This window comes from Prunus avium, chromosome 4 (genome assembly GCF_965620075.1).
Source record: "Prunus avium chromosome 4, drPruAviu1.hap1.1, whole genome shotgun sequence".
NCBI lineage: Eukaryota > Viridiplantae > Streptophyta > Magnoliopsida > Rosales > Rosaceae > Prunus > Prunus avium.
This window is the reverse complement of record NC_142287.1, coordinates 17,908,771-17,980,258: the sequence shown is the minus strand read 5'-3', so window position 1 is coordinate 17,980,258 and position 71,488 is coordinate 17,908,771. Positions and strand designations below refer to the sequence as shown.

At 40.2% G+C, this 71,488-nt stretch overlaps 4 protein-coding genes and 2 pseudogenes across 5 annotated transcripts; 4 read left to right on the top strand and 2 right to left on the bottom strand.

The window, feature by feature from the left end:
- Nucleotides 1–1,077: 1,077 nt before the first annotated feature.
- On the top strand, nt 1,078–5,658 carry LOC110755212 (nuclear transcription factor Y subunit A-1). Of its 2 annotated transcripts, none has more exons than XM_021956391.2 (6): nt 1,078–1,221; nt 1,659–1,944; nt 2,036–2,151; nt 2,323–2,394; nt 3,767–3,931; nt 4,840–5,658. In XM_021956391.2, the coding sequence occupies exons 2-6, from the start codon at nt 1,671–1,673 to the stop codon at nt 5,266–5,268; spliced, it is 1,056 nt and encodes a 351-aa protein (XP_021812083.2). In that variant the 5' UTR covers nt 1,078–1,221; nt 1,659–1,670; the 3' UTR covers nt 5,269–5,658. The 2 variants fall into 2 exon arrangements, with proteins under 2 accessions (XP_021812083.2, XP_021812081.2); XM_021956389.2 differs by having other exon boundaries at nt 1,634–1,944.
- A 3,414-nt stretch (nt 5,659–9,072) lies between these two features.
- On the bottom strand, nt 9,073–14,561 carry LOC110755207 (translocation protein-like protein). Its single transcript, XM_021956382.2, has 5 exons — nt 14,363–14,561; nt 12,533–12,847; nt 11,630–11,831; nt 9,826–10,054; nt 9,073–9,499 (listed from the first exon to the last, which is right to left on the bottom strand). The coding sequence occupies exons 1-5, from the start codon at nt 14,459–14,461 to the stop codon at nt 9,220–9,222; spliced, it is 1,125 nt and encodes a 374-aa protein (XP_021812074.1). The 5' UTR covers nt 14,462–14,561; the 3' UTR covers nt 9,073–9,219.
- Nucleotides 14,562–19,419: 4,858 nt separating this feature from the next.
- LOC110755230 (uncharacterized) lies at nt 19,420–25,213 on the top strand. Its single transcript, XM_021956410.2, has 3 exons — nt 19,420–19,661; nt 24,117–24,233; nt 24,870–25,213. Exons 1-3 carry the CDS (start codon nt 19,457–19,459, stop codon nt 25,070–25,072), a joined length of 525 nt encoding a protein of 174 aa, XP_021812102.1. The 5' UTR covers nt 19,420–19,456; the 3' UTR covers nt 25,073–25,213.
- A 13,813-nt stretch (nt 25,214–39,026) lies between these two features.
- LOC110755219 (calcium-dependent protein kinase 8-like) lies at nt 39,027–43,792 on the top strand. The gene is made up of 9 exons (XM_021956398.2): nt 39,027–39,372; nt 39,684–40,283; nt 40,974–41,097; nt 41,226–41,369; nt 41,585–41,737; nt 41,821–41,936; nt 42,070–42,237; nt 42,479–42,709; nt 43,403–43,792. The coding sequence occupies exons 2-9, from the start codon at nt 39,774–39,776 to the stop codon at nt 43,556–43,558; spliced, it is 1,602 nt and encodes a 533-aa protein (XP_021812090.1). The 5' UTR covers nt 39,027–39,372; nt 39,684–39,773; the 3' UTR covers nt 43,559–43,792.
- Nucleotides 43,793–53,244: 9,452 nt separating this feature from the next.
- Nucleotides 53,245–56,903, bottom strand: LOC110755232 (4-hydroxybenzoate polyprenyltransferase, mitochondrial-like; annotated as a pseudogene).
- A 1,587-nt stretch (nt 56,904–58,490) lies between these two features.
- On the top strand, nt 58,491–58,964 carry LOC148294944 (asparagine--tRNA ligase, cytoplasmic 3 pseudogene; annotated as a pseudogene).
- The last annotated feature ends 12,524 nt before the right edge of the window (nt 58,965–71,488 follow it).

The following is a 71,488-nucleotide window of genomic DNA, read 5'->3' as shown; positions in this document are numbered from 1 at the left end:
CTTTAATGAGAAAAAGGGAGATTTAAACTTGGAGTATATCTAACAAAGTAAAGAGAGAAATACCACTAAATCAATAACCAGTTAGTTAATTGTTTAACTTAGAGTATTAAGTTAAATGACGTACTATTTAAATTCGTTGCTTTTGAATAGTCGAGACCCCGGAACCCCATGCTATTTTTTGTTTGTAAAAAAAAATTTGGGGTTCCTAATTTCCCTTTTCTTTTTTTTTTCTTTTGTTAATTTAATAACCATCCAATATTCATCTTCATAATGTAATGCATGCAAAATCTAGTGTCATTACATTATTTGCAATTTTGAATGCATTTTGAACCCTAAGAAAACGAGGATCATATTTATAGGCTTTAGCCTGCAATTTAGCCCAAGCCTGATCTGGGACGTATTCTCCCTGAACAAACTCATTGCCAATGCCCGACCCAATAATCCATTGGGCCCAGATGGGCCTAACCTGAATTTTGAATTTTGATTAATTACGGTCTGGGCCGCAGATGGGCCTAACCTGGCCCATTTGAAATTCCATTTACCTTTTTTTCTCGTTGAAGTGATGGCTCATGCCTAAGCTTAATTGTTCATTGGCTGTAGAACTCACAATTCTCACCCACAGGTAAGCCAAAACAGCTCCCTAGTTGCCTTCATACTCCTCCCAGAAAACGACAAATTTGAAAAGGACACGTGGCTAACGCTGCTGGCGTTGCACCAGCGCTGTGGTCCCCACCATTACGCCACGCGTTCCCCCGTCTTTGCCCTTCGGGTACGGGTCACGTGGGCCGTCTAATATTTTTAATTTGTTTATGTTTTTCTGGTAAGATTTTCTGTGATAACCTCACCCGGGTGGGCCCCAACCCATTCCATACCGTCACTTTTACAACCGGGAACCGGTTCTCACACGCTCCAGCTCACCTCTCCTTGAGAAAACTCTAGCGTACCAAAAAACCGGTCTAACAAGTTCCCAGTTCAGTAGTGTCTACGTGTCTCAAAATAAAATTTCTAGAGCAATTAAGTGGGTCCCGAGGTTTATGACCAAAAAAAAAGTGGGTCCCGAGGTGGGTGACGAAATCATAACCTTTGATGTGGAATTTAAATAGGGGAGCTCTTCTAGTACAGTTATATACTGTGAGATTATATGGAATTGCAGAGAAATTGTGAGATTCCGAGGCCCAAAATCTAGGGTTTTTATTTGGGATTGGCTCTTTCTCTCGGCAAGTAAGTCCCTCTAAGATTTTCTTTGATTTAAAAAATTAGAATTTTGACCTTTCGATTATAAAATTGGAATTTATTTGTGTGGTTGATTTCTAGGGTTTCAAGAATTGGGGGTATTTTCTGTGGAATTTATTGAATTTTTAGGGATTATGATTTGGTTCTCTCTGTCTATGTGGTTATGGCATGGAATTGTGTTTTGGGTATCTTTCGGTTACTGTTTCTCGGGTCAGAGAAGTTTGATTGTGCTCTCAAGAGGGGGAAAAAGGAGATTTTGGTATAAATGTTTGCTAACTTTATTTTTATTTTCCATCCATTGGGGTCTTGTCTGCGGCTGCATGTTTCTTATACATTAAGAGGAACTCTCATATTTTAATCACTGACTTGGATTTTTGTTTTTTTACTTACTTGTATATAGAACTAAGAGTTGGTGTCTATCTAAGGATATTTGAGGCATGCAGTCAAAGTCTGAAACTGAAAATCGACTTCATGCTGATCATCATACCATCCCACCAAACAGTGTTTATTCAGAACCGTGGTGGCGTGGTGTTGGCTATAACCCCATCTCCCCAGCCGTTACAGGGAGGAATGCATCCAACTCATCTTCGTTAGAATGCCCAAATGGTGGTTCGGAGTCCAATGACGATCGATCATTATCCAATGATGAGCCAAATGAAGATGATGATGATGATGCCACCAAAGGGTCACAGATTACGTCTCCAAGATCAGGTAACAATTCCTACAATATCTGGTGATCTGGTATAAATGTTTTTTCACCTCTTTGTTGGTTTCACGTTTTAATATTTTATTTCAACTTCAGCTGGCAATGATGGGCAAGAGCGCCAAAATGTGCCGCATGTTGGATCTACTGTACCTACAGTTCGTGATGATTGCCTTGCGCAACCACCACAGCTTGAGCTTGTTGGTCACTCTATTGTAAGTTCATTTTACTTTGTTCCAAGATTTATTCCCTCCTGCATGGTGCAACTCCGTTGATAGTTCGTCAAATATTGAACAAGGTTCTGTAATTTTTAATTTAAAAGTGGGCACTCTACTTGCATGATTTTGGAATGTAAGAGTCCTACCTTTCCCGCATTTGTTTTGCAGGCTTGTGCTTCAAATCCTTATCAGGATCCTTATTATGCGGGAATGATGGCGGCTTATGGACATCAGCCTTTGGTATGTTAAACAGTAATATCCTTGAGTGTAATAGAATTCTACATGCAATGTTGGATTTGTATGATATTATCTTTTGTGCAGTGATGCAATGATAGAGTTTATGCAGATATCATACTTCCCTTATCCACTCTCTAAACAATAATTATATTTCTATTTTATATCTCTAAACAACTTCAAGGGTGGTTGTTGGTAGGACTATTTAAATTCCCTTTATTGTTTCTTATCAAAACAAAAATATCAACGATGTTATATCATATTTGTGATGGTTGTGAACGGGGGATGGGTTTTGGATGGGGAAATGATTTGGTCTGATTGGGTAAATGAGTAAAGGATAATTTTTCCTTTGAAGTTGCTGTATTCTGTTATTAGTAGCTGAAATCTAAGTTTTGGTATGGTCTTCTCATAATGTAATGGTCTTTCGGGGTTTGAATTTGAAGCTTTAAGTTTAAAATATTACTGATAGGATACTAGTGATTTTTCTGTAATTTCTCTTTGTAGCTAGTATTTACTTCTTACTACTTTTCTGGTTTGGTATTCCATCATCCTTATTAACTAAATCCCACATTGTCTATATGCTGCATGTTTTTACATCCTACTTTATAGGAAAATGATAATGATGATAATATGGTGGGAGTGAAGCATTAGGAACAACTTGCTAAGATATCGATCTTCTTTGAAAGCCCAAGGCCTGTTGGCAAAAATCCAATTTTAAAACCTTTTTATCTAAAGAGAAATATCCATCATACAAGAATTGAATTGGTAAAACTATAAAATAACTAGGTTTAAAGGTCAATTGAAGAGTTAGTGTCGACTGTTATTAAGAATCAGTTTAGTTTGGGTCTTAGAAATACTAAATGTCTAAGTTTGCTTACAGTCTCCTACTATTTCTTGAGTTTCTAGTATCTATTACAATTCTGGGTATTTCTTGGAGTCTATGGGAGTTCTGTTTGAAGACTACAATTCTAAAGCAAATCAGATTTTGGATAAATGAAATGAAGTGTTGTTGAAAGCCTTGGTGCCTTGATATCTCCGTCTGCACTTTCCCTTTTATTTCTTTATCTCTCTAATTTGTCTAAGATTACAGCAGGCCTAAATCTTTTATTTTTTCTGAACTTTTTTGACGACTGAAATAAAGCCTACCACAGTCCTGGGCAAAAGATCACCTTGTGTAGTCATACATCAAAAGATCACCTTGTGTTGTCGTACATCATGGTGGTGCTGGTGATGAAAAAAGATTAGTTATAATTTTCAGCCCTTTCAAGTTGTGTTTCTTTGGTATGATATGAACTTATTCTGGGGTGGATTTGGAAGGTAAACAGTAGTAAATATCTTGATATGTACGTAATGCTGAACATCTGTTTCAATTGGTCAGGGCTATCCTCCTTTTCTTGGAATGCCACATGCTAGAATGCCATTGCCTCTTGAGATGGCACAGGAGCCTGTCTATGTGAATGCAAAACAATACCAAGGGATTCTGAGGCGAAGACAGGCACGTGCAAAAGCAGAACTTGAAAGGAAGCTAATTAAAGTCAGGAAGGTAGAAATTTAACTTGCAGACACAAAGCCTTTAACGCTATAATATACATGTTTTTATTTCATATATGTGATATGAATGTGATATATGTATGAGTCATTGCGCTCACACGCCTATATTTCTACTCCTAATCCCACCTCTTCGGACTGTATACCTCACTTTTAATAAGACATTTATTGAGTCTGTTCTCTCTGTCTATTAGGAAGTATTGACTTTGACATAATCACAATTTAATTGAAGACTTCTGATTTTGTGCAATGAGCTTTGAAAATTGGTGGCCTACACATTGCGACGTGCTTAAGAAGTTGGTTCCAATATTGTGATGTGCTCACTTGTGAGTATATCACGGAAGATTACAAAGTTGATGTACACATGAATTTTTGGGCTTTGATATACCCTCCATATCAGGAACAACTTATGTGACTTGCACACTTCCTAGTCTCTATTGCTTCCATGAACTTATTTGACTTTCTACTCTCTCTCTTTCCAATCAAAGATTTGCATGCTCAAATTTTGTCCATTAGTGTTGATTATAATTGATTTTATAATCACGTAACAGGGATAAATATACATTTTAGTGTTGATTACAATTGAGTTTACTATTAAGTAGTTCAACGATTGTGTTACTGATATTTGGAAACATTTTAGTAACCGTGTTTGTCTAATTGGCTTCTTGTGAGATTACTGTTTACAATAACCATAGGATGTTTGTTGTAAGAGGCAGAGGATAAACAGTTGTAGATTTGGTTTTTTGGGGGAGATGAGTAGAATATAATATATATGTGTGGGTGTGATGATACTTAAGTTAACAAATTCCAACTCAAATTGTTAGTGTTGGTATTTATATGAAATATGAATGTATCTGGAAGCCTAGCTGACTTTGGTAACTTATTAATTCTCATTTTCTACAGCCATATCTTCATGAATCACGACATCAACATGCTATGAGAAGGGCGAGAGGTACTGGAGGACGTTTTGCAAAGAAAACTAATGGTGATAAATCAAACAGCACTGGCCAAGAAAAGGGCACAGGCTCTGGTCCAGCCCACTCGTCGCAATCTGGCAGTTCATCAGGTTCAGAACCCTTTCCCTCAGATTCTGCTGAAACGTGGAATTCCTCCAATAGTCAGCAAGAAGGAAGAGGATCCCAAGTGCATGACGCGTACACAGCTCACAATTATGCAAATGGCAGTGGCTGCTACCAGACTCATGGTGGCTTGCAGGCTTCAATGTATCCTTCATACTCGGGCAAGAGAGGGGAAGAAGGAGATTGTACGGGCCAGCAACGGGGAAGCATTTCTTCAAATCAGGCCTCACAGAGGCGTCTTGCCATCCAGTGAACCCCTGGAAGGTGGATGCCAAGATGGAGGATTGGACCCATATAACAGAAAAAGGGTCAGTCCCCTGGTTATATCTTTGGCAATGTGTTTGCCAGGCGGCAATTCATTCTTGGCTTTGTTCTTGTGCTTGTGGCATAGATGAATGGAAGGACAATGATATGAATGGGCCATTTGGATTCTGTGAAGTCCTTTGATGCTTCAGTTCATTACATCCTTCCTATTTTTGCCTAATGTACAGAGTAGTTTTCAGTAATTTGAAGTACATATGGAAAACTGAAATTTAAACGAATAGTACTCTAGTTTAATGTATAAACCATCGTGTGTATTATGTTTGTCACCTTGAATTTGAGCTGTGCGGTTGGCGACAAATTGGAGTTTCTTTTGTTTTCATATGTGGATTATTCTCCTGCAAGCTTGAGGCATGTGCAGACTCAGCGAAGTTCACATGTAATCAGATCCGATTTTAGATTAGTATTAAAATCGAATCATGATTGGCTACCCTGTAATAATGGTAGGTTAAATTGCCTATAATTGGCCTAACGAGAGGTACATCAACCAGCTAGTGTACTCGGAATATATAAATTATTCTCCTAACAAGACCTATTTCTTAGAATCATTTTTATTCTCCTGACAAGAACTGTTTCTTAGAATCATTTTTATAATAGAAAATTAGTGAAATACCCATTCCTAGACATAAAACTATAAATATACCCGATATCATTCAATATATATAAACACACCCAAAAAAAACCCAAAACTAACAGCTATTACATTTTTTTAGTTTAATTAGATAAATGAAATACCTTTATTACCCATTTAGTATTAAATTAGTTTTTTTGAAAAATTTTGGGCGCTCTCTCTCGTCTCTCTCCGTTCGAGGAAACCAGGCCGGCGATCTTGGTGCTCCGGCCATAGCCAGCTGTGAGACCGGTCAGAAAAGGACCGGCCAAGGCTGACGATCAAGTCTGGGCTAAAGCCCAGCCACATCAGCCACTCACGACTCCATTACGAGCTCGGAAAGGTCTGTAGATTTTGAGTTTTCCGACGTCGTTTCCGGCGACTCCGGCGATTGTTTCCGTCGATCAAGGTACGAAACTTCATTTACTTTTCGTGCTCTAGTTGTTTATGTATGTGGTTAGCATACATTTTGGAGTTTTGGAAATTAATCAATACACCCTAGTTTGACCAACGGCTTTGTCAGTGTTTTTGGTTGCTTCGGTCACTTTTGGCCAAGGTCTGAGACAAAAAATTACTCATCTTGTTAGTCTGAACATGTTGGTATAGGTATTATAGGGAGTTTTGGGAATTTTTAGCAATAGGTTACTGTTTGACTTTGACGGTATGCTCGGTATGTTCGTTTCAAACTCTATCCGGGGTTGTAGGAATGCTAGTAGCATCTGTTTTCTATAATAATGTTAATATGAGAACTTCAAGCGAGACAATTTGAGAGGGAGCAAATTTAACTGTAGCTGTTGGCCTGTGCAATTGTAGATCCAATTCGTCTTGATTTTATATGTGTATTTTTGTTGTTGTCGATTTGGAGGTAAACTGTTGGATTTTCTGATTTCGTTCTAATTTGTATTTAGATATTCGTTTGAGTTTTAAATTGTGATTTTAGTTTCTTTTCGTTTATAATTAGGATTGATTTCATATTCGGTTTGGTTTTGGATTTGCTCTATAAATTGGCCCCTTTACTACAACACAAGGGGTAAGACTTTTCAGCTTGACTTTTATGATAAATACATTATCAGTAGCAAAAAAGGCTCTTAGAAAGAAACTTACTTCGGTATCAGAGGGTCTTAGGCTGGTTCCACACCGGTACCATAGACCTCACGAGCCTCGGCTTCTCTTGATTCAGGATCGACTCCCCAGGACGGAAAGAACCTACGTCAAGCACTCAATCGATCCTTGATCGCCCACATCACCTGTAAGTTGCACCTATCTCTATCTGTTCAGTTTTAGTGCCAACAATATTAATTGAGGTATGTTTTTTCAATTGAATTTGACTATATTCGTTTTTTTGTTTTTTTGTTTTTTTTGTTTATGCACTATTGGTTTTTGAGTTGACTATAATTTTCTGTTAGGTAGCAATGTTATTACCTTAAATTGGAACTTTATAGACATGACTTAGAAATACGATTTCATAGGAAACAAGCAGTGTTATTACCCTATACTGGAACTTTACAGTGGTAGACATGCATTAGAAACCAGATTTTATAGGAAACTAGCAGTGTTATTACCCTATACTGAAACTTTACAGGGAGCAGACATTTATTAGAAATAGGATTTCGGAGGAATCTAGCAGTGTTATTACCCTATACTAGAACTTTACAATGGTAGACATGCATTAGAAATAGGATTTCATAGGAAACAAGAAGTGTTATTATCCTGTACCGGAACTTTATAGTGGTTGACATGCATTCAAAATAGGATTTCATAGGAAACAAGCAGTGTTATTACCATATACTGGAACTTTACAGTGGTAGACATGCATTCGAAATAGGATTTCATAGGAAACAAGTAGTGTTATTACCCTATACTGGAACTTTACAATCATTAATCAATATGACAGTAAACTAGCAATGTTAAGAATGGGTATATGACTAAATATCTCTTTCTTTTTTGAGTTGCTGAAAATCGACTATTTTATAGTCCTATGCAATCAATTCAATAATGAAAATCCAATATAGTTTCAAGATTTTGTCCTAGATTCAAATCTAAAATACTGTTATTACCCTATACTGGAACTTTATAGTGGTAGATATGCATTGTAATTAGGATTTCATAGGAAATTAGGAGTGTTATTACCCTAGACTGAAACTTTACAGTAGTCGACATGCATTAGAAATAGGATTCCATAGGAAATAAGCAGTGTTATTACCCTATACTGGAGCTTTATAGCCATTAATCAACATGATAGTAAACTAGCAGTGTTAAGAATCTGTATGACTAAATATCTCTTTCTGTTTCGAGTTGCTGAAAACCGACTATTTTATAGTCCTATGCAGTCAATCCAATAGTGAAAATCCAATATAGTTTCATGATTTTTTCTCGGAGTCGAATCTAAAATACTGTTATTACCCTACACTGGAACTTTACAGCAATTAATCAACATTACAGTAAAGGTTTGGTTTTTAAATGTCTTACTTTTGAAGCCTTTTCTTGTTGAAATTGTTCTCTGAAATTTTGTCTTTATTTTGTAGGTGGAGGTTATTGTGTGGTGTTGGTTTTTGAAAGTAGATCAAGCTTCGTGGTGGTTATGGAGTTTTGGTTTGCATAAATGATGAAGACGATGAAATGAACAGACGTTTTGCAGAGATTGTTTAATGAAGATGCATGCTTGTAGTTACGGTTTTTAAGACACTTGTGTTGTAATAAAATATTTGGGTTTTTTTATAAAATTGGGTTGAGCTTGTTTTGGATTTTTTTGACTTTTTATTTTTCTATTGAGCATTAGTGGCAGTCCTGTAATTATAGGAACTTTAACACTAATTTCTTATATAGTAAATAGATTTTGAGTGTGTTACTAAAGTGCATTCTATGTGAGAATTTTTCATAATTTCAGCCTCTAATTTGGGTATTAGTGAAGCTCCCTTTTTATAATTGAAGACTTTTCAACCAACACATTATTTTGAATTTATTATAAGAAAAAGGTAAGAAAAGTTTTGGAAATAGAAAAATAATACTTTCTTAGTTTTCTATCTCCGTAGTACCAGTGTACATGATGCTTTGCAATCTGCAAACCCAAAACAATCCCCACTTAAGGAGTCAACTACTAAACTTTATAAAATTTTCTCACACAGATTCTTAATGGACCTTCATAAATCCGACAAAAAGAGCACAATTTTGTAACTAACTGCTTTATTGTCTGATACATTGTTTTACACTCGAATTTAAAGGCAAAGGGTAAAGAGAATGCGATGTGTTCTTTAGGTATTGCATAATTTATAATCATATATCATGTTTTTGTTCACCGCTATTGTCTAGGTTTTCCTCACTATTGTCTAGGTTTTCATCACTGTTCTCTAGATTTTCACTAACTTCTGCCTCATGCTGCTCTGTGATAGTTTCTGCACCCATGCCATCAGGTGGTGTCACACCTTCCTCAGTTGCATTGCTTGCCTCTGTCGCATTAACTACTGGTTGCAGATTCTCCATCATCCCAGAGAGCGCCAATCTTGGAGACCACTCAAGAACATCATCAATTATGTTTGATACACGTTTCTGATACCTGCAAGAATATAGAGTTTATTATCAGTACGTTTGGCAAGGCCAAAAAGCAAAGAACTGGTTTGGCAAGTAATCAGGCAGAGCAGTGTGTTGCAATCATAGAGCAAAGGATCTGCATTAAGGATCCCAACAAAAGATCAAAAATAAAGGGAAAAGGTATTCAAATTATTCTAGATCTGAAATTTTCGAAATCTCATCATGCTTAGCCGGCCACAATTAGTCCCTCCATGCAATAACGTGACTTTAACCTCGTAGTATAGCATGCCAGAAGATCAGCCTCAGGCCGTCAAGTGCCATTATGGTATATTTAGTAGAAGTAAAACTCACCTGGCTCTAGCAGCTTCATCAGGAGCATGATGCCTCAGTAGCAATATGACCAGCACTCCAACTGCCGCATAGAAAACTCTTGTTGTCCACTTTGGTCGCTCCTCCTCATCTTTCTTGGGCCAGAAACGGAACAATTCTCTCAAAGTGGCTTCCTCGGCGAGAATGTTCGGGAAAAACCAAACTCGCGTCCCCAAAACAATGTATAGAGCTCCAAATATTGCACCCCTCACTGGAAATTAAGAAAATGAAACAAAAAAATTAAATGTTTATGTTGAATGACAGGGAACGCAGCATTACAAGAATAATTATTTGCACAAATAACTCTGGAATCTTGAGATTAATACAAAATAAAGGAACTACAAGATCACAGAAAAAGCCAACTGAAGCTGGAAGTCAACTCAAAAATCTAAATAAAAATTGTTGAGGTTTCTAGATGCACATATAATGAATACTCGAAAGATGATAATCAATACACACATGCAAGTCTGCAAGACAGAAATTTTGAAGTCTTTTAGGCCAAGATGACGGCAAATCCGGATAATAAAAACAACTGCAACTGTAACTGTAAGCAATAGTTATGGGACTCTTATAATATGTGTGCAACTAAACTTAAACAAAGAATAAGATTTGAACCTAGGATCTATGGCATTCCCACCCTATCCCAATTCCATTTAAATTAGAACTCACCAGAGTCTTAAAGGTATATTGACATTGACTTTAGACACTAACATCAAATAAAAGAAATTGTTAGCTTATAAAGGTTCAAGTCTGAGAGCTTTCAGTACAGTACATTGAAAACTGTAAGCTGCAAGATTCTTGAACAATAAGTGTCATAAGACCGTAGAGAGGCAAAAGGCTGCAAATTATTTACTAATACTTTGCAATGGAAAAATGGAAAAATGGAAAAAACGTTGGTAGCCAAGGAATCCTAAAAACAATACAAGCTAACTAGGCAACTGTGCATCTTGCTGACAACCTGCATAAAAGTTTCTGCTGATCATTGAAAAGTAGCATTGAATAATCTTTCAAAGAGGAGGGTGAAAAAATAATGAAAAAAAGAAGATAGTCCCTCGTACAATAATTTGATCCTCATAAATAGGCAAGGAACACTTCACAAAAGGTGAAAAGGACAAAAAACAGTGTAATCCATAATGCAGAGGTGGTGGTATGTCCTATTTAGTTACAACCCTGATCTTAAGGAACTCTGCTGGACTTGGGCTAGTACCTGGGCCTTAAAAAATAACTAGCTAAATTTCTAGCAATGCTATCAAAGTAAGAATACTTTCCATTTGCCCCATTTAATACTGCAGACTTAGGATAATCTACTAGATTCAGAATTTAATGAAAAGGAAAATTCCAGAAATTCATGCCTACCTTGAATTAAAGGCGACACTCTTTAAATGATGGTGTAGTCATTTTCTCACAAGAATAAGGAACTGAATGCATTGACAAAATAGTACTAAGCAAGAAAGTACTAAACGTAACTACATCTATGTACCTATTAAACCTATAGGAACAGCCGTACAAGCATGTCACTAACTCTAATACAGCCTGACTTTTCTAAATAAGTTAAACGACCTCTAACCAATATAATGCCAATTTGGATGTCCAAAACATGACTAGTGAGCAGAATTTTTGCTATAACAAAGGAGTAAGTGTCATAAAATAGTGCAGCTTTTTAAATAGGTATAAAGCTAATTTTTTTTAAACTCTAGTATCCACATCATCTTTAAATAATAAGATTCTAAATGAAAAAATTTCATGGTTCACAACGAAGACATATGCCCAGAAGTTCAAAACTTACAAACAAGTAGAGAAAGAAACAGTAGCAGGACCCCAAGACATGAGTAGAGTATTAGTAGCTTGCACCGATGGGGATATACAGGAAACAAGCAAATTGCCAATGTCACCACAGGCCAGAAAAATGAGAGAAGCGTCTGCCAGAGAGGCCGCCGTTTAACAAAAGTCCATGCAAAGAAGGCGTCATTCTCAGAAAATACTTGGTCCTGCAAAAGACAGTCAAGGAATTACTAAATTTGGTGTGTGGTGCTTAAAAGAATACATGAAGAGAAGGCATAGCACACAGAAAGAGAGGGTTAAAATATTAATAAACTTACTCAAAGGATAAGTTTCATACACTTTGGATGGCACCATTAAGTTATTTCACCTTCATAGTTTCAGAGTTTTACAAAGATGCACAAAAACAATTCTAGTTCACACATGCATACAAAGTGAAAAAGATAAAATCTCATTTCAAGAAATTATGAATATAGCATAAACAATATAAAACAAAAACATAGATATCTAAGGTGAAAGTAAAAAGGACACAACATTATCACCACATGAATACAAGTATAAAGTACATGTACATAGTCTAAGCATGATCATGAAGGCTATGAGCACATGGACAAAGCAGATATACTGAAAAAGAAAGACCCCATTTATTCTTCTTAACCGGTCCCAAACAAACAAAAAGAAAGCCTTGTCCAATCTAAAGTATACTATACAAACTGTTTTCACCAAATATAAGCCTTGTCCAGTGTCCAATCTAAGCCTTGTCCAGTGTCATGATTGTAGAATATACAGAACACCAAATATAAAAGTAGGAGTCCATCACAAACATGAACAGGAGAAACTAGAAGGCGGAGCCTGCTAATTGCAAGGGCAGCAAGTTACTAGTTCAAAAGCAATTAAGAGGTTAACTTACTGGAAAGATCTCCAAATGTGCAGGCCATGTAGACAACTTTTTCTTTCCAGGACGAAGAGTTTTCACCACACGATCACAACGAACTAGAAGATTCTTTCTCAGTAAAACATCGGCAATATCTTCAGCTTCTAGATTTCTATCCGATTCTAGAATATCTTTGAGTTCAGGATGATTCCTCAAAAATTTTACAAAATCCTTCCCCCTGAAATATTCCACGCGTGTCTCCTGTAGAACAGCCCACCTAGACACCAAATCCTTATGGTCTCTCACCTTCTCTGCAAACAACTGGAACACATCCTTCTGGATAGCTTGTTTCTAAAAGAAAGTCAAATGGCAATCAGAAAAACAAGGAAAATACAAGCAGACTATAAGAACGCAAACCAATTGGCCAAAACATATCTTCCTTGAAAGAACAAAATCCAAAACATTATTGGACAAAAACAAGCATCAAGCCAAAAATATATATTCAAAAGAAAACAAAACATGGCCACCACTAAATAATAATTATCTAAGATTGAGATAATCAAGTGATACAGATGAAGGCATCATAAGCACTCATCCACACTAACAAATTAAAATTCGTTGCCAGTATCACCATGTAGGACACCATCTAAGTCTGCAATGCAAAATATCACCAAATCTCATTATGTGAGCTATGTACGGATTTGTTTTTGAATTAGTCTCAGGCTCTTTCACCCTAGAAACTCAATTTTGCATGATATCTAGAAGACTAGATGTTTTGCTATGACAATCTAAGTCCAACATTTTGCATGTTCGGCCAAAAGAACATAATAGAAACACAAAGTTATCATGTTGAAGGAATTCAATTCTATCGTAGCTTAGAGTAAATTACAGTATCTGAAAGATAAATAAGAAATCCTAATGCCAAAAATTTGAATCCTCCACTTACAATTCCCTCCACTGATATGGCTCAAAGTCCTACATTCAAAAAGTTCCACTTTGGATAGAAAATACAAACATACTAGACTCAGATATTAATTACAAAGGAATGTCCTCTGGGAATTGTTTTAACTTATAGTAAAGATGTAGAGAGTTATCAAAGGAAAGCAATTGGTCAGAGTATATCTTTCAGAGCTTTCCTGGAATTAGAGCCCATCTATGATTTCTTTTCTTTTTTTGGTTCTAATCTATGATTACTCTCCATTGCTCGCACAACACTAGGTAAAATAATTCTAACAATTGTTCATGCAAGAAACAGGAAGTGATCATTGATCATCTTGTGATCCATCTTGCAGTAGCCTCTTCCGCTCTACCACATTCTGTTTTCCTTTGCCCAGTAGACTTTATTTTTTCTCCTTTTTCTAGGCCAAACCATGTTGCTATTTAGAAAAACCCTGCCTGTCCACTACGCTAAAGATGCCAAAAACACAAATCAGGACAGACCATATCGCACACATTTCAAAAGCTCTACCCTACACAACAAAATGATCCAACTTTCCATGACATATTCTTGCACCCTGAAGTACCTTCGATAACATTGAAGCAGACCCAACCCTAGTGACGATTTCCCCAAATGGATAGTCATAATTGTTCCAATAAATGCCCCAATAATTATAATTTACAATTTTGCATTTCTGAAACAATTAAACACATTATGTTCAATACTTTCAACTAGTTTCCTCTCCTACCCTTTTCAGCAACCCAGCAGAGCAACAAAAAAGACCAGTGCTTTTCACTACACATTATTGCAAGTAGTACAAATCAATCAGCAATTTGCATTACCCAGATATATACAAAATTCAATTGGGTTTTTCATATAGATGAAACCCTAGATCAAGGATGAGAGAGAATCAGAGAAAGAGAACAAACCCTAGGAGGGGTATCAGAGTTGGAATCTCTGCCGCCGTTCTGAATAGCGCCTGATGACCTTCGCACCCTTTTCTTCTCTGCCCCTCCTGCTTTCTTCATTTCTTCAATACCTTTCTGTTTTTTTTTGCTTCTCTCTCTGTGTTTTGTTCTGAAATGTATAGAGAGGAAAAAAAAAATAAAGAACAAAGAAAATTACATTTACGTCTTTACATTAGGTTGCGCTGCTTCGTTTAAATTGGTGGAAATAATTAATGTAAAATGTAATTTGCAATTGTATTTTTCTTTTCTTTCATTTTGGCTTTTGGCTTCTTCTTATATTATGTGATTTCCTTTTGTTTCTTTTTCTTTTCTTTATAAGTCTGTAAATAAAATATATAAGTGGATATATATTTATATTATACTTTAAAAGTGGGAAATATAAACTCTGGCATCGACCATGCATCGGTGCATTTGTGTGCATTTACTAAAATCTTATAGTGATATTAATTCATTAAAAGAAAAAGGGATTGAGGGGTCAACCCTCCTCCATCTCCATCCCTAACGTAGCCCCCACCTTCTCCAAAGCACCACCCAATCTTCAATTCCATCACCTCAGTCTCTCCCCACCTTTCTCATCATCTCCTTGATTTCTTGTTGAATTAAATTCTATTCTTTGATTTTGTTTTTTAAGTTATGGTTTGTGCGATTCTTGATGCATTGCATCCATTCCGTACCTAAATCTCACATGCATAATAGATAGGAAAGAGATACATGGGAAAAGACAATTTCACAAACTAATAACAAAATGATATGTCGACAACACTTTATTGGACTAAATTCTCATCAAAGCGCATGTAATGAAAGAGATTCTTTCCAAATCACGCATTGATTAGGAACGAATAACATCACTTCAACTGGCAGAGGAAGTCACCTCTTATATGCACATAGAGAAATTGCGTATTGACATCTCCAGTGGGTGTCGGCACACAGCACATAACCTTCAAAGTCGACAAACCAGTCACCTAGAGAAGGTAACAATATGTAAACATGGAATTTAAAATTTCGAAAAGAAAAAGATGAGGAGAAAAAAATTGATGAATGAAAAGAAAAGGACTTGTGGTGAACATGCTAATTATGATATATTATATTATAAATAATTCTTAAAATCATAGTATTTTTTACATTTAAAAAGAATACGCTTTGCTAGAGTTAATTCTTTTCCTTTTTTTTTTTTTTTTTTTTTTGTGTGTGGCTATAAATGTATAAATAATGTATGTACATTTTATCACATAAGTGAAGAACTCTGGCATTTCGGTTAGGTTAGTTTTTATACTAAATTTTGATTCTTTGAAGATACTTGGGGGTTGTTTTTCTAAGGCTTTGAAGATACATAAGTTAGCATAGCATAACTTCAAAGTTGAGTTGCTAGAATCCATTGTTGGAATTTTAAAAAGGTTTTAAAAATTTAACCGTTTTATTTATTTAATTATTTTGGCTGTTTTATTTTATTTATTGTGGGGGGTTATAAATATCTAATATTCAGGTTTTATTTCTATATTGAATGCCTTAATTTTTTGGTTGATGAAGGTTACATGTTACTAGATGCCTATAAAAGGCCACTCCTCCTTCACATTTGAAACACACACAGTACACCATCAGAATATCACATACCACAATCACCACCACAAACTAATTCTCTCCTTTTCTACTTTTATATATATTATCTACTTTATATTATTATTTTGGCAATGGTTCTGTGACTTGGATACCTATATCCGTCTATAAACGTGCTCATAGCGGATCTTGAGTTTGTGTACAAGGGGTCATATCTTGGAGTCTTGTAGACCGTCAGTACCTGCACGTAGGGAGGTGTGGGGGTCCTTTTCGTTCCAGCAGCTTGACGAATGGGCCTGGGCTGCTGTAAAGAGCAAATGGCTGGAATCGCCCCTTGTGTCTGAGTTCGAGAATCAAACCCCAAGTGTGCTTCGAAAGGGTAGCTGAGCCTTAGGAAACACCTTGGTCTTCTTCACCAATGAGACTAATAGTTGCTTGCATGTAAATATTGTGGCTTGGCATGAGAGGCTTGTGGCATGGGAGCTGAGCATTCGTAAGTTTAGCATGAGAGAGAGAAAGAGCTGTGATTTCCTATGAGAAACAGAGTTTTTAAGGCAAGGGAAGAGAGGATCTGACGAGGGTTTGGCTGAAAAGAGGGAGAAGGAGACAAGGAGAGGGCAATGGGTGGCTTAAGTGATTTTCCGCCAGCTTGACGAAAGCTCTGTCAAGCACTGGAACAGTTCTGCCATGAGGGAAAATGGGGAAGAAGGATGAATAGTGCACGAAATTGCTAGGTTTTGAAGATGAGAGGGAAGCTTGCTCTCTGGATGTGTGTTATGAGAGAGAGAGAGAGAGAGAGAGAGAGAGAGAGAGAGAGAGAGAGAGAGAGAGAGAGAGAGAGAGGAAGAAGATGGAAGAACAAAGCATGAAATTGAAGGATTCCAAAGGGGATGCTTGCCTTCGATCGATTCTCATGGTTGCTGGGAGGCTTGCAGCAACCAAGGTGAGTTGTTTTGCTGGGTAGAAAGTGCCTCCTTTTATAGGCGCTGGAAACCCTTAATTTTGTCAAGCTTCCCTTTTTCTCTTCACTTTCTTCCATTTAATCTTGTTTGGTGAAACTTCCTTAGCATGAAACCATAGGCATGCAGCTTTTTGGGGTTCCAAGGTCCTCAAGCAGCAGGACTTCTCCATGTGAGTGAGGAGCCACCCACTTTTGTTTCTTATTTTCTCACCAAAGCTTGAAGAGGAAAGAATGGGTAAGGGTGCTGGTCAAAAGGTGATTCCATCAGCACATGGTTTTGCTTGGTTTTGGTGGTTTGGCTTCGATCTGGTTTTAAGAAAGATGCTGGATATTTCCACGATGTTGGATATAAGACGTTGGGCTGTTTTGTTTCCAGCAGCTTGTGAGTTTGCTCAAGTAGCTGGAAGTTTTAGCTGATGTGGGATTTCTTCAAGTGTTGTGGCCTTTTCTTAAGGTGATGGGCTATTGGGTTTTCTCTCTCATGCTTACCTATATGTTTGGGCTCAAGGAATGGACTTGAGTTTTGGTGCTCCCAAGTAGCCCAAAACTTCCACTCTTTGGACTATCAATGGGCCTCGTGAATACTCGTAACCATCCATACCACAACCCGCTCAGCAAGCCCCAGGCATTCGCGTGGCTTGGGCCCACTTAAGCTTGTAGCGTGGCATGTTGCTTATTTGCTTGGCGTGGCATGTGTGCAAGCGCATATGACGAACTTTCGTGTGCCCAAATCGGGTTTCTTCTCGATAAGGTATAGCATTGGGCTGAGATTATATTTGGGCCTAGCCTTGGATTTTTTGGGCCTCAACAGGAGGCTACAAAGGCTTTAAGACAGCATCTTTGACGTGTTTCACCGTACCAAACTCACCTTCTTACTTATTATTTATTTCGTTTTTACTTACCTATTATTTTATTTTCTTAAATTTCATTGTACCTTAAAAGCTTTCCAATTTATTTATAAGTTATTTATAATATAAATGTTTTTGTATTTGGCTTTACAGAAAAGGAAAACTATATTTTTTATAACACCCATGGCAAAGTGTCGAATGATGTCAGACCCATAACCTTCCCAGAATCCACATCAAGCTACTAGAACTCATACCAAACTGCCAATACCAAACATATATGTCAAAACCAAGCGTAGAAGCCAATATCAAGCATACAAGTCAAAAACCAAGCGTACACGCCAATATTAAGCGTACATGCCAATATTAAGCAGGACCTTTGCGACCCCTCCGACCTTCCCGAAAAATACATGGCTGTGATTTTTGGAGACCCTCAACTGGGCATACTTGAGTTGCTTATCGTTACATTTAAATATGTATGATCAAATCCCTACTCCCTTTCCAACATTGAAGGACAAGTGTCATCCCAAACTCTTTACAGTATTCAAAAGCAAAGTGAGGTTGAAAGAAGAATAATGCAATAAGCCCCTCAACAATGCAATTATCCGAGCATACCCTACTCATCATGCCAAGCAAGAAAACATCGTAAACTCAAATTCTAATACGCTTAGTCAAGCAAACTCTCACAACATGCCCAACCAATTTAATCCATGTACCAAGCTAATAGATCAGGCAAATCAAAGCAAGGCAAAAGGAAACTTACAAATCAATTACAGCTTGCCAAGCAAATTCTCTAACCCACATGCCAAGCCAATTACAATATGCCAAGAAGATGCACCTACGCAATTCACATGCCAAGCGAATTATAATATGTCGAGAAAGCAATCCAAGCAGTCAAGATTATTCAAATAGGTCCAAGCCATAAGAAATCATTGTAAGCTATTTGGACACATGCCTACACTCATGCCAAACCATACCATGCAATTCTGATCTGCAAGCAACATGCAATATCAAATTCCAATCGTGCCACTGCCAATTATTTTAGGCTGAAATTCATTATTTGGCCCATCTCGCTGCCACATGGCCCCAATAATCAATAGGGCTAATGTTGAGGCCTAAAATGTCACAAGAAGCCCAAAGATATTTAAAGCCCAATATAACATATAACGTTGGTCATGTGTTAATCCAAGCTGTATTTTGGGAATTAATTAAATAAATATAGAAATAGTGTACATGCCATGCCAAGCAAATAATACATTTTCCTATGCTAAACCACCTGACAAGCTTATGTGGGCCCAAGCCACATACATGCCATGGGGCTTGCTGAGCGAGTTGTGGTATGGATGGTTACAAGGGTCCATAAGGCCTGTTGAGGGATCAGACAGTGGAAGTTTTGGGCTACTTGGGAGCATCAAAACTCAAACCCACTTTCCTGAGCCCAATACACGGGTAAGCAGAGAGAGATCACACTTTTTCTTCCCAGCACTAAAAGCTACAGCCATCACCTCCCAGCATTAAAACCAACACCATAACCAACGGTCAAGCTAAAGTATTTAAAACCCAACCACTAGCCTCTTTTACCTGCATCAAAGCCAGACCTACCCATGCGTATTCCTCCATCACATATTATCTAGCCAAATCTTCCAACACTCTACTCCCAACCTCCCAACCGTCTCTATTAAAAGCCTTAGACCAATGACTACTCCTCCAATGCTTATAAAAAGAGGCTTTAACCAGGAAACAAAGGATAACCGGCAAGACATACACCCATTGGAAACACCCAAGCTTAACCCATTCATCTCCTCATTTTTCTCTCGGGAAGGCAGAGGCAAGCTCAACCTTTGTTGGAAATCACCTAGCCTTAGCTATTCCAAGTTCAAACACACCAAACCAAGCCGAGGTATGCTCATCCTCAACTTGCCCAAAAAACCTAGAAATTTCTATATTTAATTAATGAATTAATTCCCAAAATACAGCTTTGATTAACGCATAACCAACATTATATGTTATATTGGGCTTGAAAAATCTTTTGGGCTTCTTGTGACATTTTGGGCCTCAACAATTATATGGCCTAAAGCATGCGTTGAGAGGGTGGTACCAATGGTTTAGGAAATATTTACTTGGACTTGGTTTTGTGGAGTCAAAGTGTGATTATTCATTGTTCGTATACAATAATTTTGGAATTTACTTGATTTTTCTCATCTATGTGGATGATATATTGGTGACAAGCAATGATATGGCTCAGATTATGCGGTTGATACGAAATTTAGGCAGCCTCATGTTAATGAAGGCTCTTGGTTCCCTAAGCTATTTTCTTTGTATTGAAGTCGCATATGCATGGGTCAATTTATACTTGAGACAAGCTAAATATGCCAGGAATTTACTCAACCGTACCAGATTCATTGATTATAAGTTGTTTTCGACTCCCTATGTGTCTGGTCAAAAGTTAAGCAATCACATTGGTGAGCCTCTAAATGATTCTATGGAATATAGAAGAGTTGTGGGTGCATAATATTACTTAACCATTACACGACCGGATTTGTCTTATTGTAATAATCAGGTTTACTAGTATATGCACTCACATACAACAGTGTACTCGCAAGTAGTTAAGAGAATTTTGTGGTATTTAAAAGCTACATCTAATCATGGTCTCTAATATAAATGGGGTACATTTGAGTTGAGTTCGTTCTCATATGGTGATTATGTTGGATATCCGGATACGAGACATTCTACAGGTGGTTTTGGTGTGTATTTAGGCTCCAATCTTATTTTATGGAGTTCTAAAAACCATAGAACAGTTTCTCGATCCAGCATAGAGGCAGAATATTGCCAATTAGTTTATACATATGCAAAACTGTCTTAGATGTGTTTGATAACTCCATATTTGTGCTTATTTTCTATACCATATTCCTATGATTTGCATTAGTTTCTTCTGTGAAATTGGTTGTTTTGATGTGTTTAGTATGAGTTTTATAGGAATCATCCCTAAAGTTGAGTTGGAGTTAAAAAGAGAAAAATATGATAAAAAAAGAGCAAAGAAGGTAGAATCTTGGAATTAGCAACTTGGAACTTAAGAAACTGCCTATGCAGATGGGTCAACTTTACGAATTAAACTGAATGTGCTCAAGAAGAACCAGATAACGTGCTTTATATATTTGGAAAGCTCTGGAAGTCTAGTTTCTGGATCATTTTACGGTTCGTGATTTTGAGTTTTCTGGAGAAAGTTACATTAGTTTTAGTACCAGTGGGTCAGTGATGGAATTATTCGTGAGTTTTGACAACTTAGCATCACAAGTTACCATTCTTGGAAAGCAAACTTTTGGACATCCTTGGGCAGCTAGGAGGCACTTAATCTTGTGTTAAGTCAATTATAAATCAGCTATAATTGCCTAGATCAGTTGGTGTTTGGTCTTGTCAAAGAAGTGCATCAAAAGTCAAAGCCTAACTCAACTAGGAAAACAAACTCCCTATTCTAATTGGATTTTATTCTTATTTTTCTCTCCTATCTCAAGCTATTTCTCCTTTTTGGGTAGCCTATAAATATATATTTTCAAGGCTTTTGGGAGAACCCTAGCATATTGTTCAATATCTCAAATCACCCAATTCACATACTCAGTTTCTTAGCCATTCATAGCCTTCAAGATTTGCCGGAGGAGGAGTTCAACTATAGTGGATTCATTTAAGGGTTTTTCTATCTTAATTTAAACTTGTATTTTATGTTGTTTGTTTCTAAGATGGCTATGGGCAACTAAATTATTTGCTAGGGATCCGATGTAACCTAATATGATGATTCTATGTCATTGAGTTAATACTTTATTTTTAATCAATTTATATTTCTTGTTTCATTCATTGTTATAATTGTGATCTTGATACTTGTAATTGGTCATTATAGGTATTTTGGATTGTCTAAGATAAGGTTGGGTGAGGGGGTTCATCCCTAATCTTATATGCACTATGAATGAATGAGTTGTTGTTAAAGCTGGGTCAAGCTAAGACACTTCTTGGTTCTTGATTGTTCTTCATAAACTTAATGGGTTCTCAATTAAATTTGGCTATGGGGTTCATTAGTTGGGTTTAATTGAGGATACTTGGTGACACCGCGACCAAATGAATCATCATAATAAAGAAAAAATGAACCCTTGGAATTGAATTGGAACTTTATTCTCAAAATCAACCCAATACATAGAATATAATTGTTATGGTGAAGTCGGAATCCTAGTTTTCATCCATTGATTTTCAAAACCAATTTCTAACCATTGTTAATTTTATTTTCTTGATTATCAACACTTCGATTAAAATTGAGTAATCTTATTTTCGGCTACTTTAGTACTTTTAATATTTCGTTTTTATTTTCTAGTTTTCTTTAGGTATTCATATTTGGAATTAATTGATACACTTGACAAATCCGTATGGGAACGACTCTTGTATTTGCTTGCTATACTATCATATCGATTCGTGCACTTGTGAGGTATAACTTTTGTTCATCAGTGTTCCATGTTTAAGTATCTTTGTTTGTATTTATCGCCTTCAATTGTTTGGTGTGATAATGTCTCTTATACTTCCAATCTGGTGTTCTACTCTCACACTTAACATTTGGAAGTCGATTATCATTACGTTAGAGAAAAAGTGGTGCGGGGATAACTTTTTGTTGGTTACATCAGCTCATAGGATCAAGTGGCCAATATATTTACCAAGGGTCTGTGTCACACAATCCACTCTCTTAGCAAAATATTGTTCACTTTGGGCCCCACACACATAGATTTGTTCTTGGGCCCTCAACCACAAAACGTGTCTTACTAAGAGCACTTCCAGCAGTGAAACCCTTGCCATGGCAAGGGGGGTGCTAGGGCAGCTACTATTCACATGAATAGTGGCTGCCCTTGCAAAAAGCAATGTGTGTTTACAACAGTTGCCATAGCAAAAGGCAAATACTATTCATTTTTTTGTTTTTTTCACAAATTTGTTTACCTAAACAATTAATTTGGACAATATTTTTGGATATGATTTTGGGTGTGGGAAGTGATAAATATGAGTAAGTATTTATTTAAAAAAATTCTGAATTTTTTAAATTTTATTGCTGGCGTCATCGCTAACGTTAGCCCCCTCGTTTTGTATCTTGGGCTGAACTTGCCCTTGGGCCAGCCCTTCTTCATGGCCCCCACCTCCAGCTCGGGCCAGCCTGAGCTGTTGGAATCAGCTTTTAGGCGCCCCCCCCCAAACCCATCTGCTGGAAATGCTCTAAGGGAGATGGACTTTGCACATATAAGATACTTTACTTTCCCTCACCCAAGCGATGTGGAACTATGACACTCATGGTAGTCACAATCCACCCCATTAGAGGCCTGACATCCTCGTCAACACACTTCCGGTTGGGGCTAGCTCTGATACCAAATTGTCTTAGCCTACTCTCTTAGCAAGATATTGTTCGTTTTGGGCCCCACTCACACAAATTTATTTTTTGGTGAGAAAAAGTAAAGTGTCTTATATGTGTAGAGTCCATCTCCCGTAGTAATTGTTAATAGATTTCAGTTTATCTTCTCAGGTTTAGACGTTTGTCGATCTGTGAATCTGTGCTTCCGTGTTGCGTCAAATAGACAAAGTTGACGAAAATGATCCAAAGAACAATGCGACACCTAATTTGAGGACGACATGTCATCAACTATTATTAGAATACAGAGTTGACGAAAATGTCCCAAAGCACAACGCAAGACCTATTTTGAGGATGACATAAACTATTATTAGAATTCATGAATTAAAAAATAAAATAAAAACAAAGCTAATATCATTCAGAAATCGTTACTACAATTTAACCGCACTTAGAAATATATAGTTAGCATATGACAATGACATAATGTATTTTTTCTATTTATTTGGTGATCTAATGTAGAACTAGAGGTTAGCGAGCGCAAATTCTTGGGAGTATAGGCTTATATTATTTTTTATACAAAAAGAAAAACAAAAGGAGTGTTGTTATTGTAAGTGGAGAAATGGTTTTGAGCCTGTAGACTTAGGTGTATCAGTGCATTGACTGGTGTGGTTCGGTACACGGTGCAGTAGAGGAATAAATAACGCACTCACTGCCAAACCTGTGTTGGGTGGGTTTATCGTTAACCTCCTGTGAGTTGTGGCTGTGGCTGTGGTTTCCTTTATTATCTCATTCAAATGCTTCCTCTGTATCCTCTTTCACTTCACAATAAACCACCATTATCCCTGCACCCGTTTTCTCTCACAAACAAATTTAAAACACACATTTCTGAATTGCCAGTGCCTGGGAATGGTGTTTTCAAGAAGAATAAATCAAACCCGTATTACAATTCTTCTTCTTCATCATCTTCTTGTATTGTTTATGCTGCAGAGAAGGAGTCACAGCAATTTGAGGTAGACCCAGATAAGGCCCGAGAAGCTCTTAAAAATCTTGACCAGCAACTTCAATCTGGCTCCCAAAGACAAGCCCGCCCTCCAAGGCAAAAGGGTACTCTCTCTCTCTCTCTCTCTCACAAACACAAACACTTTGTACGAAATATTGTGAGTTTGATGATCATGTTTCTCTGTCTGTCTCCAACCCAATTTCTTTACTGCACTGTGCCTTTTGTTCATGTATGAGTTAATGTGCTGATATTTGAAATTTTCAATTACTTTTATTTGTACCAACCAACAATCCTAATGTGATTTAAATTACATATGGCTTTGTCTATAAAACCAGAGATAACAAAATGAAAAAACTTATGCTTCTTTGATGAATGCCCAATGTTGGTGAAATTGACCTTACATGTAACTAGAGCAAGTTATGCATGAACTTTTCTAGACCATGATTTGTTTCCACACTTCTAATCGTTTGCACTCTATTGCTCGAAACCGGATTATTATTCGATTACAGTTAAAATTAAGTTAATCTTGTCAAAACTGTATTTTTCTAATATAGTTTAGGGTTAATTACATCAATGATCCCGAATTTTGTACCCGGGTTTCACTTTAGTCCCTCAATTCAGTTATTGAGTTCTATAGTACTTAGAGTTGCAAAGGAACTATGCAGTAGCATTTGTAATTTCATAGGGCCATTAATGGGATGTTGATCTTATGACGAGAAGTGTTTTCAACTGAATTGCAGCACCGGATGTGCGTTTTGCAAGAGATCAAACAGAAGATGAAGAAGTTCAGGAATTTTCAGGATCTTTCTTTACAATCACGGCTGTTGCTGTCTTTGCTTTCACTATTTTCTATAATGTGTTGTTTTACACTGTTATAAAACCATCCATAGATGGACCAGAGCAAGCTCCAACCACAATTGTTCCAAGAGAAATCCCAAAGTAGCAGTTTTGAGCCCCTGCAGGAAATTTATGTTCAACAAATAAACAGGTTCTGGTTTGAGTTTTGTAAAGGCAACTTTCTGACAGAAATGTAGTTTATGTAAAAACAATTCTAAGAAAGAAAAAACCAAACTTATTTTATTCAGATTTTGTGTTGTTTTGGTTCTTAAAAAGAGGCAGATCTCTGCTAAACATAAATATGAAAAGTTGGTAATTAGACCTCTGAAATCTTCGTGCAATCAACTATGCCATGATTGCTGAATTTTCTTTTTTCTTTTCGGTTTTGGGTTTTTGGTTTTTATCCTGCGTTTAGGAGATTATCGCATGGGCCAATCTTCATGCAATCAACTATGCCGCCACGATGTCGTTTTACGGAGAAAAACCTAGTTGCAATGAGAATAGCACTATTTTGCTATGTCGGCTAATAATACTATGACATGTGGAGTGTTATCACGCATGTTTATTGACTGAAAATAACAAAATAGTGCTACTCTGTTTCATAGAAGTCTTTCTCCATTTTATGCTTCCATTAAATTATATTTGTAATATAACAGTTGAGCGGATCATGGACATTTGTCAACATGGGCCCAGACAAACTCAAGGTCTTTGTCCATCTCTCACACGCCAATTGATATCCATCTTACTAAAAAGAGTGCATCACTCACAACTGAAAAATATCTAGAATATGCCTTATATAGTTTTTCTTTTGTCAAAGTCAGGAAGTGAAGTGGGGAAACGCACACACGACACAAGTACTTTGGGAACTTGAACACGTGACTACTTGAAAGCATGGCCTAGACTAATCCAACTAACACTTCATTAATTCATATAGTTTATGCTACTTCAAATGAAGCTAATGACATTTCACTTTGGGTATCCAAAACTTTTACCAAAATATCTTAAACCATGAACGACTCAAGTATTCCCTTGGATTAGTTTAATTTCATTTATTAATGGCAAATTGCAACTTTCAATGTAGTCAATAGTTCATGTGGCATTGGTCTAAGTTTTTCTTCAGGAGAGTGGCCCATGGGAAACCTTTTTTTTTTTTTTTTTTGGTCGAAACACACTTTCAATTACGAAAGGGAAAGAGAGGGCCACTGCCCAAAACAACCAAAAAAAGCACCAGGCAAAGCTAAAACCTGGGTTAACAACTTAAACACCCCAGGGGACAAAAGGAGGAGGCACACACGCCTACCACTCCAGACTGAAACCAAAAAAGCAACAAAAGTCACCAACCAGGTAGGAAAAACAACCTAGGACGCCGCCTCAGAAGACGAGCGTCAGCTCCTAACTGGTCAAACTAAAAATTAGTTTTGTGGAGGACAAGGAAGACCATCACTTTGTAGAACAAACACCAGGGAGGATGGGGGTCTGTTGAGCCAGACTTCATCGCACATTCTCCGCTTTGCTACTTGAGCTGCAGCATCCGCTGCTCTGTTGGCTCTCCTCGGAATCCACTTCCAGGAGCAAGTACCAAACCGTCTACTCTTTTCCTTTAAAGCTGCAAGGATTGGGTAGATTGTCCATCTGCCTCGACCAATATTCCCTTTTATGCTTTGAATCAACTCCTTTGAATCAGATTCACACTCTAAGTGTATGTTGCCCAAATCTGAGGCGACCTCCAGACCATTTAAGGCTGCATGCGCTTCAGCTTCAATAGGAGAAGAGGCTAGTCTAACCTTTCCCGCTCCTCGAACGAACTTGCCATTTTTATCTCGAATTACAGCTCCTAACCCAGCAGTTAAAGAAACTTTATCCCAAGCCGCATCCACGTTTAGCTTTAGAGCAGAGTGAAGGGGAGGGAGCCATCTCTGAACAGAGTTGTCCACATGAGGGTTTGTCTCCTCTATACCAATACCATTTGAATTTGCAACCTCCAACATCTCCAGTGCAAAACGTCTGGCCCAGTCAATGGAAAGTTTTGGACAAACACTTTTGCCATTAAAAACAAAATCACATCTGCTCCTCCACAAACTCCAACAAGTTAGGCTGATTTGGACCATAATCCCAGTAGAAAAAGACTTATCCACCATAGTAGTTACACCGATTAACCACTCATCAAAGGTAGTGATACTTTGTAAGTTCACTCTGTAGTTTAGCGAACTCCCAAACCAAACAATTGCTGTCCAACTACACTGCAGCAGTAAGTGTTCCACAGTTTCCAGAGCTTCATTACAAATCGGGCACAAAGGGGAGGATATCAGATGTCTACGGAAAAGAGCGGCATTTGTGGGGAGGCAACCTTTGATCAGACGCCACATAAAATTTTTTAATTTTGGAAGCAAAGGGGAACACCAAATTAACTTCCACACCTTCTTGTCAACCAAATGAGACCTCGATGCTTGCTGACTTCTTTGAGAGGTATGGTGGCAAGGGTGAATCATATTATATCCAGATTTGACAGAATAGCTACCAGCCTTATTAAAAGGCCAAACCAACCTGTCAGATTCGCTACCTCCACCGATAGGCATGGCTTCAATCCTTTGAGCGTCCTGATCAGAAATATGTACATGGAGATTCGATAAGTCCCATTTTTTTGAGATGGGGTTTATTATTTCAGACACAAAATCATTAGCATTCACAGGGTTATCATTTATAGGATGAAGAAAACCATCAGGTGACACAGGGAACCACTTGTCCGTCCAAATTCTGACTCTTGTGCCATCTAGAATCTGCCAATGAGAACCCCTTACTATCACTTCTCTGCCCTCCAGAATGCTGGCCCACGCCCAAGATGCACGAGCACCTTTGCTGGCTTGGAGAAAATTGCTGGAAGGGAAGTATCTACTTTTCATGATTCGGGTCCAGAAAGCATTTGGCTCAGTAATCAATCTCCAGCTCTGCTTAGCAAGTAAAGCCAAATTGAAGTCATGTAAATTACGGAAACCCATTCCACCCTCCATTTTTGTCATTCCCAGCTCCGCCCAACTAATCCAGTGGATTTTATCCTTTCCTTCATGTCCCCCCCACCAGAATTTAGCAAGCATCCCATCCAACTCTTTGCAAAGGCCATTTGGGAAGAGGAAAACAGACATGGGATACGTGGGGATTGCTTGAGCCACAGCTTTAATAAGGATTTCCCGACCAGCCTGAGTAAGGAGTTTTTGCTTCCAGCCCTCCACTTTGCTTAAAATTCTTTCTTTAACATAATTCAGCGCCTCTCGCTTGGATCTTCCCCACATGGTTGGTAAACCCAAGTACTTCCCCGGGTTATCAGTAGTACAAACATGCAATATTTTCCCAACTTTCTCCCTGAGCTGCTGAGGAGTGTTTTGACTGAAGTAGATACTTGATTTTTCAAAATTCACCACCTGCCCTGAGGCTTGACAATAGGACTTCAATATCCTTTCAATGGCAGTACAATTTTCCTCCGTGACCTTTAAAAACAGAAGAGAATCATCGGCAAAAAATAAATGGGATAGAGTAGGACCATCTTCTCTAAACTTGATCCCTTGGACTATGCCCCTCTCCACCGCTTTATTTAGCATTGAGGATAGGACATCGCTGACCAGGATGAAGATATACGGAGAAATAGGGTCTCCCTGTCTAATACCCCTGGTGGGCTTGAAAGGGGATCCAGCTTTTCCATTTAGAAGCACAGCGAATCGGACTGAGGTGATACATCTCATAACCAGGCGCACCCAAGTACAGTTGAACCCCAATTTGTGCAACACTTCTTCCACAAAATCCCACTCAATTCTGTCGTAGGCCTTATTCATATCTAGTTTGAGACCCATCTGATACACCTTTGTCTTTTTCCGCAATTTCAAGGCATGGAAAGCCTCATGAGCTATCAAAATGTTGTCTTGAATTTGTCTTCCGGGAATAAAGGCACTCTGTTGGGGGGAAATAATTTCAGCTAGAATTGGCTTCAACCGGTTTGCAAGGATCTTTGAGATGATCTTGTAAGAGAAATTACATAAAGCTATAGGCCGGAATTGGGTAACAACTTCTGGGATTGGGACTTTTGGTATTAAAGCAATCTGTGTCATGTTTAAACTATGAACTGAAGAAACCCCTTTGAAAAAGTCTTTGACCAACCTGCAAACATCCCCACCTACTGTTTCCCAATAATTGTGGTAGAAAATTCCAGAAAATCCGTCAGGGCCGGGCGCCTTGTTTGCTCCCAACTGGAGAGCAGCCTCCTTTATCTCCTCATCTGACAGCGGCTTACATAGGTCAGCATTCATCTGTTTAGTTATCACAGGTGTTATACAAGCCAGAACATTCCCCCATTCTCTTTTACCCCCAGCTGAGAAAATGCCTTTAAAGTAGTCTTCAAAAACCATTCGAACTTGATCAACATTTTCCCCCCATACTCCATTCACATCTTTAATCCTGCTAATTTTATTTCTCCTCCTTCGTTGGAGGGTGCAATGATGGAAAAAAGCCGTGTTGGAGTCTCCTGCCTTTAGCCATTGAATCCTTGATCTTTGTTTCCAGAAGCTCTCCTCTTGCCTCCATGTCTCCTTAAGCTCAGAGTTAACCTGCTCAATCCTTCTTTCATTTGCTTCCCAGTCCTGCTGTAACAACTCAAGTTTATTTTTAAGCTTTTCAGCTTTCATCCTGGCATTTGAATATTTACCTCTGCTCCACTTCTTTAACTCATATCTGCATCTTCTTTGTTTTTTGTTCCAGTAAGTCTCGATACCCCCCATACTATCCATGTTCCAGCTTCTATGAACCACCTCTCCACATTCTGGATCAGTGACCCAATGAGCTTCAAATTTAAAAGGACGAGACGCCTTTTCCTGTTTTCCTTCAGATAAAACCAGAATCGGACAATGGTCTGAGCCCACACTCGGGAGATGAATAGCTATAGTACTTGGCCAAAGCTCCTGCCAATTCGAGTTAATCAGCCCTCTATCAAGTCGTTCCTGGATCAACACCCCTTCTGCCCTGCGCCCTCTCCAAGTGAACGCCTGCCCTTGGAACCCCATATCCATTAGATATTTCTGATTCATAAATTCCTGGAGATATCTTCTACTCTTGGGATTAAAAGCCCTTCCCCCTTTTTTCTCAAATTCCCACATTATTTCGTTGAAATCTCCAATACACATCCACGGTAACACTCCGGGATACAAGCAGTTACTGAGCCATCTCCAGAAGTCCCCCTTTTCTTCATTATAAGGGGTACCATATATCCAGGAGATCCGCCAAACTCTTTCCCCATCTTTATCCTTTACCTCAGTGTCGATTAAATTTTTTGAAGAAACCAGAACCTGAACCTCCACGCTGCTGTCCCACCAAAGTCCCAATCCACCAGCTTGACCAAGCGAATCCACACAGAAACTTCCCTGAAAACCCATCTCTTGACTCATCTTCTTCAGTCTATCGTGATTCGCTTTTGTTTCCATAAGAAACACAATAGAGGGTCTGTTTCTTTTAATAATCTCCTTTAGAGATCGAATTGTCAGGTCCGACCCAAGCCCCTGACAATTCCAGGATAAGTAACTCATGGCGATCTTGCGGCTGTTGTAGGCCAGCCGCCACCGCCTTTTCCCGATTCATTAACCTCATTTTCTCGTGTCAGAGGGCTTCCCTTACTCAGCTCTTCAGCCACACCAACATGGATCTCTGTTAAACCTTCCTCAGAAAATTCCTCATGAGATAACCTTTCTGATTCCACTGCATGCTTTGGCTTTCTTGCGCTTGGGAAATTCCTCCTCAGTCTTCTGTTTCCTTCTTGAAATTGCCTTGTCTCTTGCCTCTCGCTTTGAGACTTTGCCCTTTTAATTTCGTTCTTACTCTTTTGCCACCCCGGGTCAGCATCTCTTTTAATCCCCATTCTGATAAAGGCCTCATCAACTTCTTTATGTTGGATCTGGTAAGTAGAGGCAGGAATGGTATCAAAAGGGCTATTAAAGTTTGGCTCAATGGCAGTTTCGTTTCTGAAGTCCAAAGTCTCCTCACTTTGCCTCCTCTCTGATGGACCCAAAACAGCCCAATCAGTAACATAGTGTTTTCCAAAGGCAATTTGGGTCTTTGCCCATTGTAGCCTCTCCTCAAAAGGGATTGGTCCCACTCTCCCTGTGGGCCAAGGCCAATGACTCTGACAGTTTTCCTCCACTAAAATAACCCTCCCCCTTTCTTCAGTAGTGTCCACTCTGCCCCCCTCAGAGTTCCAATTATAAATTTGCAAAGCAGCATTTAAATTTGAAGGAATATCAACTTCTTTACCTTTTGCTTTGGACCCACCGCTTTGGTGACTTGAACTATCTGCAAAAAGATCTGTGGCCGCAGGGATATCTGTAGCAGCAGCGGTATGGCAGTGAAGAGACGACTCTTGTTGTGTCAGGACATTTTCCAAAACCGCTTGGTTTGCGGGAGCTGGTGGTTGAGTGCTATGGGACGTTCCACTACTTTCATCTCCAAATTGGCCAACACGCGCCACCAGAACCCCTGGTCTGACCACCCCTATTTGACCCGCTCTCCTTCGAACTCCTCTTGGAACATGTGTGCTTATCGGTGGCCTATTGTCACGGATTGCCCTGGCTTTCATCCACTCCCCAAATGCTGCTTGTTCTGAAATTCCGGATTGACTTCCACTGGAGCTGCAGCTTCTCTGAAGGTGACCAAGCTTGCCACAGATAAAACAGAAATCCGACAGTCGCTCAAACTTAAATTCCACCCATGTATTCTGCCCTTCAGCACGAGGGAGCCAGAATCCCTGAGGAAGAGGGTTATTGCTATCGATCATAACTCTCATTCGTAGAAAGCCTCTGGAGCCTTTTTCCCAAGGATCTTCTACTTCTTTAACCTCTCCCAACTTTTCGCCAATTTCTAAAGCATTTCCTGCAGTGAGAAGATTTAAGGGGATCCCATGAGCTTGTATCCAGTAAGCCACCTTATGGAGCGGGAGTTCCTCAATGGCCAAATTGCTTGGCCAACGTTGAGCATTAAAACAGAACCCCATTACAGACCAGGGGCCATCACTGATTATCTGGTCAGCCATACCTTCATCTTGGACCACCACCGTGAAAAGATTACCCTTTATGTGAGAAATTTTTGCTTCTCCATATATAGCCCACGCATTCCGGAGAATGGTTTTTATGGCTCCTCTGTTTGGGATTTTGTCTGCTATGATTGCTCCTGCCAGTTTTGGTCCACTCTCAAGATTTGATATTCCCAGTGATTCTTCCAGCCTTATTACCAGATCCTCCGCACGTGTATCTGCCATGGTAACCTTCTGTCTTCCGAAATGAGCAACAGAGAGAGCAGCCGTCGTGAAAGTGTTTCTTTGTTGGTCGCTAGCAGGTGGGCTCCAAAAAGACAGAAATTTTTTGTTGTTGTGGATCTGATAGACCCAGTAGAGAGACCAAATGACTAGAAATACTTTCCATAGCAACAACATCAGGTTCCCAATACTCACCTTTACTCCTCTTGAGAATAGTGGTTGGGCAGCATTTACTCTCCCCCCCGAAATGTCCTCTCCGGATCTGCAATTGTCAGAGCTCAACTTCTCCTCTTTGGATTTCTTCCCAAAAAGACTGATCACCTTGATCGATCGTTGACTTCCAATGACTATAAATACTCCCCATAGGATCAACTTCAGATAACCTAAACTCCTCATTACTCCTCTTGATCCCAGTGGTTGGACAGCATTTACTCCCCCCATCCAACCTTCCGCCAGTCTACAAAAGTCAGAGATCTGCCTCTCATCTTTGGATTTCTTCCCAAAAGGATTTGGCTCCTTTAAACTTTTAATCCTTTTGTTTTTCGACAAACTTGCTCGGATTCCACGGACCAATTTTTGTGTCAGTAAAGAATTCTCACACTGGGGTGAGGGTGCTCCCATTTTAGAGAGAGAGGCTCTCAAAATAGAGAGAGAATTGAGCACCTAGCTTTGATTTGAATGGGAAACATGATTGGGAAACCTTTTACCTCTACCTACTATCCACTTTTTTCTAAAATCGGGAATCAATTCACAAACCTCCAAGAAATATATGACACATTTCATATTGTCTCATTTACAAAAGAAAGAAAAACTTTGAGATTTCAAAACATTTGATTCCTCATAGGATACTATTAGTCAAACAATATGATAGAATATTTTCAGATGTATTTCATTCTCCGAAAGGAGGTATTTATAATACAGGTTACAAACCCTAGTAGGGTTTAATTAGGAAATAAGTGGAATCCTAATTACATAATATCTACACAAAAGGAAAAAATAAATAAAACCCAAATAGAATAGGACTCGCCAACACTCCCCCTCAAGTTGGAGCAAAGACGTCACGCATGCCCAACTTGTCAAGCGAGTTGAGAAAGATACTTGTAGAAACAGCTTTCGTAAGAACATCAGCTAACTGATACTCTGAACGGAAGAAGGGGAAGGACACAATCTCCGCATCCAACTTTTCCTTAATGAAATTTCGATCAACCTCCACATGCTTTGTACGGTCATGTTGTACAGGATTATGAGCAATTGCAATCGCAGCCGTATTGTCACAATATAACTCCATGGGTTTATTAGGCCCAAAACCAAGGTCTTTCAACAATCTTCTCAACCATAGTAACTCAGATACACCATGGGCCATTCCTCGATACTCGGCCTCAGCACTAGATCTAGACACCACCTTTTGTTTCTTGCTCCTCCACGTAACAAGATTGCCACCCACAAACATAAAATACCCAGATGTCGAACGCCTATCTGTGGCTGAACCTGCCCAATTAGCATCTGTATACCCTTCTACATTTGTATGGCCATACTTGGAGAAAATTAACCCCTTGCCAGGAGTTACTTTCAGATACCTTAAAATACGAGTCACAGCCCCCATATGATCTACACTAGGAGAGTGCATAAACTGACTCACTATATTTACAGCATACGCAATATCTGGACGAGTATGAGCCAAATAAATCAACTTCCCCACAAGTTGTTGATAACGTTCTTTATCAGTTGGAACTTGATCGGGATATATCCTCAACTTATGATTCTGCTCACTAGGGGTATCAATCGGTTTACAATCCAACATTCCAGTTTCTGCAAGTAAATCCAAAACATACTTTCTTTGGGATAGAAAAATACCGTGTTTAGATCTGGCAACTTCAATCCCAAGAAAATACTTTAAATCACCCAATGATTTCATCTCGAACTCAGAAGCCAGATACTTCTGAAGACTCTGTATCTCTACATGATCATCTCCAGTCACAATCATATCATCAACATAAATAATTAAAGCCGTCAATTTACCTTTATGACGCTTCAGAAACAAAGTATGATCAGAGTTACTTTGCACATACCCAAACTTCTTCATAGATGCAGCAAATCTTCCAAACCAAGCTCTTGGAGACTGCTTTAATCCATACAAGGATTTCCGTAGCTTGCACACCACACCCTCCTTAGAAGTCACAGGGATACCTGGTGGAGGATCCATATATATTTCTTCATTGAGATCACCATGGAGGAATGCATTTTTGACATCAAATTGTAGCAGCGGCCAGTCACGGTTAGCAGCTAAGGATAAGAGTACGCGTACAGTGTTGAGCTTAGTTACTGGAGCAAAAGTCTCTGTGTAATCCACTCCATATGTCTGAGTATACCCTTTTGCTACCAATCTTGCCTTGTAACGGTCAATGGAACCATCAGCCTTGTGCTTCAAAGTAAACACCCATCTGCACCCAACTGCCTTTTTTCCTTTTGGTAAAGGAACTAACTCCCAAGTAGCATTCTTGTTCAAGGTTTCCATCTCAACATGCATTGCATCTACCCAGTTTTGATCAGATAGAGCATCCTGCAACTTAGTTGGCACACATACACTAGATAATTGACACAAATATGATGCATATGACTTAGATAAACGATGAGTTGACATATAATGGTTAATGGGATATTTAGACTTGGCATGTATATAAGGAGAATATTGTACTTTAGGTTTCCCACGGGTAGTACGTGGGGGCAAAGAATAGGTAGGCATATCACTAGAAAGTACCTCATTATCACAACTTGATTGAGGCAATGGCAGGGCAGAGGGGGGTATATTATCAATTTCATCTGTACGAGAGTCGCCAATATCACTGTTACGTCCTTCTGAGAGAGGCTCGAAAACACCATCATTTTTGTCTGGCGACCGGTCGTGGCTTTCCTCGCGATCGGTCGCGTCACTCGTATCGGTACTGTTATCGCTCGTCGACGCGGGCGACTGGTCGCTTCCTATGTGCGACCGGTCGTTTCCAAGCAGATTCATTAGCGACCGGTCGCCCACTTCTACACGACCGGTCGTATCCAGACAGATTTGTTCGCGACCGGTCGTTTCCTCACTGTGACCGGTCGCTTCGCTCGTATCGGTACTGTAGTCCCAGCTCGACGCGAGCGACCGGTTGCGTCCTATGAGCGACCGGTCGTTTTCATCATGTTCGCCAAAAAATTCCCTATTTTCCACTCCGAAACTCTTCAATTCACTCCCCCTCTCCCCCTGAATTGAAGAGGAGGGAGAAACATAATAGGGTACTTCTTCATGAAATGTGACATCCAAAGTGACATGTACCTTCTGAGTAGGCGGGTGATAACACTTATAACCTTTCTGAGTCGTAGAATAACCAATGAAGACACAGCGGAGAGCACAAGGATCAAGTTTACTCCTTTGATGAGAGTAAACATGAACATACGCAACACACCCAAACACCTTCGGAGGTAACTTAGAGACCGAAACCGGAGGAGTAAGAGCACATAACACATCAAGTGGAGTCTTGAAATCAAAAACCCGACTAGGAGTACGGTTAATCAAGTAGGCGGCGGCTAAGACACCATGTCCCCAAAGATGATGGGGAACAGACATATCCAACATCAGAGAGCGAGCAACTTCAAGTAACTGGCGATTCTTCCTTTCAGACACACCATTCTGTTGAGGTGTAAATGGAGTGGTAGTTTGGTGAATGATACCTTGATCACGAAAGAATTGGGCCAAGGTATGATTCACATATTCACCGCCATTATCAGTGCGAAATACTTTAACACGAGCATGGAACTGAGTAGACACCATGGCACAAAAGTCAGGAAGAATAGAGGCAACATCATGTTTATTCTTCATCAAATACACCCATGTTAAACGAGTGCAGTCATCAATAAACGTCACAAACCAACGGAAACCATGAGAAGTCACACGAGCAGGACCCCAGACATCAGAATGTACTAACTCAAAAGGCAAAGCAGCTTTATTATTACTTAAGGGAAAAACAGTACGGTGGCTCTTGGCCATTACAGAAGTCTCACATTTGAAACTAGACTCATCACATGAACTAAATAACGAAGGAAACAAATGTCTAAGATAACCAAACGACGGATGTCCTAAGCGATGCCATAACTAAAGTTGATGCTTGTCCTTGACACTGCCACTCAGAGCTTTATTAGCGACACAATCACGAACTGCTGCAGCCGCCAACTGTAAGTAATATAACCCCCCTATCCGTTTACCATGCCCAATCTTCTCGTGAGTCCTGAGATCCTGGAAAAAACAATGGGTAGAGTAGAAGGTAGCAGAAGCGTTAAGTGTATCAAGTAAACGCCCAACAGATAACAAATTGCAATGAATATTGGGAACCAAGAGTGCATGAGAAAGGGGTAAAGAAGGAGTAAGATGGATGGTACCTTCACCGGTAACTGGGAAAGGTAAACCATTAGCACTAGTAATATATGGGTCACGAGGGTTATGCGACAACTCATCAAACATTTTATCATTATAAGTAATATGATCAGAAGCACCAGTGTCAATTATCCAAGTAGTAGAACCCATACCTGGCATAGTATCAGAAGCACACAAATTTGCAGATGGAGTCGGAGGATGGGCCTCATCAGGAGTCACAGTGTAAGTGGCCTTGGGACCATACATACGAGCTTTGTAGTCAACAAACCAATCAGGGTAACCATGCTCCTTAAAACACTTCTCAGAGTAATGATCCCCATTACAATGGCGGCACTTAGGCGGACCTTCAAGAGGGCTAGAGGTGGAGGCAGAAGGACGAAACCCAGCAGAAGATCCAAACTTTTTTGACGGTGGGCGACCGGTCGCGACTTGCGGGGCGACCGGTCGGTGACGTGCTGGATCCATCTTAAGAGCCAACGATCCTCCTCCAAGCATAGCGGACTGACGGGTATCTTCCTCCATGACGATGACATAGGCTTCGAGAGGGGGTGGAACAGGACTAAGAGCAAGAATACGGCTACGAACACCATCATACGGTGGATCTAGCCCACCAAGAAAATCATAAACTCGATCGGCTTCAATTTCTTTCAGACGACGAGCCCCATCAGTAGAACAATTAAACTCATGCGGACGCAGACAATCAATCTCTTGCCAGATAGCATGAAGTTTTTCATAGAACACTTTCACAGATTCACCATTCTGACCTATAAGTATGGATTGCCGTCGGAGTTGAAACAAACGAGAACTATTCTGAGTCACAGTATAGGTCTTCCGAGCAGCCTCCCATATATCAAAAGCAGTATAACCATGTTCGAACAAGGCACAAACTGGTTTAGTCATGGAATTTAGAAGCCATGACTGCACCAGACAATTATCTTCCTCCCATTCGATATAGTCAGCGGAGTCTTGAGACGGAGCAGGCTTCTTCCCATTGATCCAACTTGCCATACGACGACTAGTAATCGTAATACGCGTACCACGAGACCAAGAGGCATAATTGGAGCCATCCAATTTGTCAGATGTAATCGGGGTAGAGTAATCACGCAAGGAACGTGCCTCCTTCGGTGTAGATGCACTAGTACCAGTCACAACTATGGAATCATCACCCATGATAGATAGCAGCGGAAACAAACACAACACAAAGCAGATACGATAAATACAGCACAGGCACGGGCACAAGAACCCTAAAAAGAAATTAGGGCACAGAGTAGAACACTGCACAAGAACCCTAAAAAGAAATTAGGGCACAGAGTAGAACACGGGTGGGCACAACACACACAGGTCACCAGAAAGTCGGCTCTGATACCAAGTCAAACAATATGGTAGAATATTTTCAGATGTATTTCATTCTCCGAAAGGAGGTATTTATAATACAGGTTACAAACCCTAGTAGGGTTTAATTAGGAAATAAGTGGAATCCTAATTACATAATATCTACACAAAAGGAAAAAATAAATAAAACCCAAATAGAATAGGACTCGCCAACACTATTTACCTCCTTTCTTAAAAGGAGATACTCATCCTTACTGCGAATCATAGTTTGACATGTATGCAAAAATAATTCATCAAAATTATAAAAAGAAAAACTTTTGCGCACATATCACACTGCTATTTACAGGAACATAAGAGCTCCTACTTGCATAGTAAGAGGGAAGTATTTTCCTTCTTGATACCGTTGGTAGCAAACCTACCACCCAAATTGCCGTCACTATCATCCAAAATCGAACCCAACCACTCTGACGAAAGACTAGAAAATCTTCGCAAAGAATATACTCCCTCCTGTCAATTGCAATTGATAAACAAATACCATATAAAATTTTTCACCAAAAAACAAAGACATTAATTATTGGTAGCCCTAGGATTATTTATTATTGGACACGTGGCATCTTGAAGTAAGTTGAGTAGGTTTGGGAAGGATTAGATTAAGACATGATCCATATCTCTACAATACAACTATGCTCTCCTAAATATTTGGAGAGGGTGGTTTTCTTGTTTTTAGAAACCACAACCAACTTTGGTTGAACTCTTGGGTGAAACCCAACTGTTCAAACTAAAAATAAACTAACAATCATTTAGTTAGCAATGAATTAGTTTACACTAATTACAATTAGTTTTCATTAATATTTATTTATAAATAAATAAAAACACTTTTTTCCAGGGAGAAAAAAAAACAGTTTTGAAGTAATATATATATATTTGATGAAATTTGTGGAAATCTGTGACTTGTAACTTTGTAAGGTTAGCTGGATATTTTGGGAAGAGAGAAAAAAAAAAGGAAAAGAAAAAAAGAAAAAGGGAAAGGGAAAGAGAAAGAGAAAGAGGAGGTTTGTTTTCTGTTTCTTTTGATGGTTGACTCCCAAACAAAAGAAAAAGTTTGGATTTAAAGAGAGACAGAGAAAAAGAAGAGAAGGAACGGATTTAGAGAGAGAAACAAAGGTCTCTGTGAAAGAGCTTTGACTCTCTCTCTGCAAATCCATGGCGTATTCACACCTTCAATTTGTCCTTTCACATCCTTGACCTTCAACCCCAAATCATTCATTTCTAGAATTAGGCTAAGCTCTTTCATCTCCAAATCTCATCTGGGTATCCTGCAAAATCTCTTCTCAGTTCCCTGAAATTCCCAAAAATCATTATAATAAAAAAAAAAAAAACAGAGGTGAGCTTTGTTGGTCTCCAACATTTTGACCTTACCTTCATTTCCTTTGAAAAGAATAGAAATTTGGACCTCTTCCATTTTTGTCTTCTTTTATGTGAACTGTTTTTTTTTTCTTTCGATTTCTTAAGAATCACTGATTTGTGGTGTGTTTCTACAAAGAATCTGCATTTTAGATTTAGAAGAAACAAAAAATCTCACTTTCTAAATTTGCTTTCTGAAAAAACAAAACCTTGGAGCTGAAAATGTTATGGGACTCGCATTTTGGATTTGTCATTATGATTGTCTGATTTCCTTTCTAATTTCCTGTACAGATTTCGATTTATTGACCTTTCTGCTCAATTGGGTCCTCTTGAAATCTGAAGAAAATACTGGAAATTCTGAAATATTTGAGGCTCTGATTCATGGGAAATTGCTGCGTAACTCTTGGCACACCTGGCCAGAACAAGCAGAAGAAAAACAAGAAGAAACCCAATCCCTTCGCTACAGATTTTGGTGGCATTAATGGAAAAGATGGTGAGGCCAAGCTATGGGTCTTGAAAGAACCGACAGGTCGAGACATTTCGGTCCAATACGATCTGGGTCGCGAGCTCGGCCGAGGTGAATTCGGAATCACATATCTTTGCACAGAGGCTTCTTCGGGTGAAAAATTCGCCTGCAAATCGATATCAAAGAAGAAGCTGAGGACCGCTGTGGATATTGAAGACGTGCGGAGAGAAGTTGAGATAATGAGGCATTTGCCTCCGCACCCAAATATTGTCACATTGAAGGACACTTATGAGGATGAAGAAGCGGTTCACATTGTCATGGAGTTGTGTGAGGGTGGCGAGTTATTCGATCGCATTGTTGCTAGGGGTCATTACACGGAACGCGCAGCTGCAAGCGTAATGAGGACCATTGTTGAAGTTGTTCAGGTTAGATTTGGCTGTACTAGTGTGGTATTAATTTGGTTTAAATTTGGATATGGTTCTGAAATTTTATAATTATGTTCTACATTAGAATTGTTATAGAAGTGTCATATGGTTTGTGTTATATTATGATGTTCTTGTTTAGGGGAAATGTGAGATAGAGTACGTTGTTGCTTTATAACATATTGGTTTTGTTTGTGTTATAAGTTTGTGATGCTTCTTCTTCTTATCATTTACACTATTAAATGGTAAATTGAGAAACAATTGGTGAGTTGAATGTTTTCCTCCATCCTCATATTCTGTATCAGCACTTAGCAGTGCTGCTATGTATTTTGTTAATTGGTTTGAGTTTCTCGTTGTTGATGTTGAAAGTAAGTTTACTATGCGAACGATATTGGTGTCTACATTTTGTTTTCATTGGCTTATATTTCGTTTAGGTGATATGCCGGTTATTTGGACATTTGGATAATATAATATGCTGGACCATGTTATTACTAGAATATAACTAGTTCCTGTGCACTGAATGTACTTGTCTCTACTATAACATAACTAGTTTCTGTGCATGTTAAATTAATTATCTGCTGCTGACGCTTCTATTGATCTTCATTGATTTTCTGTTGCTGGATGATGATGTCCAGTCTTCTGTGATGTTATTGTGAAATACTCTGGTTTATTTACTTGCATTTTACATTGCAGATGTGTCATAAACATGGAGTAATGCATCGGGATCTCAAACCAGAGAACTTTCTATTTGCAAATAAGAAGGAAACAGCCTCTTTGAAAGCAATTGATTTTGGATTATCTGTGTTCTTTAAACCTGGTATTGCACTCCCTCATTTTTCCTGTTTAATAATTTTCCCTCATTCTTGAATTTCATATTTTAGCATCATTATATCATCTCTATATCTGGCATATGATAGTGTAGCTAAAGGTTGCTATATTCTGCAGATGAGCAATTTAATGAGATAGTTGGAAGTCCATATTACATGGCTCCAGAGGTTCTGAAGCGCAATTATGGACCTGAGGTTGACATCTGGAGTGCTGGAGTTATCCTGTATATTTTACTTTGTGGTGTTCCACCTTTCTGGGCAGGTTTGTCTCTTTTACCAGTATTTATATTTTGATTCTTTACAACTTGTATAGGAGTTAAAGTGGAAAAGGGATGTAGAAAATAATACTCCCATTGGATTGTTTTGCTTATCAAATATCTCTGATTGAGATCATCCTGAACAAAAGTGTGCCTGCTGGTGTACTTGCTTATATTATTAGTACTTGCTTCTCATAGTTTCAAAACTTTTTCCCTGTAGAAACTGAACAAGGGGTAGCACAAGCAATTATTCGATCTGTCATTGATTTCAAGAGGGATCCTTGGCCAAGAGTTTCTGATAATGCGAAGGACCTGGTGAAGAAAATGCTTGATCCTGATCCAAAAAAGCGGCTGACTGCCCAGGGAGTGCTTGGTAATTACAGTAATATGATATCTTATACAATTGAAAGATTTATTGCCTTATATGACAAGTTCTTACTAACTCTTTCTGTGTAGATCATCCTTGGATACAAAATGCCAAGAAGGCCCCAAATGTCCCACTTGGTGAGACTGTGAGAGCAAGGCTGAAACAATTTTCCATAATGAACAAGCTGAAGAAAAGAGCCCTTGGGGTAATGTTTTTTTAGTTTACTTTTCATTATAAAGTTATTGATGTCCCATAGTTACAGAAATGTTGGCTACTTGTATCATGCGTGAAAGTTGCCCTCTATGCTTTGTCTGAACTTTTGAATATTTTATCCATAGGTTATAGCCGAGCATTTGTCAGTTGAGGAAGTAGCTGGCATAAAAGAGGCATTTCAAATGATGGACACTGGCAACAAGGGCAAAGTAACCATAGAAGAGCTTCGAAGTGGTGTCCAACAGCTTGGGCAGCAGATTCCTGATCCAGATCTTCAAATACTAATGGAAGCTGTAAGCATCAATTTGTGCTTGGCCAACTTGTCCTTACTTTTAACCGTGGGTTGGATAATAATATGCCTAACTCTGCATCATGTTAAATCTTGAGAAGCAAACTAAAACCTGAGCTGCAATATTCATTGCAAGGATTCAGCTAAAAATAGGAATGTAAAGAAGTTCTGGCTGGGGATTGAGTATCCCAATGAGTTTTAGGATTTCGTGAACTGATCAACTGATTGATTTCTGATTCCTACAGGCTGATGTTGATGGCGACGGAGCTCTGAACTACGGAGAGTTTGTTGCAGTTACAGTTCACCTTAAAAGGATGGCCAATGATGAGCACCTACGTAAAGCTTTCGCATTCTTCGATCAAAACCAAAGTGGTTTCATAGAAATTGAAGAATTGCGAAATGCTTTAAATGATGATGTTGACGCAGGTGGTGAGGAAGTCATCCATGCAATTATGCATGATGTGGACACAGACAAGGTTAGAATCACAGTTTTGAGACAGTTAACTTCAAAAAATTTTATTCTTAATCCAAAAAGATTTTATCTCAGCATACATGACTAGAGGGCTCTATTTTTATGCTAATTATGAATCATGATATCATATTTCAGATTTTCACGGTCTTTCTGGACTTTTGACTTCCCTTGGAGATTTCCCCTTATAATACCTTGCCATGTATTGGTTTTTGAACTGAGGCTAGATCATCTTAGCTAACTTTCCTTTATCTTCTTGTCTATTGATGCTAGAAATTGTAGTTTTTAGTTGCTTTCTATTGTGAAAAATACTTATCCTGAGAACAGACTGGTTCTGTTACTCCGTATTCTGTTCCTTCTCTAGAATCGTTGTATACTTTTTCCCTTCGATTACACACAAATGAGGCCAGTCGTGCAAACTGCAGGATCACCTCTTCTTCTGTCACTTTTTTATTCCGCTTTGTTGTTTGTTTTTCTTTGATCAATGATTGAATATCACCCTCATGAAAAGGGTTGACTTATGCAAAATGTCTTCAGTTTGTAAGATTACGTTTTAATTACTCTTGTTATGTAGCATGCATCATTGTTTCTATCGAGTTATGCTTGTATGTATCCATTTCGTTTTGTTATGTTTTTAAATTTGGTGTTGTGCATGTATCATTGATAACTTGAACTGCAACTTGCTTGTATCATCTTGCAGGATGGGCGCATAAGTTACGAGGAGTTTGCTGCTATGATGAAGGCTGGTACAGATTGGAGAAAAGCATCCAGGCAATATTCACGGGAAAGATTTAACAGCATAAGCTTGAAGTTGATGAGGGAAGGGTCTTTACAGTTAGCCACTGAGGGTAGATGAACCAACATTCTTTTGGTCTTTTTACTTTTTACTTTTTACTTTTTTGAACCAATATTTATTTGAAATTAAATTATGTTTAAAAAGTTAAAAATTCCGTTGTTTGTTGGCGGGCATATCTCTTCTTTTCTGTTTCCCCATTCTTTTTCCTTTTTCTTAAGAAAACTTGTAATGTGGAGAGGATCAGAGTGAGGGTCTTAGCGTCTTTTTCAATAGCTATGATTAGGATTTTTCTTTTCTTGAGGTAATTGCAGGAAAAAGGAAAAATTAGTATTAGAGGGAAGTTGGTGAAACTTATTGTCAACCTCAAATTCAATAGGTGGTTGTAAATATGTGAATTAAGGCTTTTCCCACTAAAAGGATTGTCTAAAGTCTAATTGCTTAAATGTGCTCTTGGAATTTTTAATTTTGGTCATTAAACTTGTGGAATTTTTAAGACAAAGAAAGATCAATGTTTGATTTGTCTTTACTATAAAACATGTTTTTATTTATTTATATATTGCAATTGTAGCATGATGAACAAAACTCAGCTGCCAATTTATTTTGAAATGGGTGTTTGGCTTTGCACTTGGAATCAAAGTTCCTCAAAGGTGTGAATGCTGCCTCTCTGCTACTTCTCCTGCCAACTCTGGTTGCCCATCAACTCTTCGACAACTCTTCCATCAACTCTTCAATGTCTTTCAAATAAGCTAAGGTTGATGAAAAAGTGTGATCCAAGAAACCCACATACCATTTGACTTAGAAGCTTGGACATGACAAGTTTGTCACATGAAACCCAACGTCGGTTTGCAAGGCTGGCTTGACTGGCTTTTTCAATATCTCAATTTTCTCTTCTTAGGGTTCGTTTGGGGGCGATTTTGGGTAGGTCAATAATTATTTCAAGTGGTTTAATTAAAATAACTTAAGGTGATTATATAGAGAAGTACGTGGGAGGTGCTTCTCCCCATAAGTGATTTTGGCCCTCTAAAAATCACTTCCAAACAAACTTAAGACTTTATTGGTTTTGTAAACACTTGTTTCTGTTTTATGATAGGAGTATTTTGGGTCTGATTTGTTCAGATCCGTGAAGCCTTTGAATAAAGGGAAAGGTGCATCTCAAACAAGAATAAAAACAAGGGTTAACATCATTTTACCTCCGAAGGTTTGAGGTCATTCTTGAAATGGACCACGGAGTTTTAGTTTTGTCAATTTATGCCCTACCGTTTTAAAATTCGACCAATTTATACTTTCCGTCAATTCGACCGTTTGGTTTCTGTTAAGTGATGACGTGGCAGACGTAGGTCCCCTTTCTCTCTCACATGATAAATATTTTTTTTATTGAAAAAAAAACTCTCTCCACCTCCTTCTCTCTCATCCCCTCTCTCTCAACACTCAACTACCAAAAAATCAATAAAGATTTTTAATTAAAAAAAAACCTCTGTTCTATCTCTGTACACGACGACCATGGTCTTAAATATCGGAGGTATCGGAAGTATCGGAAGTCAAAAAACACGGAAATATCGCAAGAAATATCGGGATATTATCGTTATCGGAAAAAATTGAATAAAAACCACGGAAATTGTAAGAAAAACTTGGAAATTTTTATTGAAACTTTGTAGGATGTTTATTTAGTCAATTATCTATTAGTTTATCACAAAAAATTGGAAGGAAATGCATTGCATGATGGATTTAATTGATTTAAGTTGATTATATAGCGAGCTGGCAAACACCGTAAGTGTAGAAATATGTAGTAATTAATGAAAGAAGATTAAACACACCATAATCATTTATATATAATGAATTACTACAATATTTTACACTTTATACATTGCATGGTAAGATACATGAGTGACTTAGTACCACATAGAGTTCCTATGAGGTTCAAAATTTTCACTATCTTCATCATCTCTATGTGTAGAGTAAGTATATTTTGAAGAGTAGTCATCAAATGATAAATCCCCAAAATAGTTTTCCATGTAATTGTTAACATGCCACCCATATGGATCTGAGATTGGTTGACGTTGTCCATAAGCAAAATCATTTGAAGATTGAGTCTCGGATTCTTTCCATGTGTCACTTGATTCCATCCCAACAGGAATGGGATATGAAGGGTAGGGAAATGGTTGGTTATGAGTATAACCATAGTTACTACTTCCTACTCCAACAGAGTCCGAAGTTATAGATAACGAGTCATCTTCTTGACTTGACAATGTCCCCTCGCCTCTTTCTCTACGAGTATAGTTCTTCCCTATGGCACCAATTCCTGGTCCTGCCCGCCTACTGCCATGGTAGGGTAAGTAAAAGCAGGTGAGTGGTTGAATGGTAGGGTAAGTAATGTAAGTTGAAAAAACGTTGGTGAGTTTTATATTTTATCCATTTTGTAAACCAAGCCAGGAATTCAAAGCTAAATTTTATATTTTATCCATTTTGTAAAAGCATGTGAGCATTCTGTCGGCTAGACATGCTTTGTTTATTAGCTCAATGAGCTACTTTTGTATTACTCTAGGAGACATGCTTTCCGTAGAGTACCCAAATCAGTTCAATGAGCTACTTCAGTTCTCTACATTTTTTGAGTTTCATATCGGGATATTATCGATAATATCTCGATATATTGACCAAATCATTCATAAAAGTGTTGAAAATATCTTTCCGATATTATCGGGATAATATCGATATATTGACGATAACTATATGGTTAGTTGTTAAAATATCGGACCCCCAAAAATCAGATATTATCGGGATAATATCGGGGATATTATCGATATCGGACCACCTCCCTATCCCCCATATCCTCACAGTCAATCACTGGCCATACACCCACCCCCATCCGACCTACAGCCCCCACCACTCCCTTCTCCCTCATCCTTCATCCCGACCAAAACCACCCCCCCTCCCCATATCCCGATTCCAGACCAAACCCCTGTTCTCCCGACCCCATTCTTCCGATCTCATTCTTCCTCATCCCGACCAAACTCCCCGTTCTCATGACCCCTTCTCCCTCATCTCGACCAAACCCCCCCAACCCCTTCCCCCTCATCCCGCCCCCTTTCTCCCTCTTCTTGACCAAACCCCCTAACCCCTTCTCCCTCATCCCGCCCCTTTTCTCCCTCATCTCGACCAAAACACCCACTTCTTGTAATAGCCGAGAAATTTTAAAAAAAAAAATCAGAATTTTAAAACACTCTCTCTCTCCCCTGTCGCGTGAACCAGCCCCCCCTCCCCCCTTGAAAAATTGCAGCCACACTTTTTCCTCGATAACCACCACATCCAGCCATCTCAACCCACGAAACCGACGCCGAAACGACCGCGCTGCCACCGCCTTCGAACCCCAGCCTTTCCCCCGCCGTCACCATCGCGCCACCGCCTTCGCTAGATATATAATATTGATCGAGAGAGGGAGGTAGGAGTGCCGGCTAGAGATCAGTTTTGTTAGTTTTCATGACCAGCTTTGATCAGCTTTGATCAGTGTTGTTAATTGGTAGTATCAACATAACATAAACATCCTCCGTATGTATGTGAGAGTGAGAATAATCAACGGTTTCAACTAACAACCACCACATGGCTGTTAAAAACAAGTAGTGCCTCTGCCTGTGCTCTTCAATTTATAATATTCATTAATTAGTTATTCACTAATGTCTTGATTGCCAAAGATTGCTCCGAATTTTCCTTCAAAACAAAAACATGATGCCATGTAATAATGTAACAGAGAAACAAGAGGTGAGGTGAGGAAAACCCCTTTCAAATCAAACAATATGTTAACTGGAAATAACGGTCTTAAAACAAATTGACCAGCATTCCTTCACTTTCCGTCAAACCAAACAATGCACTGGAGTGGACAAACCAAAGTTTAAAAAGTTGAAGTAAGAGTCGCTTACCACATACAAGGCCAACCCAGTGAGCCAGCGAGCTTCGCATAAGTTCGCAATCCAAGTATGGTTAAACTATAAATTCAGCAGACTAGCCTGGACTGATATCATGGTTTCCAAGTTCAGAGCAGAATTTGGTTCCCAGCATGACAAAGATGTTTTAAAAATTCGTTTTTTTTTAAGGGCTTGTCCAATATAGATCCCTATATTTTCTATTTCCTAGACATATACTCATTACTCTATAAATCTATGTGTAAAATCCAATTTCAAATTTAAATGACTAGTAGGATATAAGTAGTCGTAATATTCCTATGTTTTTACATCAATGCCACTAGACTTCATATTTTATTTATAATTTATTTCAAGCATTTCATTAACTGCCATAATTGTAATTAATACTCACTATGAATAGCATATCAATCACCCCATTTCTTTTGGTTGTCATTCCCTCTCACATATCGCCCCCTAAAATTGCAAACAAAAAAAAAAATCTGTAAATTACATATCCAATAATGTACCTACGAAAAATATAAATATAAATATATACGTATAAAAATATAAATATATTATTTAAATAAAATATAGGTATATTATTTACCAAACAAATTAAAAAAAACTAAGTCAGGTACTTTGTAATTGAAATTTCAGTACATTTTTCATATTTTTCATAAATTAAAAATAAGTACACAATAATTTATAGAAAATATAGGTACATTATTTACCCATCGGTAAAGTATTTTATAATATACCTATAAATACATTATTTGGAGAGGAAAAATAGGTTCGTTTAAAAAAATAGGTACATGGTTTTACCAGGTACATTATTAGAGAAAAAAATAGGTAGATTATTTAGAGAAAAAATAGGTTCATTTAAAAAAAATATTTTTCATAAAACAAACAATAAATATATTATCAAATTTTTTTTCAACATAATTAGAATGTACACTATTATTCATAAAACTATAATAAAATAGATTATTAGTAATATAATTCATAAGAGGAAAACAACATAATTTTTATATTAAATAAACCAATACGTTAATCACATGTAGATTACTAATACGTTAATGTTGAATTTAATATTTAATTTCAAATAAGTTTCTAAATTAATTCCTACATCCATTACAACCATTTGAAAATCTTTCCAAATTCAACGTGTGTCATTAGTAACACCCCCACATAACACGTTAACTTGTAAATAGGGGTAGTTTTGGAATCCGAAAAATAGAATAAATCATATTTTAAGCTAGATAAGGTAACTTGCTTACTTGGATCTTAGTCACAGGTTTTATTTGAAAAAAAATGGGTATTTTAAATAGAAAAATAAAGGAAAGGGTTGTAGGTGATTAAAAATGAATTTTATGGGTCTAAGCTCAATTTACTATTTTTTTAATTTGAGGAAACAATTCAATGGCATGAAAACTCTACTTGGTGCGTGTTTTTCTCACTAGTTGCTGCCTAGGACAAAAGGAGTTTTCCTATTTCTAGTACTAATTACAGCTTCTTCAACATTTGAGGAGGGAAGCAATATGATGTGTGCGTAAGTTTTGTATGCGTGCATGTTGAATGAACTTGTTGGTAAAGTATGCTATCCCTTTGCACGAAGTGAACCCCGAGTAGCTTTGGGCTCAGGAGACACTTTCCTGATTTGGTGACATGCGTTTCTTTCATGTCAATATGATATTTTGCAGGAGCATCCATATCCAGTTGCATTGCGTGTGCAAATAGAATCTTGGACAGAGCTTATAATGATTTGACTAAAACATACGGCAACGGAGCCCCTGATGGAAGATGAAGTTGTTTCGGTGGGAACATGGAGAAAATGGGGATCGATATGATATTTGTTGATTCCCCAGCCATGGAGTATGAAATATCGGATCAGCAAAAGAAGCGAAAACCAGCAGCTTCATCCACCTCAGCTAGTAAAAGAACTCAAAGAATCATCAAGGAGGAGATACAAGAACCCTTGGATGAGAAACCACATATAGAAAAAGGGTTGGTTGGCGATGAAGAGGACAAAGACTGCTGCTCAATAAAACGCATTGTTGCTGCACTTGAAACTGTACCTGGCATGGATGATGAGCTCTTCTTGGAAGCTTCTCTAATTCTAGAAGATGATGATGATAAGAAAGCCAAGATGTTTGTGGCAATGGATGTTGCAGCTCGAAAGAAGAAGCTATACAGAAAACTTCGCCAGTAGCATCTAAGTTGCTCGTCAGTATGCAAGTGTAGTTTTGATATGCTTATCACCCTCGTGCTTTTTTCCTCATGTAAATTATCTCCACACTATTATGAGTTTAGGTTTTGAAGCTTACAGAGGCCCATGTACAAACCTCTTGCCGAATCTTCAAGGGCCCAGGCCACTTCAAAGGACCTTGCGCAGCCTATAAGACGAAGCCACGTGCAAGTCCACCATGGCCCCTTGCCAAAAGTCTAAATACCTTCCCCCCCCAAAAAAAAAAAAAACAGAGGGTCAAACCAGCCTTGCCAAACGGCAAGGCCTATGCTCTGGCTATGGCTCCGCATCAATACTCCATTTCATTATTTTATTGGAAAATGCATATCTAATTGCATGGCTTTGCATGGCTTGCATGGCTCTCGGCAATACCTCCATTTCAAGTCCAAGGGAAAGCCCACATAAAACCATGAGATGTGGTGTGGTGGTAGCTCACCTCATTCCTTAATCATGAGGTTGGGGGTTCGATCCCCGCCCATGGGAATGGAGCGCATTTCGTGGCCAGCCGTTTACCTCCATTGGGAGAGCTCCCGCGGCGAAAGGGATTAGTCACTGCTATCGGCGATGGATACCCTTGGGTCTCACCTTAAAAAAAAAAGCTCACATAATTCATTCCGAATTGCCGAACGATAACGTTGGGCATGGTTGGGCATGATTGAGCCACCTTCTCAACGGCACAAATCCTACCTTTTGGTAGGAGAGGATTGAGCCAAGTGATATGCTTAGACCTCCAATTGATCTGCAAACTATTAATCAGCAGCTCAGGCTTCCTTCTTGTCTTGAGGTGGTCGAGACTAATCGTGCTAAACAACAGGCCAACTCCCCATGGATGTGCTGAAGTCAATTACCGAACGATAATTAAAAAAAGAGGGAAAAATACAAGGTGCCCCAGACTTTCTGCAAACTGCCGTTTGGCACCTTCCTTGGATAGCATTATTGGAGGGAGTCCACGTTGCATACTTTACTAAAGAGATAAGTGATATCTTCCACACCCCTTTCATCTTATGTTATCTATATATATAAAGCAAAAGGCAGAGAATGGTGAAACATTCAAAATACCATAAAATGCCATTGGTTAATGCAAACATTAAGAATTGAAATTATTAATTAAATGAGGATGCTAAGGTAAATTCCCACTTTTTCATATTAAAAAAAATTAAAATTAAAAGAAAAATCAGATAATAGATCCTCTTTTTATGGAACACAACTACCCATTATCTTTTTTAATTCTAAAATAAGTTTAATTTTTAAAAAAAAAAAACTCTTCCAGGCGCGAAAGCGCATGCGGAGAGGTTAGTACTATATAAAGCTTCAGACTTTTATCAATATATAAGGCTGCCAACATGCATGGTGAATACCAAAGTGATAACCACCAAAAGGCACCCAGCCATGCAACTACGGGAAAAGCTGAGCTACTTGGCTTCATCTGAAGAAATTAACAAAGCCAATCAACAACCAAAACAGCACACCCATCCAAGAGATTGATCAAGCCACCCAAAAGCCTTGAGAGACCACCATCTCCATGCTGAAGGAGGGCTGAAGCCATGCTGACAATTTGGGAGGCCTTGCTGAAGCAGAGGATCCACGAAACCTCCTCCCAAAACACATACGTCAACCTTGCTGAAGCAACCACGACCTAGGCTGCAGGCTGGATGCGCACACGGGCGGCTTCCAATCAGCCCTTCAATCAAAGACGCGTACTTTCCTTCGGATTTTTCTCTTTTCCAAACCCTTGCCGCCACTTCAAGGACCCAGACCACCCTCTTGCCGAAGATCCGGGAGGCCTAAAAAATATTCTACAATACACCCTTGCCGAACGGCAAGGGCTGTGCAGAACCTAGGAGGGTGCTCGAAATTGTAAAGCCTCAATGATCTTGCCTTAAGCCTCCTTTTGCGGAATTGTTGTGCTACCGAACTATTGTCCCCCAGCCACATTTGCAGAACGACAGGGATCTTGTGAAGGAACTCGGGGGCTAAGGTGGCGCACACAAAATCGCGGTTTCTAATTCCGAACGGCAAGGACCGTGACGGCTCCACGTTAGAACTCTTTTCACACCGTTGGGACTCACACCTCTCTCTTTCCAAAAGCCCTCTCACATCTCTTTTAGGAAGCTTTAAAAGACCCAGCTTCAGAGCCATGCCAAAGGTACAGATACTGAACCTTCCTTTCAAAATCCTTGCCGACCAGCGATCGTGTGGAAGGTGGGGAGGGAGGCCTCAAATTTTTTTTCAAATCACCCTTGTTGTTCGGCAAGGGCTATGCAGAAGCTACGAAGGAGCTCGTGCATGCACGACCTCCTTCCAACTATATGGCCTCCTCCCGAATGTACAACCTCCGAAGGCCCAGCTCAAAATTCACGCCCAACCCAAGCCGGCACCTTCCCTTCAGAGATCTGAACGTAGTGACTTGTGCTCCAGCTACACGACACACGTCGCACACTTGCTGAAGCCCCCTTTTTTTATCGACCTTGCCGAAACAACACTTATCTCTCATTTTTCGAACCCTTGCCAGAAGCCCAGCTCACCAAAATACAAGAGGCCCAGCCCCCAGAAATTCCTCTTCTTCCAAAAAAAAAAAAAGAAGAAGAAGAGAAGATATTATTATTCGGCACCCGCATGTCTAAACATATCGCCTTGCGACATGCAAGCTTTGTGTCTCCTTCAGCACCCCCGTGCCTAGCCACATTGCCTTGCAACATGCAAGCTTTGTGTCGCCTTCGGCATCCCCTTTGCTTTCGGCACCCTCGTGCCTAGCCACATTGCCTTGCGACATGCAAGCTTTGTGTCGCCTTCGGCACCCTCGTGCCTAGCCACATCGCCTTACGACATGCAAACTTTGTGTCGCCTCTGGCATCCCCTTTGCCTTCGGCAACCCCCGTGCCTAAGCACATCTCCTTGCGACATGCAAAGTCTTATGCCTTCGGTACCTTGTCTTGCAACATGCAAGTCTTATGCCTTCGGCACCCTCGTGCCCTTCAGCACCTTGTTTGCGATATGCAAGTCTTGTACCTTCGGCACCCCCACCTTTTGGCGTACTATGATGCCCTTCGGCACCCTTGCATAACAAAATGGGGACTTGCAAACCACTTGACTTTTTGTTGCAAGTTCCCTCCCTCCAATGTCCTTCTTACCCGGGGACTTGGGGGACTATGGGTAGTGCACTATACGACTTGGAGGATGAACTACGGTGTTGCCTTTATATTTGGGTCCAACCCCATGTACAAATGCAAATACACATTATGGACGTAGCCCATTCATTAAGGGTGAACCACGTATATCTCGTCTTCTGTATATTTATCGTTTGCCCAAATCTTCACACACATGCTGAAGGTCCTCACCTTCACCCATCATCCATCACACCTCATCACTAAGTTGGACTCAATCTTGGCTGAACCATTTTGAGCATCAACATGTTCAAAGCAAAACAAAGTAAAGAAATCTTAAACCTAAATGAGCTTTTCCTTCCCTAGTGTATGAATTCCTCCAAGTTATATTTTTTTCAATATTTACCTTTTTTGTTTCTCTTTGATTGGAGAAATATGCAGTATGGCAAAATTAACATTGATGCAATACGCCGATTTAATCTCTATGATTACTTGAAATCAAGATCATATCACGAAAAATACACACTTTCTGTTGCAATCAACCCGGGATGAAAGGTTGGTAGTCCATATCTGCCAAGCTAATTGTCCAGATGCAGACGCCAAAAATACACAGTATGGCCACCCTGCTCCACAGTTGAAAGATTGGTGTGAGGATGTGGCAGAAGGAAAAAGAATTGGATTGAAGTTCCAATAATGGTAAAAGAAAAAATTATTTTAAAAAAACAAAAACAAAACGAAAATAAAGGAGGGAACAAAACCGGTTTCAGCATTATATCGACTGAGGGCAAGACTGCTGATGCACATAATTCCAAACCCAGTAATCCACTCCTTAGTTGAATCACCAAATCTCAATGCAATAGACTTAACACCTACTTTCAGATCATCTTCCTTATCCTGCAAGTATAGTCAGAAACATCATTTGTTGGATTGCATGAAAAGTTCTCTTATTCCTACACATATTCCATAGTTTCATCACACACAAATCTTGGAAACTATAACTTCTGACCATGTGATGTGAGTACTACAGTGACATATTTGCTTTACCTGATGTGCGTATATCGTATCGTACACAAGTGTCCAGCAAACTCCAGAAAGGTACAATGGGAGCACTATAGCTGGATCAATGCTTCCTTTAACTGCACCCATCCTAATAAAGCTCCCCAATTAAAGGTCAAACTAGCAACAATGATGAAGCCCCCAAAACGCGGCTGTCAATTCCAATGAAGTAAACAGAGGTTCATGCTTGCAGATAATATTGGTTTAACCAGATTTATTAACTAAAAAAGCCATGGATGCAAGGGCAGATATAAAAAGTAAACTAACCTATAATTATTCAGTTGAAGGAGAATTCCAAGACCCAAAAGCAATTGAAATCCAAGAAAACAGATCCCCTGAAAAGGTGTCAAAAGACCACTTGCAACTGGCCGCAATTTTGTACGTTCTACCTGGAGTTAAAAAGAAAAGGCACTCACAAGTTCACAACCACAAGATAGAAAACAAAACAGGCAAGGAAATAAACTGCAAAAGCCAGTGGACATTACCATGGTATCAATATCCCGTCAAGGAGATCGTTTATGGTGCATCCAGCGCTGATCACCCCTTAAGAGCAGAGCCCCACATCCAAATAGTGTTATCATCTTAATATCAGGAAGGTGTCCTGGGTTATTGACCTGCACCAACAACCATGTCTTTCACACAATCTCAACTTAAAACAAATTCACAAGCATTCCTTCACTTTCCATCAAACAAAACAATGCAGTGGAGATAGGTGACTAAGCAGAGGTTTTTTTTTTTTTGGTGTTTCTCGAGGTAGGTGACTCAAAAATCAATGAACTGAACGAACCGACTGAACCGAATCGAATTGATGAGGACATCTTTGTCAAACCCATTAGGGTTTACAAAAGAAAGAGATGGAAGAGGAAGTCATTTAATGTGGTCTTCAAAACTGGCATTTTTTTATTCCTGCGATTAGTTTCTAACTTGTTCTCCAAGTTTTCCTGATTATAGTAAGATTTTTAAGTTTTCCAGATTTTAGTAGGAGTTATAAGTTTCCTATTTTATTTATGTTAGAATTTCTGTTTTAGCAAGGGATTTTTTTAGGGAGCTTCACTAATATACCCAAAATAGAGGCTGAAATTATAAAAAAAACCCCACATAAAATGCACTTTAGAAACACACCCAAAATCCATTTACTACATAAGAAATTAGTGTTAAAGTTCTTATAAATCACAAGACTACCACTGATGCCCAACAAAAAAAAAAAACTCAAAAAACACCCAAAACAAGCCCAACCCAATTTTATAAAAAAAAAACCCAAATATTTTATTACAACACAAAAGTGTCTTGAAAACTGTAACTACAAGCATGCATATTCTTCATTAAACAATCTCTACAAACCGTCTGTTCATTTCATCATCTTCATCATTTATGCAAACCGAGCACGAAGCTTGATCTACTTTCAAAAACCAACACCACACACTAACCTCCACCTACAAAACAAAGACAAAATTTCACAGAACAATTTCAACAAGAAAATGCTTCAAAAGTAAGACATTTAAAAACCAAACATTTACTGTAATGTTGATTAATTGCTGTAAAGTTCTAGTATAGGGTAATAACAGTATTTTAGATTCGAATCTAGGACAAAATCTTGAAACTATATTGGATTTTCATTATTGAACTGATTGCATAGGACTATAAAATAGTCGATTTCCAGCAACTCAAAAAAGAAAGAGATATTTAGTCATATACTCATTCTTAACACTGCTAGTTTACTTTCATGTTGATTAATGACTGTAACGTTCCAGTATGGGGTAATAACACTGCTTGTTTCCTCTGAAATCCTATTTCGAATGCATGTCTACCACCGTAAAGTTCCAGTATAGGGTAATAACACTGCTTGTTTCCAATGAAATCCTATTTTGAATGCATGTCTACCACTATAAAGTTCCAGTACAGGGTAATAACACTGCTTGTTTCCTATGAAATCATATTTCTAATGCATGTCTACCATTGTAAAGTTCCAGTATATGGTAATAACACTACTAGATTCTTATGAAATCCTATTTTTAATACATGTCTACCCCTTGTAAAGTTCCAGTATAGGGTAATAACACTGCTAGATTCCTCTGAAATCCTATTTCTAATGCATGTCTATCCCTTGTAAAGTTCCAGTATAAGGTAATAACACTGCTAGTTTCATATAAAATCATACTTCTAATGCATGTCTGTAAAGTTCCAATATAAGGTAATAACACTGCTTGTTTCCTATGAAATCCTATTTCTAATGCATGTCTGTAAAGTTCCAATATAAGGTAATAACATTGCTACCTAACAGAAAATTATAGTCGACTCAAAAATCAATAGTGCATAAACAGAAAAAACATGAATATACTCAGATTCAATTGAAAAAACATACCTCAATTAATATGATAACTGAATCAAATATCACAAATTTGTAACCACAGCTCAAACCAAAACACAAAAGCAAATCCACAACCAAACTGAATCTGAAATCAATCCAAATTATAAACAAAAAGAAATTAAAATCACAATTTAAAACTCAAACGAATATCTAAATACAAATTAGAACGAAATCAGAAAATCCAATAGCTTATCTCCAAATCGGCAATAACAAAAATAAACATATAAAATAAAGAAGAATTGGATCTACATTTCAAATTTAAACTCCAAAACTGCAAAAATTATGAAAACTTAACTAGCAACTTAATTAATTGAACATGAAATCACCCAAATCATACTACAATAAAATCGAATATGAATTCACATTAAAAAAAATCAAATACCTCAAAATTGAAGATCGCAAATCGAACAGGATTTTATACTGAGCCATTTCATCCCATGAATCCGCCAAGTCATTGTCCATTTGCTCATGTTGCAAATCCTCCAAATTTTTCACAGATCCAGCATACTCACATCATACTAAATTTAATTTTCCTTTTCCTTTTCCTTTTCTTTCCTTCATTTGTCAAATAAATAAATAAATAAATTATTTTACTACATAAACATACCTTTGCAAGATTGACGTAAAAGAAGAGTGGTTTCTTGGTATTGGAAACTTGAATTCTGTTCTTCTTCGCTGCGTCAATATTGGCTTGCTCCTGTGGCGATACTGCAACTCTCTGCATTTGAACTGTCGCCATTTGCGTTGCTCAATCTCTCTCCAACTGTCGATCTCTTGCTTTCTCGTCACCTCTCTCTCTCTCTCTTGCTCTCGAGAAGGGGAAAATTCATGAATTTGATCGGCAAGGTTGGAGAGAGAGAGAGAGAGAGAGAGAGAGAGAGAGAGAGAGAGAGAGAGTTACTTGAGAACAGAGCTTAGGATTTCATCGTCAAAACTGAGGTGGAAGAACAAAAACTGAAAATTGGGGTTGAAGATGAAGATGAGAGACTGGAGGATGTAGGTTTTGATCTGGTGTCTGGTGTTTATTAGGAATTCCAATTTTATGTTAAAAGGGTAATAAAGGTGTTTCATCTTCATAATTAAATTTAAAAAATATACAGCTGTTGATTTTTGGGTTTATTTTGGGTGTGTTTATATACATTAAATAGTATAGGGTATTTTTATAGTTTTATGTCTAGAAATTGGTATTTAACTAATTTTCTAATTTTTTTATCCTATTGTCTTTAGGTTTTAGTTTGCTATAAATACCCCTCTAATCTAATTCATTATGGATTTGAATTGTTGAGATATGAAAAAAAGTTTATTTTCCAGATCCTGAAGTGAGTCCAAATCTCTCTCTTTTATTCTATTTTCTGTTTTACATTGTTTTTGCTTCCGCTAAACTACCTAAATACTCCATTCACCCATATCCAACATCCTGTCTATCTCTCTCTGTCTCGCTCAACCTCATCCTTTCTCTCTCTGACTCGAGCTCGACTACCTCACCTTCTCTGTCTCGGCCGGACCCTTCTCTCTCTGGCTCGACAGCACCGGAGACTTTTCAACGAAAACGGTAAAAAAAGTTTTTTTTGTCAATTTTGTTATTCAAGTTTTGTGTTTTTGTCAATTTTGTTCTGTAAGTTTTGTTTCGATTGTATGGTGATCTTAAGTTTTGGTTCTGCATATGTGAGAGCTGCTGTAGGTTTTGGATTGTATGTTGGAATATTTAGGGGTTTTTGAGAGCTGCTGTAGGTGATTGTATCATTTTAGGTAAGTTTTGAGAGCTGCTTTAGGCAGTTGTGTCAGTGCAGAATTGCCAACACACAGGACCATTGTAGACTTGTGTCAGTGCAGAATTGATTTGATTGTGTATGCATATTCTGTATTTTTGCATAAATAACTGAGTGAAGTGATAGTATGTGTGTGTGCTTGTGCGTTTATTAGTATTGAATTCATGAATTCCATGTCTTCAGTGTTACCTGTTTTCGGCTGTGCGAGTTATGTGCATTTTAGCTGGTTTACATGATAAAAATCAGAAATCTTAATATAATAACTTAATGATATAGTAGTGGCCGTTAGTTTCGCTGGTCCTATGCTTCATTCATGCAGGCCTTGCATATCTCTGTTCTGTTATGAATTCCCTGAGCTTTTTATTTATTACCCGCATATACTTTTAGCTTTAGACCGTTCTGGTGTGTTCCTGTCTTGTATTTTCGAGATACCTTGGTGCATACCTTGATTTTGCAGCTTAAATCCTAATAAATGGTTGTCCTTTGCCTTTACATACACATTTTCTTTAGGTAACAACACCCGGCTTTTGCTTGACTTTGAATTCCAAATCTTTGTCATGGTGAATGGCGATTCCAAGCTGCTGGGTGCCCAACTAGGCGTCCTTACCTTAAATGGCACTGCCTCCATTGCAAAAGCGGAATTTTCCGATATAATTCCTATCCGATCCATCATTGTGCGACCTGATGATGACTGGTCTGCATTGGCCGGCCAGCGGGTTCGGGTTGGTGGCTGGGTGAAGACTGCTCGGAAGGGAAGCAAGGGTTCAAGATTTTTGCAGCTGAATGATGGGTCATGCTTGGGAAACTTACAGGTGTTTGTGGAAGCAGACAAGGTTGACCTCGGGCAGCTTGCGCGGACTGGTATATGTGTTGTCGCAGATGGTGTGCTTAAGCTGCCCCCGGAGGATAAAGAGCAGAAGGTGGAGCTTAAGGTGGAGAAGATGGTACATGTCGGTCCAGTCGACCCTGCTGATTACCCTTTGCCCAAGACCAGCCTACCCCTTGAGTTTGTGAGGTTACTTTTGGAGTAGTTACTTCCAACCTTAGGGTACTCCTATTACGGGCGCTGTCTTGAATCAAGTTTATATGATTTATGGGATAAATTCTAAAAGAAGGTAGAGAGGAGTGCGAGCGAGAGAGCAAATTCTAAAAGAAGAGAATGAGATGGCCATGCCATTTAGCAGCAAAAGCACCAATCTTTTGTCAAGGTCGTGACACGGTCCTCTCCGTCTCTGTGTCTGTTTGTATTGGCTCTTCCCAGTTCACAGAGTGGAATTTGGATCCGACTTTTGCAAACGACCTTGGTCTTTACGCGGTTCACAGAACAGAAAAAGATTCATCAGTAATTCTACTTCATCAGAGAGGGACACAGTAGTTTATTTATTTTTTATTTTTTTCTTGATCTGGGTAATTTTTTTTCTTTAATTGATCAGTAACTTCATTTTATTATTTTACTTGTAAGTAAGAAATTATTGTTAATACGTATTGCAGTTCTTGGTAAGTATGAAATTCGATTTACAACTTTGTAAGCTTCAAAACCTAAACTCATAATAGTGTGGAGATAATCCGGTTGCTAATTAGCAGTTGTGAGGTTAATTTGCTGAAAAAACAAAGAGAAGAGGAAGCTTTGGCTTTCTTGTTCAATAGCAGGGAAAAAGCTCATCTCAAAACTTACTGATATACACAAGGGAATTACATTATGTAGAGGGAAACTCTTTCCATGTATGTAATTTACATAGGAAAAAAGCACGAGGGTGATAAGCATATCAAAACTACACTAGCATACTGACGAGCAACTTAGATGCTACTGGCGAAGTTTTCTGTATAGCTTCTTCTTTCGAGCTGCAACATCCATTGCCACAAACATCTTGGCTTTCTTATCATCATCATCTTCTAGAATTAGAGAAGCTTCCAAGAAGAGCTCATCATCCATGCCAGGTACAGTTTCAAGTGCAGCAACAATGCGTACTATTGAGTAGAACTATCTACTGAACAGGTGCGGGCTATAAGGTTGGATGACTTTGATAGTTTTCCTGTCATAGAAGTGGTGTATTATCCCTTATAAAGCTTTCATTTACCAACCATTTCGTGGATTGCATGTCAGAAACCGACATCCCCATTTTATAGTTGCTTTTTTTGTTGATGATCAAATAATGAAACATGTGATGAGCAGATAACAAATGGAGTCAAATGAAGAATCAGAACCCAAAAAAGAACCACCAAGAAAAGAAAAAGAAGTATTCTAAACAATTACTAATAAATTCCTGCCTTTGGTAGAGAACTTTATGTAGTCTACTAGTCACATACATTTAAGGATGGTAATGAGTGAATTTGTGGGAAAGGGTTCATTCATGATCATCTCTTTAGGACATCGGTGTCATCTCTTTGAACCTGAACATTTGATTTTTCCGGCTCGGTTCAAATGAAAACACTATATCGGTGTATCTTTCTTCCTCCCATTAATTCTTTCTTGAAATTTCCACCCCAAAATCTTACAATCCAAAAAACTCCCACATTCACTTCCCCTTCATCTTCCTCCTTCTCTTCACCTTCTTCATGCCAACCTATCAAAATGTTTCAGTCTCTATACAATACCACTCTCTCCAAATCGGGTGACTCAACCCTCATCCAATGGTCCGATGTCAATTCTTCTCCCAAGCTCGACTGGCTTTGCATCTACTCAACCCCTTCCTCACACCACGACAACTTCATCAGCAACAAGTTCCTCTCCTCCAGCCCCATTCGGAAATCCGGGTTGGACTCCATTTCCCTCCCCTTGATCAACCTCCTATGCAACTACTCCAAGAACCACGAAAGTTCCAGCAAGACCACCCAAGTCGACCAAACCAATTGACTGTCCCCAGAAACGTATGGATCCAGGATAGATCTGAGGAACACCCAAATTTGCAAAAAAAAAAGCAACCAAGTCCAAGCCAAAGTACCCACCACTCAGCTTCAGCCACAAACTCAAGACCACGGGACCAATGCCACCGCTACCCAGGTAGGAGGGGAAACCAATCGAGACACACGAGGCTGAAGAGTTTTTTGTTTTTTATATTTATATCTTTTTGCACAGTAGAAAGCATGAACAAATAATTGGGAAAAAAGAGAGTATGAGAGCATATATAAGAATCAGGCATAGGAGGGTGGGATTTGTTATGTGATTTGGTGTTTGTATTACATACTCAAAAGTCTCACACAACATGTTTATTTTCAACAGAATCGCCCACATACTTGCCACGTCGGGCGATGAGCTTACCTTCGAATTGGATCGGGGCTCGGATCAGATCTACCTGTCTTTTACCAATGCATTCGATGAGATGCGGGTCATGTTCGTGACGTTAGACGGCAGGAAGAGGACGGTTCGATATGGTTCGTGATTGCTTTGAAGGTAATCAAAGGATATATATATGTTGCTTAAACTGTCTTTGCTATTGTTGCATTTTTGTGATGGGTATTCCTTTGAATGTTAAATTAGGACTGTTTCTTTTTTTCTTTTTTTTTTTGGTCTGAATCACGAGGTGGTTCTGGATGGGTGGCACCTTTAAGCCTTAACCACAACCCAGACTAATCCCCACTCACACTGGGTCGGCCCGTAAGGGGTCAAGTGCTGACCAAAGTGGTGACTCCATACGAAAGCAGGGATCGAACCCCTAACCTCTCTTAAGGAATGAGAGTGCCGAACCACTCACATCAACCACCTTGAGTAGGACTGTTTATTTTTTTCTTTTCTTCTTTTCTATGAATAATATAGGATTGCTTAAGATTTGAATGTTGTTATTAAACTGCTGTAGCAAAACCGTTTTGAAATGGGTTGGGTTTTTGTGTTGTTACTGCCTATATCATGTTGAGAAGCTTGAGCAGAGTAGCAAAATCATTATACTTATTTTTCCTGATGACACCTGTGGGAGCAAATATTTTCGTCTCCAATCAGAGCACGCCACGTGGAAAAGAAGATTATCCCTTAAATTAATTAATTAAATCATTTATTGGGATAATTAATTAATCAGGATAATATCTTAGTTATATGGTATTATCTCATAATTAATAAAGATAATATCATTAATTGGGATATTATCGTAATAAAGGGATATTATCTTATAATTAATGAGATAATATCAATAATCTGGTTATTATCTTATTAAAGGGATAATATCCTAATTATTAGATATTATCTTATAATTAACGAGATAATTCAAATATTATCAAGTCCGACTCGATCTCTACGAAACCCTAGCCCCGAGGCTCCTATAAATAGATGGGTTTATTCATCATTCAAGGTACATCTAAAACCCGAGAAAATACCCGAAGCTCTCTCCCTCTCCACTCTCCACTCTCCATATTTTCTCCACACGGCTCCGGCCACCACACACGGCTCCGGCCGCCCGGTTTACACCATACAAACTTCGTACCCTTTGCTTAGCTATTGTTTTCCTACAAACACTCGAACTAACTTAGGCATCGGAGGGCCTTTGACCAACACCCCCCGGGTGTGGTCTATTTACTCCAGTCTTTTTTTACAGGAATCGAGAAGGAGAGAGAAGGAAAACAGAAGGTTGAAGGATCTAGAAGCGAATATTCTCCCGCGAGATTATTTGCACAAACATTTGGTGCTTTCATTGAGAGCACGAGTTATACTCAACGTGTGCTCAAGGAATCCGTTCCTCCTATTTTCCAATCCACCGAAGCCTTCCAAACAACCATGGTTGGAAGCATGAAGACGAGGGGCAAGACCGCCGCGATGGCAAAATTCGTGATGGCCCAAAGCTACTCCTCCCACGATCCCGCGATCGACATGGTGGCACCACCACCTCTCGCTGCCATGAACCCGCAGCAAACTCTTGCTGCCGCACCACAACAGCCACCCCGTGTGACTGGAACCACCGTGCCGCCTGCCGGACTCGCAGCTGGGACCACCGCACTAGCCGTCGTCGTACCATCTCAAGGCCCCGTGGCCGGATCTAGCCACCTTCATAGCACTATCGCCGAGCATGGAGGAACCTCCCATCAAGGTGGGCTCACTGCCACCGTTGGCTTTGGCCCAATCTTGGAGCAACTTCAGCCATTCCCTCCATTGCCTCCGCGCTCGACGCACGCTCCCGCTCACATCTCTAATGAAACCCTAGCCCGTGTGCAACTGGGCTCCACACACTTCTCTCCTCCCGATCCACGAAGTCAAGTAGACCTTAATCTGAGGGTTGACCAGCTAACTCAGAGAATGGACGACCAAAATAATTTGATGAGGCAACTCCTCAACCAAATAAATTTGGCTCAAAACCTTGGCCTTGGACAACAGGGCGAAGAGATAAGGATGGACGAACGCGCCGATATGCAGTTCAATGGTCACCAAGCAGGTCAAGCAGGAGTAAACAGACAAGGAGATGGACAACAACGTGGTCAGCTTGCCAACATGTCACAAGCGTCTGCAAGCCACACTCAGAGCAGACGAAGTCTCCCATCCAGACTGAATTTAAGGGCCAACGTGCGCGAAAGGCTGGGCTCACGACTTAACATCCGCGCCCGCCTGGGCCCGCAGGGAAACGTTCTTGAAAGGCTAGGCTCCCAGAGAGGTCAACCCGACGGCCATCGCAATGAGGATCGTGAAGAAAGGCGCTCCTTTGCTCGCTCACAAAGAAATGTTCACGAAAGGCTAGGCTCTCAGGGAGGTCAACCAGATAACCCTCACAATGAGGACCGTGAAGAAAGGCGCTCCGCTGCTCACTCTCGAAGAACCAATTCTCACCGCCAAGCGGAGAATACCTCGCAAGCGCAGTCTACCAACACGCCGCCAAGGCAGCGCAGCCGAGAAGGTCAACCCTCGCAAACCAACGAGGAAGTCAGTCAGCGTCGTCCAAATCGCCGAGGTCGCCCACGTGACCGACTAACCATGCGTGTGGAAGACGTTGAGAAGCTTGTAAATAACCGACTTCGAGACTTAAAGATTGGCGGAAATTTCGAAGATACACTACGCATGGAAGTAGACCGAGCAAATTCCTCACTTTTCACTGCCGAAATCGAGCAGGCTACTCCTCCAAAACGATTCTCAACGCCCTCTTTCACCTGCTTCAAAGGGGATTCCGATCCCGAAAGCCATCTGAAGCATTTCAAGAGCCTTATGATTCTCTACAAAGCCGAAGACGCGCTAATGTGCAAGGTGTTTGCAATGACTTTGCGAGGAGCAGCTCAGGACTGGTTCCATACTCTGCCCTCCGGGTCGATCAACAGCTTCAAGGAGCTTGCTTATGTCTTCACCAAAGAGTACACTTCTTATCGGACGATCAAGAAGAACCCTGACCACCTGTACAACCTGCGCAAGAAGCCCAATGAATCTCTTCGAGATTACATCAAGAGATTCAAAGCAGAAAAGGCTAACATCGTAGGATGCGATGACCGAATCGCGTCCTCTGCATTCAAGAAAGGTCTTCCAGCTGAGCACGACTTATACCGCGAGCTGACTATCACTCCCAGCCAGACTCTGGCAGAGGTCTTCGCGACTGCAGAACGCTACGCGCTCTGGGATGACGATCGAATCGCCACGAAGAAGTCCACCGAGTAGGAAAATCAGCCGACCAAGCGGGCAAGCCAAAGAAGCGACAGGTTTAGCAGTAGGGAAAAAGACAAACGTAGGTCGCGCCCACAAGGAGACGCTACGACAAAGGAGAACTACACCAAGTTCTCCATCCCTATACATCAAATTTTAGCCCAAGTAAAGGACAAACCTTGGGTAAAAAGACCGCCACCCTTGAAGGGAGATCCGGATAAGAGGGATACCAGAAAGTATTGTGCCTTCCATGCGACACACGGGCACAATACGAATAATTGCTTTGCTTGGAAAGCGCACCTAGAAGAACTCGTGAGAAAAGGTCACTGCACGGAGTTCATCGCGAAGCAGGCCATCCAACGAATTGAGGACCGCGATGCCGCCAAGGAGCCACCCCAAAAAGTCATTAGGATCAACACAATCCTGGCTGATTCCGAGGAGTCTGGGCTGACCAGCAAGGAAAAGAAGAGGAAAATCAAACAGGCCACTGTCATCTCCCAGATCTCCACTAGTCTCCCACCGGCAGAAGACGATCCCGTGATCGGCTTCCAAAAGAAAGATCTAGTCGGCCTCGATCTGCCACACAACGACGCTCTAGTCATTAGCATTCAAATTGCTCAGGCCATGGTCGATCGAATCCATGCAGACGAGGGCAGTGCAGCCAATATCCTACAATTGGCAGTCATCCAGCAGATGGGCTTAGAGACAAAAATCAACAAATCAGCTAGGTCACTAACCGGCTTCAATGGCGCAACAACGGTTACCGTAGGCACGATAGATCTCGACGTCTACTCCCCACCTGTAATCAGCTCGCAAACATTCATGGTCATTGATGAAGTCTCGCCCTACAATGGCATTCTGGGCAGACCATGGATCAGCAAAATCAACGCCATCACCTCCGCCACACATCAGAAAATCCGCTACCCTATCCCTGGGGACGGTATCGGTCAGATCAACAGTGATCAGGCAATGGCGAGGAAATGCTCAGCTCAAGGGCTGAAGAGAAGCAAGCAAACACAGTTCCTCCCTGTAAATCAGGCAGATATGAAGGGAGTAGAGCAACCAGAGGAGAAGGCAAATCCCGTTCCTGACAGTCGAGCAGACCAGAAAGGAAAGGGAATAGCTACTCCCCAATAGCAATCAAAGAATCAGGACCAAGTCGAGGAAATCCGTCCGGAGGTCTCTCCTGAAGAAGGATGGAAGCCCGAAGAGGATGTCGAGCTAGTACCCCTTGATCCTGACAAGCCAGAGAGAAAAGCGCGGATCGGCTCGCGCCTAAGCCAGGAGGAAAAGGCAGAGCTTGCAGCCTTCCTCCAGAACAACAAAGACGTATTCGCATGGTCGCCATCCGACATGCCAGGCATCGATCCCCAGATCATCTGCCATCGCCTACACGTCAACCCAGCAATCAAACCTGTAGCGCAGAAGAGACGCAACTTTGCCCCCGAGCGACTTGCCATCATTGAAGCCGAGATCGACAAGCTCCTAGCTGCTGGTTTCATTGAAGAAGTCTCCTATGCAGAATGGCTGGCGAACGTTGTTCTAGTAGCAAAAAAAGATAAAGGCCTGTGGAGAGTGTGTGTCGACTACACCGACCTCAATAAGGCGTGCCCTAAAGACAACTTTCCACTGCCACGAATTGATCAGCTCGTTGATTAAACTTCCGGCAATCAACTGCTAAGCTTCATGGACGCCTACTCCGGCTACAATCAAATCATGATGCATGAAGACGACAAAGCAAAGACCTCTTTCATCATCGAAAGAGGTACATACTGCTACAAAGTCATGCCCTTCGGGCTGAAGAACGCCGGAGCAACCTACCAAAGGCTGGTAAACAAAATTTTCAAGGAGCAAATCGGTAAAACTATGGAGGTCTACGTAGACGACATGTTAGTCAAAGCTCCCCAGCGAGCAGACCACATCACAAACCTCGCCGAGGCATTTAGCCTGCTTCGAAAATACAACATGAAGTTGAACCCGAGCAAATGCACATTCGGAGTCTCGTCTGGCCGATTCCTAGGCTACTTAGTCACCCAAAGAGGAATTGAGGCACATCCGAATCAAATCAAGGCTATACTCAACATGAAGTCACCTGCCACAACAAAGGAGATACAAAGTCTAACGGGTAGAGCAGCAGCTCTCAACCGATTCCTCTCGAGATCTACCGACAAGTGCATGCCATTCTTCAAAGCCTTGAGGAAAGGACACAAGGACAAGTGGGATGACGAGTGCGAAGTAGCTTTTCAAAACTTGAAAACCTATCTCACTACACCTCCCCTACTCTCAAAACCGATACCAGGCGAAGACTTATACATCTACCTGGCAGTGTCCGACTCAGCCGTCAGCTCAGCTCTCGTCCGAGAAGAGCTGGGGGCACAACATCCGGTATTCTACACTTCAAAAGCTCTCCTCGACGCAGAGACTCGCTACCCGAAAATGGAGAAGCTCATTTTTTCGCTTGTAGTTTCCGCAAGAAAGCTAAGGCCCTACTATCAAGCGCACCGGATAATTGTCATGACAGAATTTCCTTTGAGATCGATCCTCCACAGCCCCGACGTCTCTCAGCGACTCATGAAATGAGCTATCGAACTCAGTCAATACGACCTCCTCTACCGGCCGAAAACCGCTGTAAAAGCTCAGGCTTTAGCAGATTTTGTTGTAGAGTTTACTCCGACAGCAGAAAAAGAGAAGCTGGTCACGAAAATCAAGGAAAAAGCAGACGATACCTCCCCCACCGATTCAAACCTACCTAACGACATGTGGCAGTTACATGTAGACGGAGCGTCAAACCACAAAGGAGCAGGGGCAGGCGTCGTCATAATCACCCCAGATGGAACTTTGTTGGAACAAGCCATCACACTAGGCTTTCCTGCTTCAAACAACGAGGCAGAGTATGAGGCATTGCTCGCCGGACTGCGCCTAGCAAAAGAACTGTCGATCAAGAGATTGGCCATCTACTCAGACTCCCAGCTGATCACGAATCAAGCCTCAGGCAAGTACATGGCAAAACATCCGAGAATGATCCAGTACCTCGATAAAGTCCAAGGACTTTTGAAGGAATTCCCTACTTTCACCATCCAACAAGTTCCACGGGCAGAGAACACTCATGCAGATGCGCTGGCAAGCCTAGGATCAGCGCTGGACACCCAGTTCAAACGCTCCATCCCGGTAGAACACCTTGACCGGCCAAGCATCGAAGAAATAGAGCTAATCGACTCAATGCAGATCGATGAAGACCCCAGCTGGCAAAACCCCATCATCGACTACTTGGTGAATGGAAATCTTCCAACGGATAAGTCCGAAGCTAGGAAGGTCCAACAGAAAGCCGCGAGATACTACATGCAAGGCGACAAGCTCATTCGTAGATCATACTCCGGCCCTCATCTCACCTGCATAAAATACCCTCAAACACTTGAGGTCCTCTACAAAATTCACGATGGCGAGTGTGGCAACCACTCTGGGGGCAGGTCACTCGCCCAGAAGGCTCTAAACATAGGCTATTTCTGGCCTACCATGCGCCATGACTCAACCGAGTATGTCAAAAGATGTGATCGCTGCCAACGGTACAAACCGGTTCCTAACCTGCCTGCCGAAGTCTACCATCCACAGAACAGTCCGTGGCTTTTCACGCAATGGGCCATCGACTTAGTGGGGCCCATGCCAACGGCACCAGCTAATAAAGAAATGATGATCGTCGCCACTGATTACTTTACTAAATGGATCGAGGCCGAAGCTCTATCCTCTACTAAAGAAGCTGACGTGGAACGATTCATCTGGAGAAACATCATTTGCCGATTTGGCTGCCCACAAACCAGTTACTGACAATGGCTTACTATTCATCGACAAGCAGATGACTGAACCCAGCACATTTCTGAAGAAGAGAAGCAAACTACTGCAAATTCCAAAATGTGCCACAACAAAAGACAGTTGTCCATAAGCAGCATCCTTCGGGAGACGCAGGGCAACGACCAGAAGTGTCCTTCGGGAGACGCAGCCCGCAAAGAAGCGTCCTAAGGGAGACGCAGGGTGCGCCAGGAATTTCCTAAGGGAAGTATCCAGGTTCTTATCTGTTTCCTAAGGGAGGCAGGATAAATCATACAGTTGCCCATAAAAAGCGTCCTAAGGGAGACGCAGGGCGACGACCAGAAGCGTCCTTCGGGAGACGCAGCCCGCAAAGCAGCGTCCTAAGGGAGACGTAGGGTGCGCCAGGAATTTCTTAAAATGAGGTCTCCATGCTTTCTGCGGGAAATATCCAGGTTCCTATCCATTTCCTAAGGGGGGCAGGATAGCCAAACAGTTGCCCATAAAAAGCGTCCTAAGGGAGACGCAGGGCGACGACCAGAAGCGTCCTTCGGGAGACGCAGCCCGCAAAGCAGCATCCTAAGGGGGTTGCAGGGTGCGCCAGGAATTTCCTAAGGGAGGTATCCAGGTTCCTATCCGTTTCCTAAGGGGAGCAGGATAGTCATACAGTTGTCCATAAGCAGCGTCCTAAGGGAGACGCAGGGCAACGATCAGAAGCGTCCTTCGGGATACGCAGCCCACAAAAAGCGTCCTAAGGGAGACGCAGGGTGCGTCAGGAATTTCCTAAGGGAGGCATCCAGGTTCCTATCCGTTTCCTAAGGGAGGCAGGATAGTCATACAGTTGCCCATAAAAAGTGTCCTAAGGGAGACGCAGGGCGACGACCAGAAGCGTCCTAAGCTTTCTCTGGAAAAATGCAAAAGATGCCCGGAATCCCTCAAGAGGGACCCTGGCTTTTGCAAAAATCCTAAGGGGAAATGTACAGCCAAGACACTAGCCGATTACTCAAGCAGTTCACAAGTCAATATGCAAATTGAAGTCGAAAAAATAATAAACTGAAATTTGCATAGCAAAGTGACCAACCGGCCAAGTTCAAACAAAAAAGAAGATAGGTCAAACAAGACCAATTGTTCTAAACAAAAAGCTGACTACAAAAGCTGAAAAGAAATAAAGGAGTCTTCGTCTACTCCGAAACACCGGTAGGGGAACCTTAATCTGCAGCCTCTTAGGCGTCCACCTGATCAGCCACGCTCTCAACAGCTTCACATGCCTGATCTATGACGTCTGCCACTGCCGCATCGGCTGCATCCTCTCCTGCTCCTTCGGCTACTGCCTCATCGGCTGCATCCTCTCCTGCTCCTTCGGCTACTGCCTCTTCAGCCACTTGCTCTTCAACCCCTTCCATGTCCACAGCATTAACCTGCTCAGGACAAAGCGTCTCAATGTCTTCATCCCCAATGGCAAAGAATGAATCTTTTCTATTTGTGCAGTCCAGGTAGCCCAACTTGTACGCATCCACGGTAGCTTCAGACCTAGATTCTTCAGCAGACTCATGATAGGCACGAAATCTAGCCAAAAGCTTGTCATAGCTGTGAGAGATGTCGGCATTCTTGCGCTCAAGATGGAAGTAAGCATCTTTCCGACTAGCCAAGTCAGCAACAGAAGAGTTAAGCTCGAAATCCTTCTCAGCAAGGGAACTCTTCAGCTCGGATATCATCGCCCTCAAGTCAGACGTCTTCTTCTCATAGCGAGCCTGCTCAGCAGAAAGCTTGCAAACTAACTCGGCATTCTTCTTCTCCAACTCACTGAGCTGAGCAGACGAATTTCGAATGGTCTCAGCAGCAAAAACAACTCCTTTTTGAAGCAGATGAAGTGTTGCTTCCCTTTGTTTTTCCAAGGAAAGACTTGAAAAGGTACTAAGATCACCAGCTTGACGGATTTGATCAACCAGCCCAGCACAAGCGGATGGACTTGATAGAAAGTGCGTCTTGAGCAGATCAGACACGCCTACATCCCCTGCAGGACTGGACTTGTCCACCTTGGGATCAGCCGCTGACGTTGCAGAAAAACCTTTCGCCCGAGCAGATGACTCTTTCGCTTTCTTAGCCTCTGCCAACCTCACTTCCAAAGGAATTGGTGGCGACGAATCAAATCCACGCTTGACTGCTCGTGACTCAACAGCAGGATCATGGTGGTTGGGTGGATGAGCAGACCTCCCAGATCGACCTCCACTCTTCGACTGGGACAAACGACCCGAACTTCGGATATGAACATCTACATCTCTTTGCCTCTCAACAGGTGAACTAGATCGCGCACGGACTATTTCACGGAGCAGATCACGATCTCCACACTCATCAGCAAGAGGCTTAAGGGGGACATCCTTAATGTTGCGCATACCACCAATCTTCTTGCTATCTGCACCAACAAGATGTTTGACCCTTGCAGATGACGCTAAAGTAGCTCCTACTCGGGTCTTCTCAGCATAAGGGAGCTTTGACTTCCTACCATCTTCAGAAGACATGACCAACAGACAACTGCAAGAAGAGAAGAAAATTCTACAAGTTAGAATAAACAAGAAAAAATAAAAAATAAAAAAAAAAAAAAGCTGGCAGAAAAAGAAAAAAAAAAAAGAGATGGCCCAGCTTGGAGCAGCCCAGCGCACCCTCCAACTCGAGCCCATCTCGCCAGCAGTGCATTTGGCCCAGCACCGTCGCAGCCCACCTGGCGCACCCATGCGGCCCACGACACGCCAGCGCGCGCCTCCTGGCCCAGCTCCCGCATGCGTGGCCTGCTTCCCAGCTCAAGCCCACGACTCGCAAGGCCCAACGCCTCTTGGCCACTGCTCCGAAGCCCAGCGCCTCCATTTTTCTGCCTTGGGCTTGGCTCCTCCATGCTCTCTCCTTGAGCCCAGCACTTGCACCAGGCCTTATTGCGTTAGCTCCGACCCATGCTGGACCACAACCTTGCTGCCAAAAAAGACAAAAAATATATACGAATATATATTTTTATGGGCTCGACTTACTTTGGATGCACGGCAACTCCTCTCTTCGACAAGCAGTACAAATTCTCCAAGATCTTTCTCAAGCTAGAAAGTAGAGAAGTTAAGTTTGCGATGTGAGAAAGAGTGAAGAGAAGCCCTGTATTTATATAAGTTGGACAACCCGGGTCAAGAAGGAATCGCAAGCTCATTCCTACTGGGAATCCAACTCCAAGAA

What these genes read in the sequence shown, in the direction of transcription:
- LOC110755212 (XM_021956391.2), top strand. Translation starts at nt 1,671, where the DNA reads ATGCAGTCAAAGTCTGAAACTGAAAATCGACTTCATGCTGATCATCAT. An exon ending in GATTACGTCTCCAAGATCAG is followed by an intron (nt 1,945 to 2,035) that starts GTAACAATTCCT and finishes TTTCAACTTCAG; the next exon opens with CTGGCAATGATGGGCAAGAG. An exon ending in AGCTAATTAAAGTCAGGAAG is followed by an intron (nt 3,932 to 4,839) that starts GTAGAAATTTAA and finishes CATTTTCTACAG; the next exon opens with CCATATCTTCATGAATCACG.
- LOC110755230 (XM_021956410.2), top strand. Translation starts at nt 19,457, where the DNA reads ATGACTACTCCTCCAATGCTTATAAAAAGAGGCTTTAACCAGGAAACA. An exon ending in ACACACCAAACCAAGCCGAG is followed by an intron (nt 19,662 to 24,116) that starts GTATGCTCATCC and finishes TTTATGCTGCAG; the next exon opens with AGAAGGAGTCACAGCAATTT. An exon ending in CCGCCCTCCAAGGCAAAAGG is followed by an intron (nt 24,234 to 24,869) that starts GTACTCTCTCTC and finishes ACTGAATTGCAG; the next exon opens with CACCGGATGTGCGTTTTGCA.
- LOC110755219 (XM_021956398.2), top strand. Translation starts at nt 39,774, where the DNA reads ATGGGAAATTGCTGCGTAACTCTTGGCACACCTGGCCAGAACAAGCAG. An exon ending in ATCTGTGTTCTTTAAACCTG is followed by an intron (nt 41,098 to 41,225) that starts GTATTGCACTCC and finishes TATATTCTGCAG; the next exon opens with ATGAGCAATTTAATGAGATA. An exon ending in TGAAGAAAAGAGCCCTTGGG is followed by an intron (nt 41,937 to 42,069) that starts GTAATGTTTTTT and finishes TTTTATCCATAG; the next exon opens with GTTATAGCCGAGCATTTGTC.
- LOC110755207 (XM_021956382.2), bottom strand. Translation starts at nt 14,461, where the DNA reads ATGAAGAAAGCAGGAGGGGCAGAGAAGAAAAGGGTGCGAAGGTCATCA. An exon ending in ACTCTGATACCCCTCCTAGG is followed by an intron (nt 12,848 to 14,362) that starts GTTTGTTCTCTT and finishes ACTTTCTTTTAG; the next exon opens with AAACAAGCTATCCAGAAGGA. An exon ending in GATGAAGCTGCTAGAGCCAG is followed by an intron (nt 9,500 to 9,825) that starts GTGAGTTTTACT and finishes ATATTCTTGCAG; the next exon opens with GTATCAGAAACGTGTATCAA.